Genomic DNA, 72,089 nt, shown 5'->3' with positions numbered 1-72,089 from the left:
TCCAAACACGTAAAGTGGTGTTTCTACCAAACAGTTCCATTTTGGTTTCATCAGACCATAGGACATTCTCCCAATACTCTTCTGGATCATCCAAATGCTCTCTAGCAAACTTCAGAGGGGCCCGGACATGTACTGGCTTAAGCAGTGGGACACGTCTGGCACTGCAGGATCTGAGTCCCTGGCGGCGTAGTGTGTTACTGATGGTAGGCTTTGTTACATTGGTCCCAGCTCTCTGCAGTTCATTCACTAGGTCCCCCCGCGTTGTTCTGGGATTTTTGCTCACCGTTCTTGTGATCATTTTGACCCCACGGGGTGAGATTTTGCGTGGAGCCCCAGAGCGAGGGAGATTATCAGTGGTCTTGTATGTCTTCCATTTTCTAATTATTGCTCCCACAGTTGATTTCTTCAATCCAAGCTGGTTGCCTATTGCAGATTCAGTCTTCCCAGGCTGGTGCAGGGCTACAATTTTGTTTCTGGTGTCCTTTGACAGCTCTTTGGTCTTCACCATAGTGGAGTTTGGAGTCTGACTGTTTGAGGGTGTGCACAGGTGTCTTTTTTTATAGTGATAACAAGTTTAAACAGGTGCCATTACTACAGGTAATGAGTGGAGGAAAGAGGAGACTCTTAAAGAAGAAGTTACAGGTCTGTGAGAGCCAGAAATCTTGATTGCTTGTAGGTGACCAAATACTTATTTTCCACCATAATTTGCAAATAAATTCTTACAAAATCAGACAATGTGATTTTCTGGATTTGTTTTCTAATTTTGTCTCTCATAGTTGAGGTCTACCTATGATGTAAATTACAGACGCCTCTCATCTTTTTAAGTGGTGGAACTTGCACTATTGGTGACTGGCTAAATACTTTTTTGCCCCACTGTATATTTCCAAGAATAGTTGTTCCGGGTGCAGTGAACCCTAGTCCTTTTACTGCTTGGAAGTTTGGACTTTTTGTAGGTTTTTTGTCCTATCCCTTTGCATAGTGTCAGTGTTGCTGTGTTTTACGTTTAGTTTCTGCTCTATACTTTGTGTTTCCTCATATTTACTGTTAGTTCAGTCGGACACTTGTGGGGATCTTTTTCTGTATCTTGCCTTTCCTTCATAAATGTGAAACAAGTCAGGTTTTCTGTTTCTCTTGTAGGTGCGATACTTCTCTGCCTGTGTTCATGCCCACTCAGGATAGTCAGTCGAGCACACAGCTACTTCTAGTGTCAGTAGAACAAGGAAGGGGGGAGGAGGACCAGAGCGGATAAAATTATGAGAAAGCGGCAGAGAATTCGGAAGAGTCTTGAAACACGACCCAGGGCCGTCAGGTATTGTCAAGCCTGGAGGGATCCGGAGAGTCCTCCGCAACCAGGGCCTCCATCCTCCTAATAAGAAGCTCCTGCAGAAATTCCAGCATAGAAGTTAGAACAGTATATGGATGCCAATGCCTATGGATGACAGTCCTGGCGGCCGTAAGAAAGTGTCGCAAGAGGTCCTTTTTAATCTTAGAAAACTTACCGGGAAGGACCAAAAGGAGAGCCACCTGGGGAGACGGAGCAATAGGGCGATCACACACTTTAGAATACAGGGAGAAGACTGCATTCCAGAAGGGTCTAATGGCATCACACTCCCACCATATATGGAGCATAGTGCCTCTCTCGGTACCACAGCGCCAACACCGATCAGAAACAGATGGATAGATCCTGTGAAGAAGGACACCTATACCAATGGGTTAGAATTTTAAAATTTCTCTCCTGCGCACTACAGGGCAAGGCCATTTTATGGATCAGTACGAAGGATTTGTTCCAGTCGGGAGGTGACAGACTAGAAGTGAGTTCAGAGTTCCAGGACAACAAAACTCATGACACAGGCCTGGACAGAAATGATGGTACCCTGAAAATAATGTGACCAAAGGGACATGTTAAATCTCGGTGTGTCCACTAATTAGCATCACAGGTGTCTACAATCTTGTAATCAGTCAGTGGGCCTGTATATAGGGCTACAGATATTCACTGTGCTGTTTGGTGACATGGTGTGTACCACACTCAACATGGACCAGATGAACAAAGGAAAGAGTTGTCTCAGAGCTTAAAAAGAAAATTATAGACAAACATGTTGAAGGTAAAGGATATAAGATCATCTCCAAGCAGCATGATGTTCCTTCATCTACAGTTGTACATAATTTTCAGAATTTTTTTTAAACTCGTTTTATTGAGAAAGTATATAACAAATTACAGTACAAGAAAAAACAAGACATTTGTTTGAGCCAAAGTGAACTTCATGGGAGGTGACCAAGGAGGACACCATTGTTGAAAACAAATCATAAAAAAGCCAGACTGGAATTTGCCAAACTACATGTTGAAAAGCCACAAAGCTTCTGGGAAAATGTCCTAAGGACAGATGAGACAAAAATGTAACTTTTTGGCAAGGCACATCAGCTCTGTATTCACAGGTGAAAAAATGAAGCATATCTTGAAAAGAACACTGTCCCTACTGTGAAACATGGAGGAGGCTCTGTTATGTTCTGGGGCTGCTTTGCTGCATCTGGCACAGGATGTCTTGAATCTGTGTAGGGTACAATGAAATCTCAAGACTATTAAGGGATTCTAGAGAGAAATGTGCTGCCCAGTGTCAGAAAGCTTGGTCTCAGTTGCAGGTCATGGGTCTTGCAACAGGATAATGATTCAAAACACACGGTTAAAAACACCCAAGAATGGCTAAGAGGAAAACTATTCTGAAGTGGCCTTTTATGAGCCCTGACCTAAATCCTATTGAGGATTAGTGTGTCCTTTTGGCTTCTGTCGATGCCAGGATACATCAACATATCTTTTTTTTTTTTTTCTAATTCAATTTTTTTCTGTATAGAAAAGCATAGTGGGACTATTGCTTTTTACTTGTAAATTAATTTTTCACATACTGTGTGGGTGGCACGAAGGGGGCACTATAATGTATGGGGATCCTAAGGGGGGGATTATATTATGTGGGATCTTCAATGGTGCCATATACTATATGAGAGCACTAAGGTAGCATTATATGGGGGCACTAAGGGGGGTTATATTATGTTAGAGCATTATACTGTACTGTAGGGCATTATACTGTATGGTGACACTAACAAAGCTTTATGCGGTATGGGGAAAACTATGTGAGGGCACTAATAGGGCATTATACTGTGTGGGGACACCAAGGGACCATTATACTGTAGGGCAGTGATTTTCAACCTTTTTTGAGCCGCGGCACACTTTTTACACTTAAAAAATCCCGGGGCACATCACCAACCAAAATGGCACAAAATGACACTAAAACAGTACATATTATACATATAGTTAATAATATAGATTCTAAATGGTTGATTCTTTGGTTGAAATAAACTGCAGCAAAATCTGCAACAAAAACGCTGCGTTTATGCAATGTGGGGCCTCAGCCTTACGCCTCCTGCATACAAGTGGCACGCTTGTGGTTTTCACTGATGTAAACATTAAAAATTAATTGACAGGGCCACAAATGCAGACAGATATAGGGTATATATAGGACAGATATAGGGTACGTATAGGACAGATATAGGACCTGCTCTATAATTTTCAGCTCTTCAATTTGGCCCAGATACACAGCCACAAAAAGAATGGCTGTATATATGGGTCCTTAGAAATGTATAGGTCTGTACTTTTATCCACAGTTGTGTATAAAAAGTCTGGTCATGTATATTACAGGTTACAACTCCATGTGCCTCATATTAATAGCAGTGAACCCCATCATGTCCCTCACATTAACCCCCTGTGTGCTTTACATAAGGGATACTGATATGTGAGACATATAGAGGTAATAAGTAAATATCTTCATTATATAGTACCCCCATATGTCACACGTTATTAACTCTTATGTGAGCCACACAGGGGTTAATATGAGGGACATGATGGGGTTAATTGCTATTAATGTGAGGCACATGGAGTTACTAAAACTAAAGTAATAACCCCAAATGCCTGACATTCATAAGAATAGTTAGTAACCTGGTGTTTTTTTTTACTTTCACTTTGTTCAGCTTCCTCTCCTCCTCCCCTATTCAGGGCTGCAGACGGCAGGAGCTCCTCACGTGTAGCAGCAGGTCCAAGGAGCCCTTATCCTGTGCAGTGAGAGGCTCATCTCTGATTGGTGGGCAGGGAGAGAAGGGGGCGTGTCCTACACCTCAGCTCTAGCAGAGCAGTGAAGGGACGCTCCGTCTACATTTACAAGTACACGAACGTCAGGGACTGGCTGCTGTGCCAGCAAAATAGGTCTCCCGTGCCAATCTTGGCACGCGTTTGGGGAACTTTCCCCGCGGCACACCCGACCATGTGTCGCGGCACACTAGTGTGCCACGGCACACTGGTTGAAAATCACTGCTGTAGGGTAACTAAGAAGACATCATAACTATATGTTACCCACAAATGGATATTATTACTGTGTGGTATCACAAAAGGACTGGGCAGGATCGAAGGAGACATTGGTGGGTTCAAGTGGGGAAAGGGTCATGGCATAATGCAAATAATTTGTCTTTGTATTCTCTGAAAGTTGGGAGATATGAGTGTAGAATTACGTATGTGCTATGTTTTTCATTAAGTAAGAAAAGAAATGTCAAGAATATTTCTTCATAATATAGTTTCCTAACATTAGTGGGGTGTGTAGCACTTTGCATTTCTTTACAATCAGGATTTTGTGGAAATAATCTATAAATAAAAAGTCAAATCTAAAATTGAGTGTGAAGTGGTCATACATAACAGACTGGGCTATTGTAGGAACCTGATGACATTTTCAAAATCTTTGGGAAAGAAGTTATTTCAAAGTTTTAATTTGGCCTTAGGGGTATTAATAATCTTTTCCATATGGAAGATCCACCAAACTTTATTTGCTTGTATCTGGCAATTTGTAGGGGGATTTTTTTCAAGCACTGAATGCATCTAGCTGTAGAATAGTTGTATAATTTTAAAGAGGTGCTTAAAAGAAATATTCAAAAGTCATACAGTACAGGATAGTAGTTGTTCTTTTACTTATTTTAATTATATCTGACTCAATTTATGTAACTTATTTTGACTTCTTTTACACTTGTGTTAGCCTCAGAGATGGAACAAGGGTATCTGAAGTATGAAGCAGTTCATTTATTTGCCCTCAACAAACCCAGGGCCCTCCATCATAAACTAGGGCACATATACACATACTAACATACCAAAAAAAAAAGAAAAAAAAAGAAATAGTTTATTGTGGGCTGTTTTTCCCAAGATGGCCCACATCAGCTAGTTATTCAACCACTTCAAGGCGTATCTAGCAAATATTAAAAAGTACTTTAAACCAGAATTACACTTAACTGTTTTTCTGGAAGCCCAAGACAATCACCTGTGTGAGTAGATTCACCCATCCCTAACAGAAAACTGGAAGATATAAAATGTTCAAATCCTCGCCACACCTCAGTAATTGGCAAGATGGAAACCTGAAGTAGTGAAAAATTAGGAAATAAATGTTGTGGGGAAGTTAGCTCAGTAGAAGCAGTGGTGTGGACCCAAACAGTTAAGACAGGGACACAAAATGTGCAGCAAACTGGTTTATTTAGAAAAAACAGGGAAAATAAATAAACCTTGACTTCAGGCACAAAAATAAACAAAACAAAAAACAGCCTTAACTTCGGCAAAAACAAAATAAACACCTGCTCGTCTGAGCCACTAGCTAAACAGAACAGATAACCTAACTATATTTGGGATTTACTTCCAGTCACACGAGCAAAACAGGAGCAATATAGTTTCACTGGACTCAGGGTTACAGGACAGAACCATCCACCTCCTTTCCCCTCATGGAACGGCCATGACATGCAGGCTTTTAAGCCTTTTTAGGGTCACTAATGAGCCCAGGATCTACACCTGGGCTGAGGCCTACTCCAGATCCACCCTGAATCACACATACGTCAGAAACCTTGGGCTGATATACCTGGATTCCAGCACTTTGCCAGTTACCTTCTTATAAAGGTTATAATCAAAAATAGACTACAAAGGAAACAATCTGGAAAGTTATGTCCCTATCCTTACTTGTCCTCTATCAACACCCTTCAGGGCGAGAAACAATAAAGAGAGTTGAGAAAAAAATTGAAGTGTTAATGCAATGCTGGTTTTATCATTGCTCATGACAGCACCCCTGTAACACTAAACTAGAAGACCCTAGGGAGAGACTAAGGGCTGAAACACTTTTCTGCCAAGTTTGAGTGGAAATTCAAATTGAGTTGATAATGTCTAAAAAAGTGTGAGAAGAGCCCCAAGTTTCTGCCTGACAGATCTGGGCCAGAGAGGCATCTGCCCTCTCTGTCCAAGAAGTAGCTACAGCCCTGGTAGAATGGGCACGGAAACCTTCCAAAGGAAACAAAGACTGTGAAATATAAGCTAAAGAAATACACTGCCTGATCCACCTAGCTATGGAGGAAGTGGAGGCTTTTAGACCCTTCCTATTACCCTGAAATTGTAATAAGAGATTCTCCTCTTTTCTCCAATCCTCAGGGGCCTGCAGGTACTAACATCTAGACAATGCAGACACTTTTCTCCTGAATTCTTAGGGTTTGCATAAAAGGAAGTGAAGAAGACCTCTTGTGAAAGTCGAAGATGTCTTTTGGTAGGAATGTGGGTAAAGGTCGAATGGTGAGCTTGTCATCAGTTATGACCGTGCAACGAGAAAGCCATCTCTGAAATTCTTTTAGCTGATGTTATACCTAGGAGAAAGAACATTTTAGGGTAAGCAACTTGATAGGCTTTCTAAAGGCTCAAAAAGAGTCTGAATGAGAGCTGAGTGCACAGATTAAGATCCCAAAGAGGGACCAAGCACCGAGAAGTTGGGTTAAAGCACTTTGCTGCCACCAGAAACCTCTTGATTCAGTATTGTTCTGCTAATTTAAAATAGGAAAAAACATTTAGAGTCGCCACCTGGACCTTTAGAGTTCTTGGTCTTTGCTTTTTTCTAATCCTTCTTGGAGGAAATCTAGGATGAGAGGAATATTAGCGGGCAGCAATGGTTCTTATTCTGAACCTGCAGAAGGCTTGCCAAATCTTTACATGGATTTTGGATGTAATAGGTTCTTTATTGGCCAACAAGATATCTACTACCCTTTGAGTTAAACCCCTCCTAGACAAAATTAGCCTCTCAAATTCAATGCCATTAGTTGAATGCTGAGGCCCCTATTGGATAAGGTCCTTCTTCCCTGGTAGAGGCCATGGGGGAGACACCGAAAGGATTATTAGCCAAGAGTACTAGGCTTCCCTGCGACAGTTCGGAGCAATAAGAATGACCTCTGCTCTGTCCTCCCGAATTTTCTTTAGGGTTCTCGGAATCAAGCAGAGACGTGGGGAAAGGATACCCTAGACCCTAACTCCATTTCTGACTGAACACATCTACTACTTGTCAGGGTCTGGGGTTGCTAGGTGGGGTGGCATAGACACACAAGTCGAGTTTCTTTAGTCCAAAACAATAGTAGAGTTTTATTTTCACACAAAAAAAGGTAGTGCAGCAAGAAAAGGAAACAATACAAAAATAAATACCTGCCCGGCTAGGCTCTAACTGAACATAGAATAGGTTACCTCACCTATAATAATAGAAATCCAAAACCAGTTGAACAATTCAGGACACAGCTCCAAAAATGACCTCTTTATTTGGCTCTCCAGCCAAGGTCTGCCAAATTGTTGCTGCTGGAGCTGGCTTCTTAAGCCTCCTTGACAAGGAGACTCTCTGCAGCTGAGTTGCTGATGGAACATCCCCAAAGTGTGGACTGGAGAGGGGGTGGAATGACAGGTCCCACTACCAATCCTACCTGTCATTCCTAAAAATCCAGCCCAGTATTGAGCATTTACCAAAATGCTCAGCAGACGAAAGTTGTCTGCTGAGAACAAACATTCCTGGAGTTTTCTCATCTCACCCACCTGAGTAGTCTGGGTGAGATGTACACCCCCTCCATTACCTGACCAGCCATTGGCTTACATACTGTAGACTTGTTTGAGGGATTTAATGAAAAACTTCTCCACCTGTCTGTTGGCAAAGAGGGCTACTATTTGGAGACCCCATAAGTCCACTATCTGAAGAAAAATCTCTCTGTATAGACTCCATTCTTCCTGGTGAATCTGAGTTCTGCTGAGAAAGTCCACCTTTTTTTTTTCTTTTTTAAATGTAGATTGTGAACCTCATATTTTTTTTTCCTATCAGTATGTCTTTGTAGTATGGGAGGAAATCCATGCAAACACAGGGAAAACATACAAACTCCTTGCAGATGTTGTTCTTGGCAGGACTTGAACCCAAGACTCCAGTGGTGCAAGGCTTTAGTGCTAACCACTGAGCCACTGTCTTGCCCACCCTGAGAAAGTCCACCTTTACATTCTCTTTCCCTCTTAGGTGTACTGCAGATAGGCTTAGAAGACAGTTTTCTGCCCAGCTGAAGATTGAATTGAATAGGGAAAAAAGGGACGCTGACTGAGTTCCTCCTTGGTGGTTTACATAAGAGGCTGCTCTAGATTTGTCTGAAAGGATCCTCACGCCCTTTCCCTGTAAACTGTTCTGAGCTGACAATAGACCCTTCTGAATAGCCCGGAGTTCCTTGTAGTTTAAAGTGGAACTCCTTACCCTTTTTGGCCACCTTCTCTGCCAAAATTTGTTTGTCAAATGTGTACCCCAACCTCAAGGGCTGACTTCCATGTATAGGACCGTGGGAGACTAGATGAACCAGGGAACTCCCCACCTTAGGTGTTCAGGTTTCGTCCACCACAGCAGCACAATTCTGATCCTGGAGGAGAGAACATTCTTTAACTCCAAGGTTGAGCAAGACTGTCACAAAGACTCAAAATCTTCAAGGGCCACGCGGTGGCTCAGTGGTTAGCACTGCAGCCTTGCAGCACTGGAGTCCTGGTGTTCAAATCCTGTCAAGGGCAAAAAACCATCTGCAAGGAGTTTGTATGTTCTCCCCATGTTTGCATGGATTTCCATCCCATATTCCAAAGACATACTGATAGGGAAAAAAATGTACATTGTGAGCTCTATGTGGGGCTCACAATCTACATAAAAGAAAAAAAGACTCAAAATCATCTGCTGAAGGGGGCAACCATGGAATCTGGCCCATTTTACCGCCAGTATTGTCGAGATCAAGACCCCTAAAACTGATAGCTTGTCTTATTATTCATCTGTGAGCCATTACCCTGTTCCTGTCTGACATAACCTTCTATGATGGAAGGAAGACCATTTGACTCATGGAATTCAACGGAGTGGCCAAGAACATTCTTATCTTTGAAGGAGGAAGACAATATTTTTCTTGATTTATGTTCCACCTCAAACCTTCCAAGGTTGTGCAGAGAAGACAGCAGTGAGCTACTGATTTGTGATGGGAAGATGATACCAATAAACAATTGTCTGGGAATGTAATAATTAGAACATCCCACTTCCTGAGGTAAGCTGTCATTTCTTCTATAATTTTGATAAAGATCCTGGGTGCTTGGGAGACCCCAAATGGGAGGACCTGATTCTGATGATGGACCCAGAAGCCATTCATCCAGACTGAGTGAGTAAATCCACATTCTAAGCTTCTGACCAGTCTCTCCAACTTACAAATTTTCAGTGGAACATTTGGTGCATATTATTAAATACACTACATTAGGTGTGTTACAGGTGAACGTACCTAGGATTTTATATTCCCTGTTAGAATTTGGTATCTCTATGTTGTCGGTGGTCAGTATGTGAGGGCAGGTTTTGCACCTTTTCTGTCCGCATGGAAATGTTCCTGTTTTCATGCGGATTAACTCACATCGCCATACAATTAGAGAACAAAGAATGGACCTTCCCGCGTCAAAACATTTCAGCAATGAAGATCATATCACCAATGACATGAAAATTTTGGTTTTAAGAGGGAATTTTAAATCCAGGAAAGAGAGACAGATTTATGAGTACAAGTTTATGACCCTGCTTTAAACATTGCAGAAAGGGATGAATCTGTCACATGGGTTCATGGCATCCAACAGAAATCACTGAACTGAAATAGCCATAAAAGACACTCTGTGAACTAATAAGAACATTGCAAACTGATGAATTGTTTATTTGTATGTAACCAATAACCTTCTTCCACCCTCCCTCCTAGAATTCTATTCCTATGTGTCCCTCTGTACATAAATATGCATCCTTCAGAAATGGTTTTTAGATATACCTGAAGAAGAAGCCGAGAGCTTCGAAAGGTTGTAATCTATCATCATTATTAGTTGACCATAAATTATGGAGAATAGAAACCCATCCCCAACTCCTCTTTTGGCATTGGGACAACCACCCCCTTCTGAATAAGGGAACTCACTTTTTTCTCACTGTCCTGTCTCCTGATGGGATCTTTTAGGCAACGAGTAGCAAAAAACCTGTCCTCTGGTAGGCAGGAAAATTCTAACCTGAAACTCTAGGCTATTCTCTTTAGAACCCAGGGGCAAGCCGGAATGTCCCTCCAGGTCTGAAGGAACTGGGACAATCTCACTCCCACTGGGGACCTGGTGTCATTGTTGTCATTCTTTATTACACTTGTTGGGTCAAAATTAATCCCCTATTGCTTTTATTCTGGGGATTCTTCTTTTTCTGAAATTTACCCTTATAGCGTCAAAAGGGTCTCCGTTTTTTCTTAAAGAAGGAATCTGGAAAAGTTGAGAAACCCTTCTTTTTGTCAAGGCTATATCACGTAGGTCATCTAGACAAGAGCCAAAGAGTTTTTTGCCCTCACATGGAAACCTTCACAACCTATTTTTGATCCCTGATCCCCCTTTTTCCAGGTTTTTAGTAAAAGGGCCCTTCAGAGTTAGAAAAAGCCAAAGATCTGGCAGAAAGTTTTACAGAGTCTTCTGAGGCATCAGCCATGAAGTATAATGACTTCTTGAGCAAAGGAATAGAAGCCAAAAGCTGCTCCCTAGGGGTGTTGTCTTTAAAGGGATTCTATCATTAAAATGCTATTTTTTCTCACTAACACGTAGGAATAGCCGAAAGGCTATTCTTCTCCTACCTTTAGATGTCTTCTCCGCGCCGCCGTTCAGGAGAAATTACGGTTTTCTTCGGTATGCAAATGAGTTCTCTTGCAGCACTGGGGGCGGTCCCCAGCGTTCAAACAGTACTGGGGGCGTCCCCAATGCTGTGAGAGAAATCTCCAGCGACGCCTCTATCTTCTTCTGGAACGGCCTCTCCCTATGTCTTCTTCCGGTGCTGGCTTTAAATTTCTAGGCAAGAGCAGTTGGCTCTGCCGTCGGGCCTCAGGCAGAGCCAAATGCGCATGCTCACGACCATTTTCTTCTTACTGTGTAAGCAGGCACAAAAAAATGGCCGCGGGCATGTGCAGTCGGCTCTGCCTGAGGCCCAATGGCCGAGCCGACTGCGCATGCGTAGAAATTTTAACCCAGCGCTCAAAGAAGAGGCAGAGAGAGGCCGTTCCAGACGAAGATGGAGCCCCAGTGCTGTTTGAGCACTGGGGACCGCCCCCAATGCTGCAAAAGAACTCATTTGCATACCAAAGAAAACTGGGATTTCTACCGAATGGCGGCATGGAGACGACATCTAAAGGTAGGAGAAGAATAGCCTTTCTTAAGGCTATTCCTATGTCTTAGTGAGAAAAAAAAAATAGCATTTTAATGATAGAATCACTTTAATGTGAGAATTCAATTAAGCTTTTCCAGACTGTCATTGATCTAGTCACACATGTAGCTGCCTCCCAGGAGCACCTAAGAAAGCCATCAGCTTTCCGATCTTGGGGGTCCTCCAGTGAACCAATGTCCTCAAAATGCAGTGCACCCTTTTTAGAAACCTTGGGTACTGGGGCGTTCATACTAGGAGCCTTGTCCCAGTCCTTTCCATTAAAGGGGTATTTCCATTTTAGAGAAAACCCTTCTATCGGGATTTTTCCATTCCTTTCTTAATAGAGATTTTACAATATCATGATCCGTGAAAAGTCTTTTCTTCCTTGGGACCAAACCCTCAAAAATTAAAGGGATTCTACCACTAAAACACTGTTTTTTCTGCTTTAGACGTTGGAATAGCCTTTAGAAAGGCTATTTGTCTCTTACCTTTAGACGTGGTCTCCGCCGCGCTGTTCCTTAGAAATACCGTTTTTTAACAGTATGCTAATGAGTTCTCCACAGCAATGAGGGTGGGCCTCAGTGCTCAAACGGCGATGGGGGCGTCCCCACTGCTGCCCAAGACCCTTCTCCAGCGACACCTTCTTCTTCACCTGCATCCTCCCCTTCTCTGTCGTCTTCCTTGTTCGTCAGCTCTGGCGCCTGCGCAGTCTTGCCATGCGGCCTCGAAAATATGGCCGCCAGCTGGCATGCGCAGTCGGCTCTACCAGTGTCTCGTTGGCAGAGCCGACTGCGCAGGCGTCAGAGCTGACGAAGAAGGAAGCCGACAGAGAAGGGGAAGATGCAGGTGAAGAAGAAGGCGTTGCTGGAGACAGGGTCTTGGGCAGCAGTGGTGACGCCCACATCGCCGTTTCTGGGAGAAAGGAAGGTTTTCCCAAAGTTCCTTCTGAAGAGGAATTGGAGGCAGGGTCCAGTTCTCATTCAACAGAGACTTTTGAACCGAACCTACTTTTGAAACTACAACTCCCAACATGCTCTACTACTGGAGTGCCGAAGGTTGCCTACCCCTGGCCTAGGGTATGAGGCAGAAAGGGATCTTTTACAAATACCACATGACCTCGTTCTGGAGCTAGAACCTGAACTCTGATTTTTGGGCAGTGCAGTCTAAAAGGACAAACAAAACTGCTAATTTACATTCTCATAGAAGATCTCCTATCTGAGTAAGAAGCAGGAAAATAGCTGGAACCTGCAAGATACTGGAGTGGATAATCTGGGGTTTTCTCTAGTATTGACGCTCTTCTGTTGCTTCAATCATAGTGACAGCAGCAGCTATGCCCCTCACTTTCAACTTGTTTCCAGCAAGTTGCTGGAGCCAAACAATGTTGCAGGCTCACTGCCTGGTCTGTGGCTATTTTTAAATTGTCTGCTACCTGTAGCTCCTCCCGTCCCCCTCTGACCAGTGTTTGCGCTGGAAATATCAGATGCATCACATACCACAGATCCCATAGCAATAGTTGTCCACTGAGTGCTCACCTCCAGCCTGTGTTTCAACCAGAAGTGACATCAGCCACGGCCGGAACTGACATCAGAAACCAGACATGGCGTCACCCGCCACAAGTGATGACATCAGAAACCGGAAGTGACATCACTTGCTGTCTTGCAGCCTCAGCAGAGGTCTAAAAATTATGTGAAACTATTGGCCATTACTTGGAGTCCCTCTAGCAGCCCCAATAAGAAAGACCCAGGCCTTGTGAAGTGTCTGCTACCCGATCCAGTCCTGGCAGTGGAAGAGGGGTAGAGGACCACAGAACAGAGCAGGACAAACTAGGTATCTGGCAATGTCATAAGATGAGTTATGCCCCACCAGGATCAGGAATATCAGGTATCTGCTCTCTGTCCTCAGCCCTGGGTGTGAGTAGTATCTCTAGGATCAACCGTCCAGGATGACAAAACCTGAACTGAGGTGTGGTGAGGGGGTGAACTTTTTATATCTTCAGGTTTCCTGTCAGGGATGGGCGGTCCCACTCGCAGGGTTACTATCATGGGAAATGATAAAATAAATAGCGCAAATAGCGCAAATCCAGGAACTTTGGGAAGAATTCCTTAAGATCCTTACATCAGTTTTATTGTCATAAAAAGTCACACATTTTAGTGCAATACTGTTCATGTCCAAAAATGACATTTTTCTCCTTTTTACTTTTACAAATAGCGGGGGACATGGGTCGGACATGGTGTTAGTGGGTGGAGCAATGCTATGTATCTGGATTAGGATTAGAAAACATGGCATTTTTCACCAAAATCTATTGGAGTGCTGCAACTATTTTTCATTTATCTGTACACAGAAGAGGAACAACTTGCAGAGTTTCATGAAATGACTTGTTGAATGTCTCTGGAGAGTGCTTACTAACTCATAACTTACAGAATAAAACTAGGCAAGGAACAACCTTCGTGTGCAAGGAATGTTAAATGGCATAATGGAAACCTCCTTTGTGTAAATTGCCAAAGTGTTATTCCATAAAAAACTGTGATTATCACACCAATGAAGGGAACTGAGTTAAGGCCAGGGTTTGCATAAATTCAGCAGTAACTAAGCTATGTATTTCTTAGTATACTGCTCAGGCTTACAAACTAATAAATGGGGCACAATAATCTCCATACAAATTGTTATTGTGAGTTTTTTGATCAGGAATTTGGTCAGCATCTTAGGGTCTATTCTCATGGAGATTTTTGGCGAAGAAAAAATCCACTTCAGGAATTAGGAAATGTTTTTTTTCCTCCAGCACAGTGCATGGACCTTGAAAAAAACGCTAGTGGTTTTTCCACATGGTTTTTGCCAATACCACATGGATTTTCTGCCTCCCATTGACTGCATTGGTTTCTGCAGGCAGAATCCGCCTGAAGGAAGATTTTTTTTCTGCTAACAGAAAAAATCCGCTTGCGGAAAAAAAAAGCTAGTAGAACCCATAGGATTCTATGGGGAGACTTTTTTTTTCCAAGAGGATTCAGCACCAAAATCCTCGTCAAAAATCTGTGTTAATAGACCCTAATGTTCCAATGTGGCATCTATTAATGTAATCTGCATACATGCCAACCACATTTTCTTGACTGTCATAATATAATCTAAAACTCTGGTTCCCGAACCAAAAGATACAAACCAAGCAGGGAATCATACTGTCCTCATGCCAAGTTTTAAATAGGCACAGCAAAGTCTATGATTATAGCCTATGAGATACCTAGGCACAGGTTTTGGCTGAGGGCAACCCCCCAAGTGGTGTGCAGTATGTTCTATGAAACTGTCAATTGCATAACCTTAAACTGAGCTGCTCCTCCATATCGCTGCAAATGTATGTTGATATTGTTAATCACTGCAGATCCAACCGGTGAAGGATCTCGTCTTACCAAACCGCTTGGCCCACACACGATTACCCTTCTTACCTTCACTCACACCCTGTGAGTGTCTGAGTTCATAGGATAATATGAAATGAGCTTTATAAACTTTACATATTTATTAACACAAGTGGGTTGGTACTAGCCATTAACATACACAGAGTATATATCAGAGGATCGTCAAGCAAATACAGGCAAAAATACAATACAATACAGAAAATAAAATGGAAATAATAGAGTAGAAAAGGATAATACAAAACAAAGTTGTGGTCTGGTTTGCTGAAGCCTCACTCTTAGGGTCAGTTCACACGTGAACTGCCCGCGCGGGTTTTGACACCGAGAGAGCCGCGGCGAGCCGCGTCTCTCTCTTGTCAAAACCCGCCTGCCGCAACCATCGCGGTCGCGGCTTTCCCCTCCGCTGTCGGCTCAAATGAATGAGCCAACATAGGAGGGAGCTGCCGGGGGCGGAAGCCCGCGCGGCTTCCGCCTGAAGATAGGGCAGGTCGTTTCTTTTCTCCGCTAGCGGCAGCCCGCCGCTAGCAGAAAAAAAAAGCCCGGTGGTCTACATAGACTACCATTGTAAAGGGGCGGATTTTGAAGCGAAATCCGCTGTCAAAATCCGCACTTTTGCGCACGTGTGAACTAGCCCTTAGACCTCAGGGCAGTTTCTTCAGTCGGTAACTGAGCATGTGCTCACATGCTTCCCAGAATCAGAACTCTCCTTACTGTCTCTTTGCTGAGTGACAAAGAATCTAAGTCTTCCTTTCAGCATATGGCTAGTGCCCCACCCACACCTCCCTCTCGGGTGGCCCCCTCCAAGCCCAACATTCTACTGCTTCCCGAAAATTCATAAGGGGGTGACCCCCCCTTAAGGGAAGGCCCATCATTTGACGATTAGGAGCATTTCAACTCTCATCAGTATTTATATTGATCAAATGCTGAGGAATCATTAACAAACACTGGTACATTTTGAAACTCGACCTTGACATCAGTAACATCCTAACATCACACCCATCAATTACCTATCAGAGGGGAAGGAACCTACAGGACGGACTAGTCCATAGCCATCTTCATCCAGTGACCAACAAAACCTGTTTGGCTAAACATATTCCTGATTGCAATTTTTGCTGTGGTCACTGTAAAGCTTATAACCATATAAAACCTGGATCTAATTTTACAAGTGTGACCACAGGAACCTAAAGACACTAAAGACACTTCTGAAGAAACGGGCACACACAGGAAAATCATATAACATCCGTGGCTTTATTAATTGCCAAAGATCCGGACTGGTATATTTGGCCACTTGTGGATGCCCCAAGAATTATGTTGGGAAGACTAGTAGAAAATTCTGTAGACGTATCCTTGATCACGTTGGCAATATTAGACAAAGTGATGATCGTCCCTTAAAGGGGCTCAGCAAAATTTTGCTATATGAGCCCCACATATGTGTGAATAGCCTTTAAAAAGGCTATTCAGGCAAAGGTAATCTTATTTTAAACCCCACTCCCGTTTTAAAATAAAACTATAAAAACATATATGTAAATCATAAGATAAACAACTCAATGTCCAGCTCACCCACTTGTTATTCCAAAAATATATAAATCCGGGATGCACGGAAGCCGACGGACTCACATCGGCAATGGAAACCAAAATACAACAAATTCCAGCATACTCCGGTTTTAAAATAAAAATAATGTCACCTTTATTTTCTTCATCTTTAAAAACATTCAATGCACATGAAGTGTATGTCGTGGTAGACTTGGCGTATCACAGGTGGAACTATGGCCATGTAAATCATACATTTGCATGCACAGGGGGCGGTCGTGCCTTCCTCTTCTTTCTTCTTCCAGCGACGTCCTCCTGTCCTGGCTCTTCTCCGCCTTCATCTTCTGTTCTTCCGGCGGGTTGCATTCAAATCCGCCGTCCATGTGCCGGTGCCATTTTTGTTGCAGTTCTAAGTATCCCTTAGAACTACGTGAGCATGCGCAGTACGCTCGCGAACGTCTTCACTCCGAAAGAACAGAAGATGAAGGCGGAGAAGAGCCAGGACAGGAGGACGTCGATGGAAGAAGAAAGAGGAGGAAGGACTGAAGATGACGTCGGATCGTGCACGACCACCCCCTGTGCATGCAAAGGTATGATTTACATATATGTTTTTATAGTTTTATTTTAAAATGGGGGGGGAGGTTTAAAATAAGATTAGAGGTGCCTGAATAGCCTTTTTAAAGGCTATTCACACATATGTGGGGCTCATACAGCAAAATTTTGCTGATAGAGCTCCTTTAAGCCGCCATACGTGGGAATTCCACGATGGTAATTTGCAATCTTTATCCTTTCAAGGGATTGAGGTGGTGAGACCGTATTCCAGAGGGGGAGATTTGGATAAAAGAATACTACAAAAAGAGGCGGAATGGACCTTCAGTCTCAAGAATGACACCACTGGGACATCAACTATAGCTGTTTTATTTAAGATATAGTTCTAACGTATGTTTCCGCAAATACTGTGGAATATCACAGCTATCATTTGAGATATAGTCCCATACAACATCATATATGCCTATACTATTAAAGTAGAATGGCTCTTGTTCTTAGAAATACAACTATGATTATCCATTTTTTTCCATCCTCCCCCTTGATATAATCCCATGGCAATACCAGATTGAGGTTGGGATATCCAGTCAAAATATTGCCCACCTAGTAAGTTGATACTGATGGACATCGTACTATGGGGACACATGCAATAGAAATGACAACCTTTTGTGTCACCTTATGAGTTATTATAGCACCCCCTTATAAATAATAGTCCCTGCTTATGAATAATAGTTTCACCTTACTAATAAGAGTTTGTTCTTATAAATAAGAAAAGACCCCCGAGTATAATAATAGTAGTAATGGATCGCGGCCTAGGCCCAGGCCTGTTCACAGCCGCCCCCCGGCAGCCTATAGTAGAAGGGGAAGCGGGGGCGGCAGTGAGCAGGACCGGGGAGGTTGGTAAATAGGCCGCTACCTGCTGAGGATACTCCAGCAGGTAGCGGCCTATTATAAAACAAAAAAAAAGTTATTTTACTTACCGACCTCACTGCTGCTCCCGCCTCCTCTTCACCTGGAAGTAAGACACCTGGGTCTCAGCGTAGGCGATGTGATGACGCCGCCTGCGCTGAGACGCAGAGGTCAGCGCAGGAGAGGGGTCACTCTGGTTGTTTTAAGAGTGGATTTTCTCCTGTGCTAGTAGGGGAAAAAAGTAAAAAAAAAAAAAGGCAGCGGATGCCACCCACTCCGTAGCTTAGTAAGGGAAGACCGATTAAAAGGAAGTTGCAGTAGTCAAGGTAAGAGTGAAACAGAGCAACAATAAGTGTTTTTAATGTATCTCTGGTAAGGAAAGGGCAGATTCTGGAGATGTTTTTGTTGGTAGAGATGATACAGTCCTATGAAAAAGTTTGGGCACCCCTATTAATCTTAATCATTTTTAGTTCTAAATATTTTGGTGTTTGCAACAGCCATTTCAGTTTCATATATCTAATAACTGATGGACACAGTAATATTTCAGGATTGAAATGAGGTTTATTGTACTAACAGAAAATGTGCAATATGCATTAAACCAAAATTTGACTGGTGCAAAAGTATGGGAACCTCAACAGAAAAGTGACCTTAATATTTAGTAGATCTTCCTTTTGCAAAGATAACAGCCTCTAGTCGCTTCCTGTAGCTTTAAATCAGTTCCTGGATCCTGGATGAAGGTATTTTGGATCATTCCTCTTTACAAAACAATCCAAGTTCAGTTAAGTTTGATGGTCGCCGAGCATGGACAGCCCGCTTCAAATCATCCCACAGATGTTCAATGATATTCAGGTCTGGGGACTGAGATGGCCATTCCAGAACATTGTAATTGTTCCTCTGCATGAATGCCTGAGTCGATTTGGAGCGGTGTTTTGGATCATTGCCTTGCTGAAATATCCATCCCCGGCGTAACTTCAGCTTCGTCACTGATTCTTGAACATTATTCTCAAGAATCTGCTGATACTGAGTGGAATCCATGCAACCCTCAACTTTAACAAGATTCCCGGTGCCGGCATTGGCCACACAGCCCCAAAGCATGATGGAACCTCCACCAAATTTTACAGTGGGTAGCAAGGGTTTTTCTTGGAATGCTTTTTTTTGGACACCATGCATAATACATTTTTGTATGACCAAACAACTCAATCTTTGTTTCATCAGTCCACAGGACCTTCTTCAAAAATGAAGCTGGCTTATCCAAATGTGCTTTTGCATACCTCAGGCGACTCTGTTTGTGGCATGCTTGCAGAAACGGCTTCTTTCTCATCACTCTCCCATACAGCTTCTCCTTGTGCAAAGTGCGCTGTATTGTTGACCGATGCACAGTGACACCATCTGCAGCAAGATGATGCTGCAGCTCTTTGGAGGTGGTCTGTGGATTGTCCTTGACTGTTCTCACCATTCTTCTTCTCTGCCTTTCTGATATTTTTCTTGGCCTGCCACTTCTGGGCTTAACAAGAACTGTCCCTGTGGTCTTCCATTTCCTTACTATGTTCCTCACAGTGGAAACTGACAGGTTAAATCTCTGAGACAACTTTTTGTATCCTTCCCCTGAACAACTATGTTGAACAATCTTTGTTTTCAGATCATTTGAGAGCGGGTTGTCCATGCTCGGTGACCATCAAACTTAACTGAACTTGAATTGTTTTGTAAAGAGGAATGGTCCAAAATACCTTCATCCAGGATCCAGGAACTGATTAAAAGCTACAGGAAGCGACTAGAGGCTGTTATCTTTGCAAAAGGAGGATCTACTAAATATTAATGTCACTTTTCTGTTGAGGTGCCCATACTTTTGCACTGGTCAAATTTTGGTTTAATGCATATTGCACATTTTCTGTTAGTACAATAAACCTCATTTCAATCCTGAAATATTACTGTGTCCATCAGTTATTAGTTATATCAAACTGAAATGGCTGCTGCAAATACCAAAATATTTAGAACTAAAAATGATTAAGATTAATAGGGGTGCCCAAACTTTTTCATAGGACTGTATGAGCATGTGAGTGATTGAATATAGGGAGGGGGGGGGGGTGAAGGAAAGGTCTGAGTCAAACATAACCCCTAGGCAACGGCATACTACCTAGGAGTTATGGTAAGGCCGGAGACTGCAATGGAGATATCACAGTTAAGTCTATTAGATGGTGGAAACTTAATCTACAAAAGCAACATTTAAAACAAAAGCATGTTGTTTATCAATGTAATGTGCTCTGTAACATGGTTGTAGCAGTGGAATATGCTTGGGGAAGGTGATAGACTCCCTTTAAATCAGTCAACTTTTTTACTTTGACATCTTTTATTAAAGAGGACCTTTCACTGATTTGGGCACAGGCAGTTCTATGTACTGCTGGAAAGCTGACAGTGTGCTGAATTCAGCGCACTGTCGGCTTTCCCGATCTGTGCCATGGGTAAAGAACTTTCGGTCCCGGTACCGTAGCTCTTTACAGTCAGAAGGGCGTTCCTGACAGTCTGTCAGGAACGTTCTTCTCCACAGCAGCGCCTATCGCGCTGTAATGTGTGAGTGGGGAGGAACACCCCCTCCCTCTGCTCACAGTGCTCGTCCATAGACGAGTATTATCATGAGGGGAGGGGGCGTTCCTCCGCGCTCATACAGCACAGCGCGATAGGCGCTGCTGTGAAGAAGGGCGTCCCTGACTGACTGTCAGAAACGCCCTTCTGATGGTAAAGAGCTACAGTACCGGGACCGATAGCTCTTTACCTGGGGCACAGATCAGGAAAGCCGACTGTCAGCTTTCCAGAAGTACATAGAACTGCCTGTGCCCAAATCGGTGAAACGTCCTCTTTAAACAAGTTGTCTTATGCTTGGTTTGTCATCTGCGTTTGGTAATCTGTTTGGGGAGTCCGCATGGGGACCTCCCGAATGGACTACCAAACGCATTTACAAGCGGTGTGCAGTGAAAGCACACGGACCCCATAGACTATAATGGGGTCCGTGTGCTTGCCGCATGCTGCCCGCACGAATCATGCGGACAGGAAAGTAGATTGTGAACTACTTTCCTGTCCGCATGTTCCCTATGGAAATCTGGCGGCAAGCACACGGACCCCATTATAGTCTATGGGGATCCGTGTGCTTTCACTGCACACCGCTTGCAAATGCGTTCGGTTTTCTGTTCGGGGGGATCCACAACGCAGATGTGAATGAGGCCTTAGAAAAAGAAAATGGGACAATATCCATAAACCAATGTTAATGAAGGGTTACACAATAGTATTATGTGAAAGACCAATTATTTGCATTTGTCTCTCAAACAAGCTAACCCAATGACTCATTCAAGAGACCCTTGTACAACCTTGGAAATACGCTCCATATATTATCTGTAAAATGGTATAAAAAGCTAGACTCAGTTTCAATAAAATTAGACATTTACACATACCCTGAGACTACGTATGTCTGTGTTTCCCAGGCTCGTGATCTATGTTTGTTTTATTAATTAGGTTTTCATAGAAATTATTCAGCAGAATAATGGTCTGCACAACAAATTGATACAATACCATATATGGCGCAAAAATAATACATTTAAGACAACAAGAGATTGTCTTTTCATCTGTTTAGAAAATGCAATTTTCTGCTCAGAGCTTCAGTGGATTCTAGGAGTTGTGGTTTAACTAAAAGCTTATTATTGCAAGGATATTGTGGCTATGGATTCAATTCTATCCAGGATGGAGGGAGCTCAGAAATTGTTTTTCACTGGTTCTGTTGAGTGTCTGTTTTGATTTCCAAGCAGCTATAGGGTTAGTTCACATGTAAATAACGTGTGGCTTATTTTGGCACCGGACCTTGCCAGGCTTTTGTTGGAGCTTTTTTTTGTAAAAACAGCTTAAAAAAAAGCCAGGCTGTTTTCTCCTCCTGTAACGTGAATGGGCTGAAAGAACTGTGTCGCGTTTTTTTCCGCGTGGTTTGCAAAAAAACGCGTGGAAAACACTGTGAGGTTTTTGCCTCCCATTCACTTCTATTGCTTTCTTCAGGCAGAAAACGCCTGAAGAAAGGTCATGTCCTTCTTTTTCTCTGCTACCAGAAAAATCTAAAAGTAGCAATTGTAGACAGAGTAGAGATAAGGACATATAATAAATGTCCTTATCTCATATAATAAATGTCCTTATCTCAGATAATAAATGTCCTTATCTCTACTCTGTTTACAATTTTCTACTTTTAATCCCCTTATCTGTCCTCTAGGATGACAGCGTTTGCTATCAGCATAAAAAGGTGTCAGTATACAATCAGTATGTGCATCAGTCCGTTTTTAGTCTCAAACTGAATTCAAACGGACAGATGGCATACTGATGTGTGAACCAAGCATTAGAAACAGTCTCAGGACCATGCAGAACATTTAAAGGAATATACTGATTGGAGTAAAGTACTTTAGGTGTGATAGACAGCTCCTATGTAGGTCCAGCATCAGATTAAGCTTCTGTTCCTACTTCTGTTCTCTCTATCTTTCTTCATGTACTCATGTGTAGTCGGAACCCTTAGGGCTAGTTCACATGTGAATAGGGGGGGGGGTGGAATTTGGTCCTGAAGAAAACCGCTTCAGGAATTAGGAAGCGGTTTTTGGACAGGAGGCGGTTTTTGGAGCCGTTTTTGGCACTTTTTTTTTTTTTTTAATTGTTTATTTATGAAAATTTGTAACAATAAAGAAACACAACATGTCTACCAAGCCAGAGGAGATTTTGGCACGGTTTTTAGTAAAAACTGCCTCAAAAAACTGCCAGGCAGTTTTTCCCTCCAGCACAGTTAATGGACCTTGCTAAAACGCCTGGCGGTTTTTTTATTTATTTATTTTTTTTTTTATTTTTTTTTAATGTAGATTGTGAGCCCCACTTAGAGCTCACAATGTACATTTTTCCCTATCAGTATGTCTTTGGAATATGGGATGGAAATCCATGCAAACACGGGGAGAACATACAAACTCCTTGCAGATGGTTTTTTGCCCTTGGCAGGATTTGAACACCAGGACTCCAGCGCTGCAAGGCTGCAGTGCTAACCACTGAGCCACCGTGTGGCCCCTCTGGCGTTTTTTTGAGACGGTTTTTGCCAAAAACAGTGTCTGGAAGCCAACCATGCAGTATTATTTTTTAGGAACTTTTTCCTTTCCATAGCAAACTATGGCCAAAACCTGCCCACATTCATTACCAAGGAACTCAAATACAACTGCTTCAGGTGACCCTAATGCTGCCATCTTTGAACTTTTGTTGCCTTAAATACTTTAAGATCTCTGTAGCTGGTTACCTGTTCACTTGTCTGATATTTCATGTTTATATTATGGATACACTTTAATTTTTTTTACTGTGTAAGGGTCCATTCACACGGAGTAACGCCAGGCGTTTTTTGTGTGTATTTTGTGTGTATTTTTACAGCTGTAAAAAGCAGTCTCCATTGAGTTCTATAGTAAAATACGCCTGTATTTTTACGTCCGTAATTTTATGGATGTAAAATTACGGATGTAAAATTACGGACGTAAAAAAACGCCAGCATTTTACTATAGAACTCAATGAAGACTGCTTTTTACAGCTGTAAAAATACACACAAATTACACACAAAAAACGCCTGCCGTTACTCCGTGTGAATGGACCCTAAGGCTAAATTGCGCCTTCTTGTTAGTGGACCACATAGCAGACATCCATTATGTTTTTGTGTTGACTGCTATGTCTCTTTTTTTGCTCTCCCCTGCTGGAGGTGCTGGTGGACCAAATAGTTATGACTATAGTGGTTTAGATGCTCCTGGAGTAATCCACTTCCATAACATATGATTTCTTATTAGTATAATAATACTCCGCAATTTCAGCTTTTAACAAATTAAGGTTGTTTTGTGGTTCAAATGTTTGTTTTGCAGCGCCACATGTCCTTGTGGAGGAGTAGCTTGACACTATTCTAGCCATATATACTACACCACATACAACAATGCATTACAGTGTGTCACTACTCCTTTTGTTCCCATACCCATAACATTCACACTCAAATTGATTATCTATTTGGTAATGTCCCAGTTCTGAAACCCCTGAGATCAGCAGCCATCGGGTCCATTTCATGATTTGCCCATGAACCAGTTGTTTCAGAAATTGAGCTGATTTTACTGCTCTGTAACCTATCCATTGAAATCTTTGCTCGTTATTATGTCCCATCTGCTTCATCTCACAATATTTTGTGGAAGGCACATTTGGCAGTATTCAGAGGGGAATATAGATCTATGGCCCTGCCCTTTGTCCATACAAATTCCTTCTTAAGAAAGTAATAGACCTGAGGTCCCTGTTAAAGACTACAGCATTCATGTGGAAAGGTTGATTTGACAAACTATACAGAGATATTATGAATATGGAAAAATGTCCCATACACTCTTGGCTCATCAGATGAGGGACTGGACAGCTACGATGAATACCTTACACATTAAAGGATTCAACAGGAAATATTCATTACAGTCCAGGGAAGATAGCCTAAATATTAGGGTATTACTCTCCTGCATACCCTCTTACCCCAACTATACCAACTAATGACTTGTCTTGCGCTCTTCTGGATTTTTAGTTTTCCACTTGGTGCCTGCCCACCCTTTCCAGAGAGAATCAGGCACACTTAAATCTGTCAGCTGTAAATTTGTTGTAAACCTAATCACAGTACCGTGTAGCTGTATTTCTACACTTTCCAAATATGCCTCTGTTATTCAGCTTTGGAGCCCTATTCTCATGTAAACTGCAGTAAATGAATTCTTTACTGGGAACCTAGAGCTAAGAGCAAAGCACAGACAAGCTAAGGCGTGCTCCCATAGCACTTCCCCCATCGTTTGTCTCTGAATAAAATGATGATTTACTTGAAAATGATGCTCAAAACCTGATTAACAAAGGCATATTTGAAAATTATAGAATCACCTCTACAAGGTATTCTGATTAAGTTTATAACCAATTTACTGCTGTCAGTAAATTGCACGATTAAGTAAATACAAGCTGTAGTTTGTTGCATACTTAGTTTCATTGGAACTCAAACACTAGCTTTTTAATGAATTTGAGGATCTATCACATTTGTGGTTTGTCTGTGGAAAAGTAGAGGAGTCTAAGCTGTTGGTTTGGCCTACCAACTCCAAAGCCCTGGCAGGGTCAGTGTTACCCAAGAAATTGCATGGGGCCACCACTAACCAAATACCGACCACATATATATATTTTTTAAGCCAGCTATTAAATATTGGGTTATTTCAATATGTAATGGGCGATATTATATCTTCCAGACATAAGTTTGTTTAAGGTCCCAGAATTGCCATATCAGTCCCCAATAATGAGCACATCATACTGTTAGGATCACATCTTCCATCTTGTATTCTGTCAGCCATTTTGTAAGCATTTTCTGTTCTAAGCTTCATAAGGATGTCTGTTTAGAGTCTAAGAGACCCCTTTAGGGGATAAGGCGTGTGGAATGTTAATGGTTGGGTTATAACTCCTTATCTATTTGTAGTTATCTTTGAGGGTGGGTGTAGAAACCGGTTCAAATAACCTGTTTGGTCGTTAGCCCCAAGGCCGGAGCGGACCAGTACGTGATCATTATCTCTCTTTCTGTGATATACATCTAGAACTAGTGTATGATGTTGGCTTACACATAAATATCTTAGATTCTTTTTCATGTCATGAGAAAGGTCATCCCAGGTTGGAGTGTAATAATGATATGCAGACCTCAGCCAATAGTCATGTGCCAGGCTTGTCTTATATCTCTATAACCAATCGTGTTGTACCTGATTAGAATAGCCAAGCCAGCTCTTTGTCTGTAATGTATTTAAACTACCTTTTTCTTATAATAAATCAGAACTCACTTGATACACTATGTGTGTGCGTGTGGCTTCTCCAGGCCCAATGGGTGGTAGCCCATCTAGGCCTGTTAATTAATTATTTAATTTGGAACCCTGCAACATATTGAGGACCATTTGACGTCCCCAACAAATTGGCTTCCAACGTGCGGCTTGAGAAATAAGGAGACGGTTTACTGATCCCCCGGACGACCAGTGATTACAGAAGTTCCTGGAACCACAGATCCAAAGTCAGCGCTGCAGGTAAGAACTTTTATCTTACCAATCTGATCTGTGTTTCTAAGGACTTTTTGTCTTCCTGTCCGAGTGTGAGGTAAACACATATGTTCCTTATATAGATATCTCAAGCTTTTTGCAAAGAACCTAAGAGCAGTATGTTGTATGGGTGTTGCTAGATAGAAACTTGGGCTGAAATTGTTCTGCTGACTTGTTGTGGTTGTGCATTCATTGTAGTCATTTGTGTTCTGTGGAAAGTAAGTAGTCACGTGACAAAGGGACATAGTGATCCCTAAAAACCCTCCATCTGACCTTAATTAGTCACTTTTGATTTAGATACAGTAGTATCTTGGAAAAAAAGGGCAGGAAAAAGGCAGAGGGACCTTAAAAGTCACTTTTGATTTAGATACAGTATATATAGTGTGCTATATCTTGGAAAAAAAGGACAGAAGGGAAGGAGGAAATCCTCTAAACTGATCTTGAAAGTCTCCATTGAATAGGAATTTGGGGCAGGAAAAGACAGTGTGTAGTAGGAAAGCACGCAGAACAGAATGGGAGGAGTGCAAAGTCAGCCAGTATGGAAATCGGCCCAAGAGATAGTTAGAGAAAGAGCAGGGAAGAGAGCAGTTGGAAGAGGATGCAATAAACTGTTGAAGAAAGCAAAATGTAGTGCAAATGGAGTGTTAAACAGCAGCCATTGGGAAAGATTTGCCTCTCAATACAGAGGCTGGGTTCAGGATCACAAGCTAGGTGAGATATTGGATAATTGGACGCAGGTAAGCAGGGAAATAGAAAGGGAGGGGTATAGAAATAAGGAACATGAGGGAGTCATGTATTATGCCCCCCCTGAGAAAAACCCATCTCCCTATGAGCAAAACTCTGCACCATCTGCTCCAGGTAATCCTGATGGATGGACATGTGGTCAGGAAAGAGCCTGTAAATCAAAATGGCGGCATAGTGAAGCCCCTGCCTTATTACAAGCTGCCAAGGGCCTTGAGTTAGATCACAGGTCTGAGAAGGAGAAAAAGGTATTGCTTGCCTTCAATAATAAAAATTCTGGCCAGAGAACTCACAACAGACAAGGAGGCAAACAAAAACACAATTACAAGTGTCATCACTGTGGGAAGCCAGGCCATTTTAGAAAAGACTGTAGATTTTTAAAAGCTAGAAACCCCCCAGCTCAGGGCACTGACCAATGTGCCAACACCCCTCAATGAGGAGTTGGCAACCCTGTACCAGTCCTCCCTGCAAAAACATCAGAAGAAGGTGTGGCAATAATACATAAAACAAAGGGGAGGTATTGGGGGAAGAAATCCCCTTCTTAGTGGATACAGGGGCTGCCATTTCTGTTGTTAAAGGATACCACATATCTTATGAGCTGAGGACTGATAAATCTCAATCTTGTGTTGGATTAGGAGGAAAAAGAATCATTTTAAAAGAAACAGTGCCACTCAATGTGAAACTTAGAGGGCAAAATGTCACCAAATTGCTTGTTAGTGACGATGTGCCAACATCTCTTATTGGTACTGAGGTGTTAACGGTGCTTGGTGCAAATATAAAATTTGATCCTAGTGGGGAGGTACAAGTGGAAACATCAGCTATTACCATTGATGAATTTTGTATGCTGGCTGCCTCATTGTCTGAGTCATTTCCTGTTTCTGTACTAACTAAGGAGGAATCCACCCAGCTTTCCCAGGTACCAGATAAATTCACAATGAGTGTCAGGCCCCACCCCCACCTCCTATTGTCCTCTGTATATCCACAGCAGAGGTATCATGTTATACAGGTTTGGTAGGAGTCAGCAAGAAGGGGGAAGGGGAGACAGCAGGTGGCTAAGTTGTCAGCTATAAGTGAGATTGTAACATTGTAACACCATTGGTATAATGTATGGAGAATTATGAATATATGGTTTAATAATTTGTAACTGTATAGGGTAAGGTGGTCATATAGATGATATGTCGAAAGAAAAGAAAAAGATATTAATATGTAATGTTGGTATCAGTATTGGCTGTTTAAATCATATTAAATGTCTTTAGATTTGGCATAAATTTTAGATAATCATTATTATGTTTATTTTCCAGTGACGAGAAGACGAAGCCATCTAATGACATGTTTTGTTTATTTTTCCTCAATATTCAGCTGTGCAGGAATTATAACTAACTCTGTGATTATTTGTAGGAAAAGAAGACAATAAGATGATATCACTGTACAAAATATATGAAAATTTGACAAGTTCTTTATGATTTAATGGATGTGTGTGTGTCTGGAGCTCCAGTGTGAAGTATGTATGGAAGTAAATGGGCTCATATGTGTTACATGTACATGCTCTGTTTGTTCATGTTTATATTGTTACATTTTTAGTCTCCACAGGGAGCAGATGAAGAAATTGAATGCTGATAGTCCCACAGAGGGTGGTGACAAGTAGATATGAGTTCCTTTCCATCGTTGAAAATATATATATATATATATATATATATATATATATATATATATATATATACAGTATATATGTCTTCTGGTGAATATGAGATGTACTTGATATACCATGTACATGTACTAGGTAATCAGTGTTTATTGGTTATGAGTTTATACTATAAACCCATGAATGTTAACGGGAATTATTTTGTGAAAAAGTTTTATCTAATACTTGTAAAATGTTATTGGTCATTTCTATTCAGATTGATCCTTCTGATATGGGATTAGGCATCATAAAGGGGTAGGCAATGCATGAGAGCTATCTTAATATGTACACGCAGGTAAAGATAAATCGTAGTTTTGCAAAACAAAGTGGTATTTCTGCGGCATTGTTTGCTACAAGGTGATAGACATCTGATTAAGTAGATCAGAAGGCACTCGGATATCTGCTCTGTAATGTGTTTTTGTGTATAAATTCTTGTTATGACGAGGGAGGGGGGAGATAGATTGATCCCTTAAAGTTTTGCCTTCTCTGCTGATATATTTTGAGCATTTAATGAATTAGTTATAATTCTGGAATAATTAGAAGTTGTAGAGAATTGAATTTACTTAGGATTGTATAAATAAGTCTGAATACAGGTTTGGCAAGTTTTAGCCAGCCAGCGACTTACAATGGCTGTACCCTTAGACTACAGTGTCTTAATTAGTGTCTTAATTAGGTCTCAAAAGTTCTATTGTATATCTGCTGAGGGCAAATAGAGTATTGTATTGTCCTGTATAGCTTAAAAAGTGAGACACTGGAAATCTAATTAGACAAAAGAAGTGATAGCAAAAACCACCAGTGTATGAAAAAGATTAGACAAATGTTTTATGGGAGATTAAGTGAATATTATTGTGATATGTTGATAATTTTAATTTTTATTCTTTGTGCCACAGATAGACAGACATGAACCTGCTGTGTTTCCTCTACCAGAACGGTTGTAAGGCCAGTAAAGACAAGCTGCAATTTTGTAAGCAAAAAGGAGGTGTTTTTTAGGTCATTGTCTGAGCAAAAGTACCAAACTTCTTTCAAATGAACAGACCATAGTGGTGAGAGAGCTGCAGGTGCCAACCCCCCCCCCCCCCATGCTCAGTTACATACCTTTTTGGCCATGGATCAGATAAACTGTGAATGGGCTTGTAAAAACCTGTTTGACAAGGGCTTGCCTGACAGATCAGAAACCCTTTTCAAATCTATGTCACTGAGGTGGAGGGACAGGCTACTGCAGTCCTGAGGCATATTATAGTACACATTTGTATACTGTTGCAAGGGGAATGCCCTCTTGTGCAAGGGTTGTACTCTCCGTACAGGCCCTGCTTGAGACAAGCTCAGACATTGTCCTAGACCACCCCCTGGTGGTATACAAACCACATGACATCTATGCAATCCTCACACAGATAGACAGATGTCATATTTCTTTGGCAAGATAGAGCAACATGGAATTTGCTCTACATCCTCCTCAAACATCTCATTTCAGCGTTATTTGACTTTTGAATCCTGCAACTCTTTTACCAGTAGGAGTTCATGATTCAAAAGGGGGGAGTAGATAATGAGATATTTAGTAGATGAGATATTTTTAAACTCCCTCTCAGAAGAGTCGGCTTCAGTCATGTCACTGATGCCCCATTGGAGAATCCTGGCTATGAGATGTTTGTGGACGGTTCCAGGTACCTAACAGAAAAAGGCAAATTTGAATACAGGGTATTCTGTAGTCATTATACATGACACCATAGTATAAGAAGCCCTTCCACCACATATGTCAGTATAAGAGGCTAGCCTTATAGAAGCCTGATAGCACAGAAAACATTTACACTGACTCCAGGTATGCGTTTGGCATTGCACATGGTTATGGTCCAATATGGAGGTCCAGGAACTTCCTGATGGCACAGGGCAAACCAATTAAGAAAGGAAACTTAGTAAGTCAGTTGATGGAGGCCACATTGTTCCGTAAGCAGTTGGCAATTGTGAAAGTCAGAGCTCACACAAAGGGAAGAGACCCTGAGAGTATTGGAAATTAGAAGGCTGATTGAGCAGCGGTACTACTGCCATGGAAGGGTCTCAACCAGGTGAGAAAAATAGCAGACCCCAAGGGGCTGTACTCTAAGGTGACTGGTGAGGAAATTGAGAAATGGACAAAGGCTGGTGTGAGAGAATGTGAACAGAATGTGAAAATGGGGGATAGATACCCCCAAATGGCTGGTTTGGCCCACGGTAAGGTGCATGCCTCTTGAAATGCCATGGAGTCATTAGTGGGTAAACTATAGTTTGCCTCAGGGTTTGGAAGGGCTGCAGGGAATCACGTAAAAGCATGTCACATAGGTGCTCTACACAAACCAGGACAGGTAGTTAAGACACACCGCATGCACACCAAAACCCCTGTATCCATTACATACAATTGCCTGAATCTGAACATACAAATGTGTTGGTCTGTGTATTTGTTCTCAGGTTGGATCAGCCGAGTAACGACGCAGGTAACTGCCAAGAAATTGATATCTGAGCTTGTGTGTAGATTGGGGGATACCTGAGATGATAGAGTCTGATAGAGGGACACATTTCACAGGTGAAATAATGAATAAAAATAATGTATGTATTTCAGATTGAGCAGAGTTCATGCAAAGTGAAAAGTTTCTTTGAGTAGAAGTAGCCATGTGTGACCTGGTGAGCGGAGGATGGGCGGCTGCAGGATTTAGTATCACTACTGACAGATATATATGTGAGCCTGCATGGCATGTCGTAAATGAAAAGTGTCTTTGAGCCAGGCCCAGAGCCCTTGTACCTGCTCCAGGGATTGCAGGATAACTATATGCTATAACTATAACTTTAGTAACTACTAAAGGTGAGACGGTATAAGTACGTGCTTGTGTGTATAGTGATATCTCTTCAGGATGGCCTGGGGCATATCTGGTGAAAAAAGCCATCACAAGTGGGCTGCAGGTAGACGGCTATTGAAAGATGTAGAGTGTCACTTGTATTTGTATCTTCTGTAAGGTATCTTCCTGATAGAAGAATTGGTTTTAGCCCATAGCAAACTTTCTTTGGGTCAGCCCCTAGGTTAGAGTTGTATTATGGTGTACTGACTGACTATGTGATGTCTTGGCAAAAACATCTGACTAATGTATAGTTTTGAGTTTTCTCCTCCCTCTCAGATTTTAAGTTAAGTGGATGGGACCTATTCATTTGAGCCAAGAGATTGATGACACGTGACAAATCCTCTTGAACCAAGATTTGATGATTCCCTCCAAGTGCTGCTAACTACTAATACTTCTATGAAACTTGAAGGACAGAGTAACTGTATCCATGCTTCACATTGCAAAGAAGTCTCTACACAAACAGCGATGAAGATCAATGGTCAAATGGGGACCATTTGACGTCCCCAACAATACCTTTAGATAGTCCAACACATGCACCATTTCCTTAGAAAACCTGTTTTTAGAAAGATGAAATTGAGATTCAAGTGTTATACCTTGGGTTTTCAACCTGAATACAGAGCCCTTGGTGGCTGTGACACGTCTTCCGTGTGTTTGAGCCAAGTTTGTAAAACTAAGGGCGGATTCACACCTGCGCTCGGTCTCCGCTTTCAGATTTCCGTCTGGACAGGAGATGGAAACTGGCAGTCACTTTTCAAAGTGTCCGGCCGTGAGCGCCTGTGAGCGATTTGTGGTCTCCGTAACAAAACCGTTTTTTTTTAACCTGCATGTCCGACTTTGTCCGGTTAAAAAATAAAAACTGTTTCACCGCAGACACCACAAAACACTCACAGGTGCTCACGGCTGGACACTTTACAAATCTATTCAAATGAATGGGTTTGAAAAGTGACTGCCGGTTTCTGTCTTCTGTCCAGTTTCTCAGGCAGAAGATGGAAACCTGAAAGCGGAGACCTGGGCACAGATGTGAACCCGCCCTAAAACAGCTTTTTTAGGGATCTAAAGATATGACAGTGCTCAGTATAATGTCCCCTACAATGCGCTAAGGATTTATGCACACAAACAAGTGTACAGTCTATGGGTGTTCTGATGCTCCACTCCATTATTTTATAGGTCCTGCTCTAAAAAGATCGAAAAGCAACGAAACATTGGAACACTGTTGACTGCACAATCGGTCACATGCATAAAGCCTTAGGCTGAGCTCACACTGAATTTTTTGGTCAGGATTTTGAAATCAATGGGAGCCGGTCAGGTCTTTTTTTTCCGGGAGCTGTTTGTTTCGGCTCCCGGAAAAAAGAACGGACATATTCATACTTCAGGCCATTCATTGGGCCTAATCCGGAGCGGAGTGTGCGACTGGATTCCGGTACACGTTTTTTGGTCCAGAAACTGAGGCGGCCTCTGCCTCAGTTTCTGGACCAAAAAACCCTGTGTGCACTCAGCCTTAGGCCCGGTTCACTTCTGTGTTCAGGCCATTCTGTTACTCTTTTCGCTTGAAAAATGTGGAGAGAAAAGTCCTATAAGCAGCACTTTTTTCTCAGCATTTTTTTGTGTGGAAACCACACGGAACCCATTATAGTCTATGGAGTCCGCTGGTTTCCTAAGGTAACCGCTTTTTTATGAGGCTTCGGTTTCCATTCGGGAGTCCCCAAGCAGACTCTCTGAAAAGAAACCCATACGCAGATATGAACTGGGCCTCAGGCTGGTTTGATATGGATGTTCCTAGTGGCAATAACCATTTCAGAAGCATAATAATATTGAAGAATATTCCCATTTCACATTTTTTAATAAATTATATTACAAAGACTTAATATGATTTTTTTTACCATTATGAATAAATAATAAGACATTTTTGACACGCTACAATGCCAATTTGTATTCTAATTTTGCGGTGTGATTATCTAGCACACGCGCACCAAGCGTTGCTTACATTTTTGACAACTGCCTCTTCCCGTACACAGCTACCCGTTTCTATGGAACGTCACGTTGCTGGGCAGAGTGACGCGCATATTCTGTACTATAGAACGTTTCGAACACAATCTAACCTGTGTAGATTATGCCACGCCCTTAGGGGGCGGATTTAAACGCAAAGTGATTTTTGATTGGTGTAAATTGCGCGTCGTTATGAAATAACTTGCTTCCTATTGGTTTGCAGCTAGGTTTGGTTGCATACGCAAGGTGTTACGGATAACGAGAGGAGGTGCTGTGGTTGCTTCGATAAATCCGCTTATCTGAAGCCCGAGTCTGCATGATAATGAATAGCGGCCTCCAAACCGGGAGCGCAGCATCCAAAAGGCCGAGTCTGTCCCAGTCAATATAAAGCTGCTACTGTGGGTGTGCATAGTCTCCACAGAGCTCTGGTGTCAGCCACTTCAGTCAAGAATCTGCCACAGACAAACTTTCATATACAGAACTGGTCCAGGCTGATAACCGGAATCCAGCACTAGGCACCGGCCCACAAAGGTACACTGCCCTGCGGCTGCTGGCTTTAGTATTGGCCTGCCTGTTTACTCAGGCTTGTCTGCATCATCTATCGGTGGTCAGTGCCAGTCTGCAGTCATACAGCCTGTCCAAGCTGCTTGCTGGTATGTACCTGCTATAAGTGACAGCTGGTTACTATCTGTCACCTTGTACCATCCTTCCTCTTCCATTCTGCGCTGCCCACTGGTGCTGTCCCACCTGGACTTGTTGCACTTCAGCAGCATCTATTCTGCCATAAAGGAAAGCTTCACCATCGAAGTAGAAGAATCTTCATAAATTCTTCTGGTCCAGAATAGACTCAAGGAAGACGCTGAACATGTCTAACAACGAGAGGGCTAAGAAGATCATGGAGGGCTTCAAACTGTATCCAAACATGTATATGGTGGTATATGTCTGTGCAGTGCCTGTCATATTGGAGGTAGGGTTTGGGCACGTTCCATGTCCCACAAGTCAGAAACAGATTCTTTCTTGTGAAGGCGATGGTCATTGGTTTTATTTAATGTTTTTGTGTTAGCTAGAGACCCTTGTCTACTAATACTAAACTTATTTACTCCTGTTAAGACAGCCCTGCTTGACATGAGCTGTTCAGGCCTAGTCTACCTTTATGAGAAGATAAGTTCACACCTGTATCAGCTGATTGGTATCATTTTTTCCCCATATTTTAGGAGCCCTTTACACTTTTGCATTGTTTAGTCCATTGTTCTGATCTGTCATGGACAATGAACAATAGGCTAAAAAAAATACAATGAAAATTGCCACAGATCAGTGGCTCCTGATAATGTACAAACTGTAATGGCGGCTATTGGTAGTGGAGCACATTCCTATAGACTTTAATGGGGCAGTGCTGCTGTACCTAAAAGCTACAGTTTGCACCGTAAGTGCACAACATGGTTCTCAGCAAGTAAACATTACTGGGAGCTGCACTGTGCTGGAGAAGCTGATCTACTGGGGTTCTTGGTGTCAGACCACTGAAAATCTAATACTGATGGCCTGTTTTTAGAATAAGCCATCAGTATGAAATCTTGGATAACAACTTGGCCCAACAGATTTACCATAAATTTTTAGGTCTGGTGCACCAGACCTCCCATTGTGCACCAGAAGAATTGAGGGGTCAGAGCCTCTTAATTCTAGTGCATGTGCTGGCAGTACTCACAATATTAAGACTGCAGAATGACGTACTTGTCTTAGTAAATACCCCCTACTTTGTTATTCTAGTGCTAGGCTTCATTTACACATACGTCAAAACTGAGAGAGGGTCAAAAATGCATAAAAGGTGCAAATATTTCCATAAGCCCAGTGACTTTGGTGTGGATCCTGTCATGCACCCAAAGATCAGCAGGTTACCCTGCACCTCTTCCACTAATGTTCTTCGCATTCCTAGTGGCCAAAGTTGCTGTGAAACCATAGCCTTACACGGTATGTCTGTGTGGAGGTGATGTTTGCACCTGGTTTTGACTTAGAAATACTGACTTAGGGCTCGTTCCCATGATGTAACGCAGCACTCGCATATATACACGTGTCAGAGTCAGTGCTTCAAAATAGAATGCCATTGACTTCAATCAGTCAATGGGTTCCGTTTAACACGCGTAACACATTGAAATCAATGGGTTAAAAAGCCTCCTATTGATTTCAATATGTAGCACGCGTAAGATGGAATCCATTGAAGTCAATGGGATTCTGTTTTGAAGCGCTGACTCTGATATGTGTCAGAATGAGCACTGCGTTACATTGTGGGAACGAGCCCTTAGGGGGCATTCACACGGAGTAACGCGGCGCTGATTCTGGCACGATAACTCGTGTAAGAATCAGCACTGCAAAACAGAATCCCATTGACTTCAATGGGTTCCGTTTAATGCATGTAACACATTGAAATCAATGGGTTAAAAAGCCTCCCATTGATTTCAATGTGTTGCACGCGTTAAACCGAACCCATTGAAGTAAATGGGATTCTGTTTTGCAGCGCTGATTCTCACGCGATTTGTAATGCTATAATCAGCGCCGCGTTACTCCGTGTGAATGCCCCCTTAGGGTCTATTCACACAGAGGAAAATGGTGAGGAATTTTCCACGCTGAAATAAAAGCCTCCCATTGACCAATGGATGCCTCTAGCTTTTTTTTTCCACTAGAGGAATTTTCCACTACAGGAAAATTCTGCTAGTGGGGAAAAAAAAATTGCAGAACCTATTGAAATCAATGGGAGGCTTTTTTTTTTCAGCGTGGAAAATTCCTCTCCATTTTCCTCCGTGTGATGAGGCTCCACATTGTGGAAACACAGCTTATTTTGTTGCAGATTTTGCTGCGTTTTTTTAGCCAAATCTAGTAAAGGCTACAAAAGGAGTAGGAAATATATAAGACTCTATTAAACTTCTCCCTTCTGCTCAATCCACTCCTGGCTTTGACTCAAAAAAACACAGCAAAATCTGCAACAAAAAAAACTGTGTTTCCGCATTGTAGGGCCTCAAACAGTAACGTCTGAATTATACCTTAGGCTGGAGTCATATGGCAGTAAAATATCTGTATTATATGGACTGTATTACAGCTGTAAATCTTGGACGGGGGACTCCGGATCCAGACTAGCAGCATCATAGGATGCTATGATGATGTAAGTGTGCAGACAGAATTTGTGCCTGTAATACAGTATGGATAATACGGACATTTTTTGGTTGCATGAATCCAATGTGAAAGTGAATCTACCACCACCAAAATCTAAACACCTGGTGTGGCCTTGCACTTGCTGGACCCACCACATGATATATACCATAGACTATAATAGTTTGTCATTTTGCTGACAAAATAGCAAAGTATGATGCGCTCTTGTGTCAGTTTTGTTGGAATTGATGAGAATTAGTAGCAAGTCCTATTGAAAGCTTAAAGAGGACCTTTCATCAGATCGGGCACATGCAGTTTTATATACTGCTGGAAAGCTGACAGTGCGCTGAATTCAGCGCACTATCGGCTTTCCCGATCTGTGCCCGGTGTAAAGCGCTATCGGTCCCGGGACCGTAGCGCTTTAGTGTCAGAAGGGTGTTTCTGACACTTAGCCAGGGACGCCCTTCTGCCCAGCAGCGCCTATCGCGCTGTACTGTGGAGCGGGGAGTAGAGGGAGGGGGCGTTCCTCCCCGCTCACACTCTACAGCGCGATAGGCGCTGCTGGGCAGAAGGGCGTCCCTGGCTAAGTGTCAGAAACGCCCTTCTGACTGTAAAGCGCTACGGTACCGGGTCCGATAGCGCTTTACACTGGGCACAGATCGGGAAAGCCGATAGTGCGCTGAATTCAGCGCACTGTCAGCTTTCCAGCAGTATATAAAACTGCATGTGCCCAATCTGATGAAAGGTCCTCTTTAAAAACCGATATTAATCTTGCCTTGTTCAACATATAATACAATAACAGTCTTCAAACTGTAGGTGAATGTGTGCATTGTGATATACATCTACGCTTTGCATGTGATACTGGACAGTGGCGTAACTAAGAATGGCGGGGCCCCGTGGCGAACTTTTGACATGAGGCCCCCCCCTCGCATTCCTGCACACAGTATTATGCCCTATAGTGGCCCCTGTACACAGTATTATACCTTACAGTGGCCCCTGCACACACTATTATGCCCCATAATGGCATCTGCACTCAGCATTATGCCCCATAGTGGCCCCTGCACACGGTACTATGTACTGTAATACATAATACTGTAATAAGTTTTCTGCCTGGGGAAGAAGGGGTTACAAGTGCCACATTCAGTGTCAGTGAAGAGTGTTCTCACGGTTCTCATTAAAACACTCTTCACAGACACTGAATGTGGCACTTGTTACCCCTTCTTCCCCAGGTAGCAAACTTATAATTGTTAGAAAGGAGAAATTGCAGCAGGCAGCTGCCAGCACTGTACTATGCATGTGTTAACCTCAGCACTCACTTTTCAGAAGACCTCAGAACTGCTTTTCTTCTCACTTATAGATAAGATGAATCCTGTTCTTCCTGTGGGATGTCTCCGCCCCTCCCCCATTATCAGGACGCACGCTGAGGCTCTCCCCCGCCTGGAACCCGACAGCTTAGGTGTTCTCAGGCCTCAAAAAATAATATTTTTTTTTAGCATATTAACTGGTGAGGGAGCCTGGGCCACTTAAGGTGTCGGGCCCTGTGGCAGCTGCTACCACTGCTATAGTGGTAGTTACTAGAGATAAGCGAGTACTATTCGAAATGGCAGTTTCAAATAGCACGCACCCATAGCAATGAATGGAGCCAGCTGGCACGGAGACGGGGCCGGCATCCTGCCACTTAACCCCCTGCGTGCCGGCTGCGTCCATTTATTCCTATCGGTGCGTACTATTCGAAACTGTCATCTCTTGTAGTTAAGCCACTGATACTGGACATAGGGATGGGCCACATTCCATACTCTATAAATAAAACACCGTTCATCCTTCAAGAAGACGATAGTATGTATTGCATTCAACAGGACTGTGGTTTCTGAATATTCTTGACTTTTCAGCAGTTGTCCTAATAAGACAACTCCTTGTCACTTGTCCTACCAGAGCTGGGTTTACCTCGTTGGATGCAGTGTGATTTTTCCCAATACTATCAGGTGATTGAAACCTCTGAACGCACTCATTCCCATGTCTTAAGTCAATGCCTTCAACCCTCCTTTTCATTTAAGTGTATGTAATTCTCTGTGTTTGCTGCTCACAGAGGGGAGGGGAGAGTCGGCTTGCAAAGGAAACATGACAGCATCATGTGACCTCAGAAGTGGGAGTGACTTATTACCTGTAATTGCATTGGAGGGGGAAGTAATAGCTGGGTTTCTGACAAGGGCTAGCTACATAGTTCTTTCATGCAGGTATGTAAATGATTACAGGTGGGATCTGCTTAGACATTAGGTCTTGCCACAAGAATTAAAGCCATTAAACCATATTAATAACACTGCAGTCATGAGAATTGCCACACCTGTTTAGACATGAGCCATACAAAAAAGTGTTGTGTTTTGTCCAGTATGGTAATTGGCTTAAAATAACCACAAGCAACGCCATGCTTTATGGTGTGAGATGCCCATTCCTCTCCACTACCTCATGGAATAATGTGTTGCAACTGATCAATAAGAAAATATTTGCTTATTTACATTGCTTATTACATTCTTGAGGGATGGAACAATGAGTAGGTATAGAAATGGCTATGCCTACTCTTTGTAGGTGCTATGCAAGTATAAGACTCACTTATATATAGGGCTGCGGAGTCTGTAGGCCAAACCACCAACTCCCTTTTTCTTTTTTTTTTTTTTCACAGACCAACCCCCCAACTCCTTCACAAATGGCCAGCAGCCATGGTCAGTCAGAAGCAGAAGAGATTATCTGATTTATTAAAAAGAAATAGTGATTAAATTCCTGTGAAAGTAAATATATAAAATACTATGCCTCTAATTATACAATATTAATTATTGTCTTGCCCTTTTTCCAACTCCAGTCAGTGTATTAAGGGACATTTTACAAAAGACAAATTGCCTAATTGCATCCACTGCCTTGGCATTGCTGATTTACATAATTTTATGATTAAGACTAAGGCCCCATGTAGCGTCCCGCAGCAAAAAAAAAAAAAAAAAAATGCGGGGGAGGGGGGACGCAGTGGCAATGAATCATAGTTTTTTTCCACAGCGCTTTTCACAGAATGTCCCCAGAGGAAACCTCTGGGGACATTCTGCTTCTATTATACCTGTATGGAAACCGCCAGCATTTCTGTAGGTATAATTGGCATGCTGTGATTTCCAAAACCGTGTACGCTGCCTGTATTGTTCCGCAGAGTGGGGATGGGGTTCGCTAGAATCCCATCCGCTTTGCTGTGACTGTAAAACGCCACATTTTTTTTCCATGGTATTCACTCCATGTGGAGTCCCGGCCTTAAAGGGTTTTCTAGGATTGAGGTTATCAATATCAATCAGTGGGGAGTGGCACCACCGCTTATCAGCTGTTCGCAGCTGGTTTTTTACTAACATTAGGCAAGCTCTGTTTTCTGTATAGTGGCAGTGTTAGGTTAGCCACTACATAGTATAAGGAGCTGTATACTTCTAGATATACTGTGGAGGTGGCAGGTGGACCTGAACAGTCCCACACTGATTTTCTGAAATAAGGACCGTACTTCCAAGTCCTGGAAAGCCCTTTTAATTCTAACGCACCTTTTGAGACATTTTAGCTCAATTTCAGAATGCATTGAGCCTGGATAGAACTGCCTGATGAGTTTCATTCAGAGGTAGCCTGTAGCATCTGCTGCTCCATAACACTCCATAACATTATGATTAATATGTCCCTGTGTACAGACCAGACACCATTTGTAATAAGTTGTTTACTGCCAAGTGGTCCTTTGAGTCCCTGTCCCTTGTCATACACTTCTGATTTAGTGTTCTGTCAGTTGTTTGCAGTGATGATGCAACGGTTTTTTGTATCTTCAGCATATGTATACTAATGGCTGTCATGTAACACCCCATTTTTATTGTGTGATTTCTTGGCATATCTGCAAATGAGAAGCTTTGCTACAAGTGACCACTGTTTATAGATCTGATTCCATAAAAACAGACCTTAATGCCAAGATCCTGGGGAAGAACAAAGACCATCTTGCATTGTGTTGATTCCGTAGAGATCACATTTTTGTCTGAGTTTTTCCTCCTTGATTGGCTACTAACTTTTTCCCATAAATGACACCCACACATACATCTGTTAGCAGCTGGGGTGAGCATCACATTGCAGATTATAACTCAGTTCCACTTTGAGCGTCTGCATAAGATCACAGATGTTTGTGTAGCTAAGGAAGGGAAGGGAGTGAATCCACACTCTCTGAGGAATTCTATGGTTGTTGTCTTTGTGCCAAGTCAAATTAAATTTAGTCTTGAGTTGGTTTTATCAAAGTTTACCCTCACAACATTTTCTGCAGCCCAATACCAATAGAAAACCGTGCATCATTCTATTGTGTGGTGTCTGCTCAGTTTTCCTGCTGAATGTTTTAGATGGCTTTCTTTTTACTCATTTACCTGTGTCTGTGAATGCATTGTCTTTTTATATGAAATACACAGCAGCTGTGGCCAGCCATTCTGTGTAGCAGAGAGGACCACCCATGGACGTAAAGTACAGTATTAAGGATTTGCCTGTTTATTGCAATATCCAGGAGGACAGGTGTTAAAGGTAAGCAGGATCATATGAAAGAAAAACAGAAAAAACACCCAAAAGACCTGTATGATATATTCAAGAAAAATGGTGCAGTGGACAAAAAAAAAATACTTAACTGGTCACTAAGGGGGCGTTCACACTACCGTCGGTGTCCGACATGTAGTGTCCGCTCCTAGTGTCCGCTCAAAATCTGTCACGGACACTAGGAGCGGACACTAGATGTGTCCGTGACACCTGTCATTCACTTGAATGGGCATCGGGTGCGTTCTTTTGCACTCCGTGCCCGTCCTTCCCTGTCCGCAAGAGAAGATGTCCGACTTCTCAAGTGGACAGAGGAACCCTGCATGCAGGGTTTTTCTGTCCGCTTGAGAAGTCGGACATCTTCTCTTGCGGACAGAGAAGGACGGGCACGGAGTGCAAAAGAACGCACCCGATGCCCATTCAAGTGAATGACAGGTGTCACGGACACAGCTAGTGTCCGCTCCTAGTGTCCGTGACAGATTTTGAGCGGACACTACATGTCGGACACCGACGGTAGTGTGAACGCTCCCTAACTTTTCAAACATCTTAAAACAGACAAACTAAGATAATATAACCAAAATTAATAATATCCTAGTGTATTAATTAATTTAATTAATATTAATTAAATATAATAAACAGAAAAACACAAGAAAAAATATATATGATCAAAATATAAATTTTAAAACGATATACACTCACCGGCCACTTTATTAGGTACACCATGCTAGTAACGGGTTGGACCCCCTTTTGCCTTCAGAACTGCCTCAATTCTTCGTGGCATAGATTCAACAAGGTGCTGGAAGCATTCCTCAGAGATTTTGGTCAATATTGACATGATGGCATCACACAGTTGCCGCAGATTTGTCGGCTGCACATCCATGATGCGAATCTCCCGTTCCACCACATCCCAAAGATGCTCTATTGGATTGAGATCTGGTGACTGTGGAGGCCATTGGAGTACAGTGAACTCATTGTCATGTTCAAGAAACCAGTCTGAGATTATTCCAGCTTTATGACATGGCGCATTATCCTGCTGAAAGTAGCCATCAGATGTTGGGTACATTGTGGTCATAAAGGGATGGACATGGTCAGCAACAATACTCAGGTAGGCTTTGACGTTGCAGCGATGCTCAATTGGTACCAAGGGGCCCAAAGAGTGCCAAGAAAATATTCCCCACACCATGAAACCACCACCACCAGCCTGAACCGTTGATACAAGGCAGGATGGATCCATGCTTTCATGTTGTTGACGCCAAATTCTGACCCTACCATCCGAATGTCGCAGCAGAAATCGAGACTCATCTGACCAGGCAACATTTTTCCAATCTTCAATTGTCCAATTTCGATGAGCTTGTGCAAATTGTAGCCTCAGTTTCCTGTTCTTAGCTGAAAGGAGTGGCATCCGGTGTGGTCTTCTGCTGCTGTAGCCCATCTGCCTCAAAGTTCGACGTACTGTGCGTTCAGAGATGCTCTTCTGGCTACCTTGGTTGTAACGGGTGGCTATTTGAGTCACTGTTGCCTTTCTATCAGCTCGAACCAGTCTGGCCATTCTCCTCTGACCTCTGGCATCAACAACGCATTTCCGCCCACAGAACTGCCGCTCACTGGATGTTTTTTCTTTTTCGGACCATTCTCTGTAAACCCTAGAGATGGTTGTGCGTGAAAATCCCAGTAGATCAGCAGTTTCTGAAATACTCAGACCAGCCCTTCTGGCACCAACAACCATGCCACGTTCAAAGGCACTCAAATCACCATTCTTCCCCATACTGATGCTCGGTTTGAACTGCAGGAGATTGTCTTGACCATGTCTACATGCCTAAATGCACTGAGTTGCCGCCATGTGATTGGCTGATTAGAAATTAAGTGTTAACGAGCAGTTGGACAGGTGTACCTAATAAAGTGGCCGGTGAGTGTATATGTGTATATATATATATATATATATATATATATATATATATATAGCAGAACAGACTAAACCCAAAAAGGTGTGGTGAGGAGGAGGTATTGATGTATAACTACATATTATATGTTAATAGAATCACCTGTGCTGTATAATAAAAATATACCATCAACATGCAGTGGTTATATCAAGATACCAAGCATATAAGTAATGCAGAAAGCATACAGGCTCCAATGGAGTGCCCCCACATAAAGAACATGTGAATCATGCACAGAGATCCATAGTAACATTATTCCGCCCTCCAAGACCATACCGTAACCCACGGTCTTTATGTGGGGGGACTCCATTGGAGCTTGTATGCTTTCTGCATTACTTATATGCTTGATATCTTGCATTTCCATAGGTATAACTGAAACATCAAAATCCGGCTCAAAAAAAGCCTTCCATTGAAATCAATGGGTTCCTTTTTCCGTGAGCGGTTTGTTCCTGCTCACAGCAAAAAGAAGCGACATGCCCTTTCTTCAGGTGGATTCGTACGCCTCGTGCCACTCTCCCCTGACTAGGCCCATTCATTTGGGCCTAATCCGCAGTGGAATGCCGCGACTGGATGCCCTTGGACTGTATGCACTGCACCAGCATCCAGTTGTGGCTAGCTGTTTTTGGGACCAGATTCTGAGGCGGCCTCTGCCTCGAAATCCTGTCCAAAAAACTCCACCTGAACCCAGCCTTAGAGGAGGTAGGAGAATCCTCTGTGTCCAAAGCCTTCATCCTCCTAATAAGGAGGAACTCCTGGAGCCTCTCCATCAATGAGGGGGTTACAGAGCTTCGCCAGTGGTGTGGGATAACCTTTTTGGATTTTTGTTAAGGAATCAAAATGCATATAGCACTATATACATTTAGTATCCCCAGAATCGTAGCGAAACATAGAATACAGGTGACATTTCATTTTGTAATTACAAAGCCAATAAGAAAGTTGCAAAAATGCACATTCTGTCTGACACTGCCCTACTGAGAGTACAGAGCCTAAATTGAAAAATTTCAACTCTGCCTAAATCAGTAGAGGAGGGCTATTTAATTGATATAAAGAGATGCAATTGGTGGAGGTACAAATTGTACTATGTAGTGTTACCATTTAGTATTCTATACAATGTATTGGGAAGCTGGAAAAAATCAGAATAGGGTAGAATTAGAGAAAAATTGCATTTGTGCCACTTTCTTATTGGTTTTGTTTTTACAGTATTCACTGTGCAGCCATGACTTGTTACCTATATTCTGCAGGTCAGCACAATTGCAGTGATTCCAAATATATATATACCGTATTTTTCGGACTATAAGACGCACTTTTTTTCCTCCCAATATGGGAGGAAAATGTGTGTGCGTCTTATAGTCCGAATGCAGCGTGCGCAGCGTCTGTGTCCCGTCTGTGCGAATGAAAAGAAGAGCAGCACGGTGCCCGTCTGCTCTGCCCCTCCTTCCCTGTCTGTGTCGCGTGTTTGCAGGAGCGAGATCTGAGAGGCAGGGAAGTAAGGGCGGGCCAGACAGGTGAAGGAAGCGTGGTTTCAAGCTTGCCGAGAAAACCACGCCTCTTTCACCCGTCTGGCTCGTCCCTCCTTCACTGCCTCTCAGATCTGGCTCCGGCAATGAAACCACACAGACAGGGAAGGAGGGGCGGGCCAAACGGGAGGAGGAGGCGTGGTTTTCTCGGCAAGCTTGAAACCACGCCTCCTTCACCCGTCTGGCCCGCCCCTACTTCCCTGCCTGTGTGGCTTCATTGCAGAAGCGACATCTGAGAGGCAGTGAAGGAGGGACGAGCCAGACAGGTGAAAGAGGTGTGTTTTCAAGTTTGCTTAGAAAACCACACCTCCTTCACCCGTCTGGCCCGCCCCTTTTTCTCTTCTTACATAGCTTCACTGCAGGGTGTCTCTTTCCATCCATGGATGAGATTAGATAGAATAGATAGACAGACAGACAGATGGACGGACAGGCGATAGATAGGATAGATTAGATAGATAGATATGTTCAAATCACCCCCATATCCCTACAATACATATAAAACAAAAACATTACTGTGAAACACATACACATTTGGTATCCCTGTGTCCGAAAGCCCCCGGTTCTATTTACATTGGTGAAATATTATATTATTAGGTTATTAAATATTTCACCAATTTTTTTTCCTTAAATTTTTTTTTTCCCTATTTTCCTCCTCTAAAACCTTAGTGCGTCTTATGGTCCGGTGCGTCTTATAGTCCGAAAAATACGGTAGTTCTGGTTATGTCCAAAATTTTGAATTTTTTTTTTTTCTTATAGTCTCCATATTCTGACACAACCAGAACGTGTGTGTATGTATGTATGTGTATATATATATATATATATATATATATATATATATATATATATATATATATATATATATATTCCAGATACATGGGGTTTTTTTGTCTGTGTTTTTTTTTTTTTTTTCTTTATGCAAGGCCAGATGCACTTCCCTTCCCACTTGTTCAATTCAGCTTTTTTGTTTAGTTTAAAAATTTTAGTTTGAGCCCTGGTTCACCGGATTCTAAGGCTGAGTTCACGGGGTATTTTTGAGCCGTATCCGCCTCAAAATCCTGACCAAAAAGACTGCTCCCATTGAAATCAATGGGAGCTGGTCAGGTCTGGTCAGGAGCGGACACATGCTCATTCTTCAGGCTGATTCGCAGACACTCCCGACTAGGCCCATTCATTGGACCTAATTCGGAGCAGAGTGCGCGACTGGATGCCGGTGCAGTGCATCGGCATTCAGTCGCGGCTACCCGCTTTTTGGTCCAGAACCTGAGGTGGCCTCCGCCTTAGTTTCCGACTAAATACCCCGTGTGCACTCAGCCTAAGAATTGCTATGGACACAATATCCTAAATAATGAACAGCAGGTCGATGTAACAACTTTCTTATATATCTGGATTCCATGATTAAGGGGTAACCAGTCCCTGAAACGCGTAGGCTCCACAACCATATTTGCTGCACATGAACTTTTTAATGTGACCATCATTCACTTATATTAAAAGTTACGTTTTAACTCCTATGGAATCCGGATGATCTGTTGATGCTGGAAAACTTGGTTTATCCATTCCTGCTGTATATTGTCCCTGCCGAGGGAGACTTTCTGAGCATCGGTCACCACGAATCTGACCGAAACCACTAACATTTCTTACTATAAAGATTTATTCACCTTGATACTTATACATTGCGGATCAGGGCTGTTTGCATCTCTTTGTTTTTTGAACTTTCTTATATATCTGTCGGTGACCTACCCTACTACAGTCTTCTCATTACCACTGTATTGTTCCAGGTGTTTTTTTCTTCTTTTTTTTTAAGTTTGTTCTTACACTTTACAATTTTCCTGAAAAATAAGCTAAAATTTTTTGCCAGTCCAGCATGAAGGACTGGAGCCATCTTTCCTTGAAAATGTTGCTATGGCCAATGTGAGCACTTGCTATGTACCTCTGGGACCAGAAGGGATGGTAATTTTCCTGTAGAGAGATCATGAATAGATCATGTGTGGCCCAGTCCTGCTTTGCTTTCAAGTCTTTGTATCTGCTTTCCTTTTGAGTTATTGGCATAGTGTAAGACCTAAACCTGCGTCATGCAGAGACCAGGGGAAAAGAGATTACTGTGCTAAGTAACAGTTGTACATTTCAGCCTTCCGTTTTACTGCTCCCACTGCACCAAAACTGGAAGAACTAGACAAGACAAGGGCACTGTAGTGCCAAGATGGTATAATAGTAGATGTATACTGCCCCTGGTGTGACTGTAATTTCGTTAAATCCTTAAATTCTACTTCACCTCTGTGCTGGGTTCTCCTTGGATCACAAGTGATATGGGCATGTAGAATTTTAGCTTTGTTTTAGTAAGTGGCTGCTTTTCATATAGAAGACTAGCAATATACATTAAGATTTTTATGGAAAAATGTAGCATTAATTACATGTATGGTATATTATAAAGATATTATCGAGTGCTTGGAAGACTAATCTGTTTCCAGGGGGGTGCAAACCTTTATGCAGTCGTTCATATTGAAGGGCAAGTCTCTTTTTTTGCAGAAAGTGTGTGAGTGGTCAGTGACAATGATGAAGAATAAGCCACATCACCCGCAAAAAAATCAATTGACAAGTCTGGTTGCCAAGTGCTTTTTGGGAGCAGCTTTTTGTGTCTTGTATTTGCCAAATGGAGGTGTTTGTGCGACACTGCATCCTTCTGTTTCTAGTAAATTTTGTGGTAGATGTGGCTTTTTTCATGTTATTTTTCGATTAATCCATTTTGCCAGAGGCTGTATATATTTTTCAGGGTTTTTTTTTTTTTTTCAACTCTAATTTTTATTAAATTTTCATATATATATATATATATATATATATATATATATATATATATATATATATATATATTTTTTAAAATCAGTTCTAATACTGGAACTCTAGCCATAAATGGGTTAATTGCACAACACTACTTCAAACACCAATTTGGTAAACTGATGTGATTTTGTGCACGTTGTAGGTAGGTGGGTTCTACCTGCAGTTTCATTCAGACAGAACATGTCCAAACTGTTAGGGGCCATTCGCACGGAGTAAACGCGAGCTGATTATGGCAAAATACACGTGTAAAAAAATACACTTTTAAAAATCAGACTCCCATTGACTTCAATGCCATTTTTACACGTGTATTTTGCCATAATCGGCTCGCGTTTACTCCGTGTGAACAGCCCCTTACTGCTGTTATACTCAGGGGTCTCTTCAGAGGCCCAGGGGAGGGGATCAAACATAAAAAAAAAAAAAAAAAAAAAAAAAAAAAAAAAAAAAGGTGTTGCTACCTTCCTAGAGCTCTGGCACAGGTCCCTGTTTTCTGTGGGCCTGCTCCATCCTCTTAAATGACTTCAGGGACCGCTGAAGCCTGCAATTGGGCCTCAGCAGTCATGTGGCAATGTGACATATATGGAGCCAAGTGCACAACGCGGTGTGACCCACATGACTACTGAGGCCTAGTCACATGCCTCAGAAGTCCCTCACTTGTTTCAAGACCCAATGAAGATTGCGCCATAACCCAGGTGAGTTGGCTAACACAGACTTTTTTTTTTTTTTGTTATACTCTGGGGTCTGAAGACTACAATAGCACTACTGGTTTGGACATTTTTGAGCGAAATCTCACAATATTTGCTTGACACATGCTCATCTCATGTAGACTTCCCTGTCCCATAACTGTTCATTACAAGGTCTGATAATGATGGGAGCAAATAGACCATTTTGGCCTTTGTCTACAATCTTTTTCCCCATTATAATCTGCCCTGGGGGTTAATTAATTATCAGTCTTAATTAAGATAAAATGCCTAATTTAATTGCGGTAATTTAGGTTCTAATCTCCCAGCCCTACTTTATAGCAAAACAGCAACAAATATCCTGTGTAAAAATATAAAGCCGAAATAACTGCTCCAAATTGTAGTTCACGATGGCTGGCTCTATCTAAGGAGGCCTACATATACAAGATGTAAGTATAAACATATGTTTTTATTTTATATTTGCACCATGTATAAAACTTCAATCTTTTCTGTACTCTTTCTAGTGATGATTCTAAGGTCACGACTGTGTGTAATCCTACCTGCTATGTCCTTGGCTTAAATCACATTTGGAAAAACTTCAGATACACTAAATCTGCAAGATTTACCACTACATGGAGTCTCCTCACTGTAACAAAAGTGGGTAGCTGTACGAGGTAATGCTTTCAGCTTGTGGATAGAATGTGTTCACAGCCCTGGCTCCATAAATGAAGAGCTTTGTGACCACAAGGAAAGCTAGCTTTAGTACTGCTCATGGCAGGTAGCAAGAAGACTTTGGCTCTGGATGTGTGGGTTTATTGAGTGGCCTGCACGTATGGCAAGACTGAGGTGGAATTTATGGTGCATCTAGGAAATTAGCGCCACTGCGGTGTGTTCATGACAGGCACACATTCTTGTGAATGTTTTTAATGCAGGTGTACACATCTTGTTGTCATTTATAGCAGAGACTAGTGAGTAGGGCCAGGTCTATTTTCTGCAGAGCTTGCCTCTGCCATAAGGATGATGGGCTTTTAATGCTCTCAGGAAGATTGCTAATACATGGTGTCATTATGGGATAGATGGAGGGAGCCGGATAATATTCCAATAACTCGGGCAGAACCCTGACTTGAGCCTGCCGTCAACTACTTGGTATTAAATATTTAAAATGTGTAATCCGTTAAACATGTTGGAAAAAAAATCGGCTACATCTGTTTTTATTTTTATTTTTTCCTTTATGTGAGGTTTCTAGGACTGCATCCAAAGCAGATTATGTTTAAAAGGGAAAATGTATTCCAGCAGTAACTGTTGTAGGAGCTGCAGTTTTACTGTACAGTAGAGAGAAGAGCACAGCAGCTGGCTCACTATTACAACCTTCATCATCCTAAGCTCCGTTTGGATTTTCTTTAGCTAATGGAAGTTGTAGTTGTCAGAGAGTATTAGAAGTCCTTAAAGGCGACCTGTCAACCTAAACATGGTCATTGTGAAATACAACCATAAAAAGCTGCAGGTTTCAGATAAGTTTTAGAAAGTGCTCCGGCCAAGGAAAGTTCCATCCCCCCCCCCCCCATACCCTTTTTCAGCCAGAGAGAAGAAGAAATGCTACCACCAGGTGGACCCTTCTCCCCATACTTGACTCTTTAAAACTAGGTGATTGGTTACCAATGGATATGACTATGAATGCAGGAAATTTATATGGGCCACTATTGTGGCTGAGTTATCTTCTCTTACATGTAGTGTCCCTGCCTAATAACCTGTACACAATAAGGAAATCATGGCTGGGTTTGTGACAAGTGCCAGACCATTGAAAGTTCTTGTAGTCATGGTCATATTCATTGGCAACCAATCAAAACAAAAGATTGTCACTACTAGAATGGTTGGATGAACCTTTGCAAAATTTGCAATAATTTGTATTTGCAGAAATATTTTGACTTGCCTAGCAATTTAAAGGGATCCTATCATTCTGATGGAACTTTTTGTGATTAACACGTAGGAATAGCCTTAAGAAAGGCTATTCTTCACCTACCTTTAGATGTCTTCTCCGCGCCGCCATTCCATAGAAATCCCGTTTTTCGCCGGTATGCAAATGAGTTCTCTCGCAGCACTGGGGGCGGGCCCCAGTACTCAAACAGTACAGGGGGCATCCCCAATGCCGCGAGAGAACTCTCCAGCGACGCCTCCATCTTCTTAAGGAACGACCTCTTCCTGTGTCTTCTTCCGACGCAGGCGGTGAAACTTGTAGGCCTCGGGCAGAGCCAACTACGCATGCCCATAGGCCACAAGAAAATGGCCGCTTACTTACTGTGTAAACGGCCATTTTTTTTTGTGGCCGCAGGCATGCGCAGTAGGCTCTGCCCGAGAACTACAAGTTTGAAGCCAACCCCTGGAAGAAGACGCATAGGAGACACATTCCTGAGGAAGATGGAGGCGGCGCCGGAGAGTTCTTTAGCCCCCAGTGCTGTGAGAGAACTCATTTGCATACTGGCGAAAACCGGGATTTCTACGGAACGGCGGCACGGAGAAGACATCTAAAGGTAGGAGAATAGCCTTTCTTAAGGCTATTCCTACATGGTAGGGACCAAAAAAATTGATTTCAATGATAGGATCCCTTTAAACACCTCTGAGTTCAGTCCAGTAAATGCAGCCCACACGAAACATTTTCTACAAACGGGCTCTATTGTGTGCAAGGGCCCTTACTGGCCCATCTTTCTTACCATCAAGTATCTGAGTCATTGGGTAAGAATCTGATGACTGGGAAAGATCCATGGTTGCAGTTTCTGCCATTGTGGTTGATGCAGAGCTCTACAGAGTGTTGAGCCTCTCGCACAGCCTTGGTAGAAAGTTACAAGAGAAGGCCATTATAAGCCATTTATGGCATAGATTTACATCTGAGATGTACTTTATTTTTCACCCATGGTCAGTAGCATGCTTGGAGCTACTACTATTAAAGTAAACCCCATCCTCCATCTCTATAGCGTTAAGGTCTTAGCTGTCTGTCAGATTAAAGTACTAATTCCTAGAGGTTGCAAAGCAGTGTTATCTTAGACTGAACTTGCAGTAATCCTAGTGTTAACCACTTTTCCGTGTCAGCTGCCTAAGATGTCCCTAGAGTAACACCTGCTGTGTATGGAGAACTCTGGGGAAGGGGCTGATCATGAAGGTATAACAACCTGTTGTCTCACAATCATGTTTGCCTGAAGCCTTTCAGCACATGTGTGCCATATAAACCCACGCACATTTCCCTTTCACTGGAAAGTTCTTCCTCTGATTTGCCTTACCAAGTTTTCCATCTGGAAATGCTATTTCTACTGTGCAAATGGTTAAACTGATGACTTTAACATTCTTGGTTGCCAAAATGTATCATTAGTGAGATATTCATTCTGTCTGTAGGCATTGATAGTGTGCAGGTCACTAATCTCCCAGACTATTTATTGCTGCATGCCACTGTTGTAGCTATAGATAAACTGTGCAGGCTTGTCATTTTAGAGCATTACATAATGTCTTACAGTAGTGGATCGTTTCACGTTTATACTGGGATTAGCCCATAAAGTTTGCTTTCACATAAAAGATAAAAAGGGTATTCATTTATCTTTTCATTTGTTTTCTAGAACACTGAAGCAGTATGCCCACTATCTTGGTTTTGTGTTTAGACCAATCCTTCAGCCTATATAGTCAGTCACCTTCACCTCAAAATCATCTCCAGAGTCTTCCTTTTTTCTTCTCACAGTGGAAACCTCAGGAAACCCCATTGTTTCCTTGACTCGCTCTCTTCTTGACTGTTGCAATGCTCTTCTAACTTCTCTCTAAACTCTCCCCTCTACAATCTGTCCTGAATGCAGCCACCAGTGTCCTCATTCTGTCAAAGCTGTACACAGATGCATCTACCTTGTGCCAGACACAGCACTGATTGCCCATCTACCACCGAATATAATAGAAAATTATCGCACTCTCCCATAAATCCTTTCATAGAGCTGCACCTCCCTACATCACCTTAATCGTCCTCTCCATTCTGCCAATGACCTTTTAGACTTATATTGTCTGTTTTCCAAACATCTCACTCCCATCTCCAAGACTTCTTAAGCTGCACCAGTGTTCTGGAATGCGCTATCCTGGACAATCCGATTAAAACTATGGCAACTTCAAACATGTCCTATAAACCTATATCTTTTTAGGCACAACCTGTTCAGACTGTTCTACAATTCCTTATACTAAGATAAGGTTTCTTATCCTAAGCTATCCTTTCTACTCTACTCCTTTTCCTTCCATCCAGAAGCTATTCTTCACTCTACGCACTTAGTATCTGTATATTCACAGATGTCAACTGGTGACGGGCTCATACAGGTTCAGTTATAGGGTATAACCTTATATATTAAAAATGGCTGGACCATTGTACCAAACAAGCCCTCTTACCTCCTTGTGTCACCCCTTTTTCTTCATAGTTTGTTAGCTCTGGTGAGTAGGGCCCTTGCTCCTATTCTTTGATATGTACTGTACTTGTGTATACATGTCTATTCATGTATCCTCTGATTTGTAAAGTGCTGCGGAATATGTTGCCATCATATAAATTAAATTATATTATGCAATCAGAAAACATAAATGTATATTAATGTAAAATGCTGCCCACATATCTTTGATATCAGTACATATAACCCCCTGTGCACCCAGTAGAATTATATAGCATATGGATCTGTCCTGTGTAATGGGTAAATGAGCTAAATGAATGTAACCAAACATGTCAAAAGATTGGCGCGACACTCTGGTAACAAGATGGAAACGTGCCTTGATGTCAACTCTATCTGAACTTCAATACAGTGGTGGTGCAGGAAACCTTCAACTTCCTTTTCAATCAAGCGCTGTCTGAGGCTCGGAGATAAGATATGCGGAAGAAGAGCTGTAGAAAGCTCCTTGGTAAAAGGGCTTGGTTAAGTATTACTTTTTTTTTTTTTTTTTCTTCCCATTTTTCATACTACAGCTTCTTTAAGAGAGCCACACTGGAGCATTGTACTGTGTGTGTGGCACAAAGGTACTATACTAATGTTAGAGGGACACTAAAGGGGCATTCTACTGCTTGGGGGGTGGGAATTAAGGGGATAGCACTGATAGGGCCACAAATGGGGAGCATAATGTATTGTACAGGTGACTGCCAGTAGCTGCTGTTTATGGCACCTTTTAGTAATTGTTTGCAACAACTGCAAATCCCTGCACTAGAAAAAAATTACAGTAAATTGCATACAGTAATATGAGGGATCATTCATGTAGATGTTGTGGACATACCCCCCCCCAAAAAAAAAAACAAAAAAAACAAAAACAAAACAGACAAACCCCCTCAACTCACATGGGAACCTCACAACTTTATTCAACCTTTGTCACATATTGTCTGCGTCTGTGCGTTTCCTGATATATGAATATGCAAATAAGTTTTCTTTGATCGAAAAAGAGAGAACTCACTCTAGCACCACCTTTTGGAAGCAAACAGTAGATTCTCTATAGATCATTGCCTGGTTTTCAAGAAACCTAATTGACATTATCACCCTAAGGTGGGACTATTAAAGGATTATTTTATTTTATAACCCCGAAACAGCTGTTTGCAGATGGGTTTCTTTCTTTTGAAGAGATGTTGTAGTTTAGCTTTAATCCTAAATCAAGGTCTGGTGAAAACAGGGTATTGATCTATAAGGAGTAGGCTTCGGTTAGTTGGTACTAAAGTGAGAAGAACTTCTGTGTGTGTGTGTGTGTGTGTGTGTGTGTGTATATATATATATATATATATATTTTTTTTTTTTTACCCAGAATTCTTACAATATTTATGGTCTGTAAGAGTCTGCACACTGTAAGGTGGCCTACAAAGCCAGTCTCTTTAAGGAAACACTGTACTCCTTTTCTGTCGACATGACACAGCGAGTGTGGGCTGCTGTGGATGGTATATATGATCTACATTGGGGAGTTTACAAATCCTAGTATGGTTTGATGCCTATTTACTTCTTAATATTGTGGACAATGTCTATTTATTGTTTATGGAAGTCTTCCTAGATTGCCTGATAGCAGATGTGGGGTGGGGATGGAGATCCTTGTGTTCTGCTGGTGCATCAGCTACTGCTTTCTTTGACTGTGTGTGGATAGCTTTCATTGTTTGTTGTTTTTGTGATAATTTTACATATGATCTAACCATGCTCTGCTGTTCTAGAGGTTCTGTCTCCTTGAATTCATAGTGTGAAGGTGCTAATAATAGTGACTCTCTGCCCCTGGTCAGGATGAAGAAAACTTAAGCTGTTCAAATCACATTAAGAGATAATTCCTCAGCCATGCTGTTAGGGCCTATACATCACCCCCAAAGTGTACACTTTCTTCTTACATGTATAGGAAAGTAGTATTATACAAATAATTACATTTACTTTTAGCTTTTCAGATTTACAAATTGATTCATTACAAAAAATACATGGGTGTGTAGAGTTTTGACAGTGTATAGTAATGTGTGTCCATGCTGTTTTATGGTGACTTGTCATAAGAACCCAGCAGATAAGTCACTTAAGTCAAATGTTTTTTTCCCTTTGTGAATTTGCATATTGACAGGCAATATCTTGGTAATGGAGACACAAATGAGCTCTTTGGAGCAATGAGTGCATTGCCACTTTCCTCTTTGGAGCAGAGCAAACTCCCAGTTATGCCTTTTATGGTCCTTGTTTTGTGTACTGGGCCACAGTCATTCTACAACAGAGAAGCCCCTAGGATAGTGAATCAGTATAATAAACAAGCACCATATACCATATTAATAACACAAGTGTTAAAGGGGTATTCCCATGTACATAGATTTTTTTTTTTTAATTTGTAGATAATTAAAAGTTAAACATTTTTGCAAAGTTTTAAAGATTTTCTCTAAATATCTTGTGGTCACAGTCTGTTGTCTTGATCGGCTGCCAGTGGATACGACCATGATTGCAGGAACTTTCTAAGGTCAGAAAATCAGCCATGATTTCCTTATTATGGCCAGGATATCTTTTGATACATGTAGTGTCCCTGCCTGATAACACAGCTACAATAAGAAAATCATGGCGGGGTCCCTGACAAGTCCCAGACCATAGAAAGTTTCTGCATTAGTGGTCGTATCCATGGCAACCGATCAAGACAACAGACTGCCACCACTAAGAAAGTTAGAGAAAATTTGTAAAACTCTGCAGAATTTTTAATTGCTTATATTTGCAAAAATGTTTAACTTTTAATTATCTACAAATATAGATATGATTATGTACATGGAAATACCTCTTTAAGACTATGTACTGTACATCGGACAGGATCTGGATAGGGTTATTTATTTATTTTTCGTATTTACACTTAATAAAACAAGAAGCAGGGTGCGCAAAAGAATTTTGTACTCCCGTTGAGACATACTTAATACTTGGGGCTTGTACACTTACGGAGGGGTGGGATTGTTTCCTGGTTACTGCATAATTCCGCGTATGTACATTCCGTCGCGGCTGCCGCGATGGGATGCCGGTGCAGTGCACGGCATCCCATCACGGCTTTCTGCTCTGGATTAGGCCCAAAGCAATGCTAGCGGGAACAAACTGCTAGCGGTAAAAAGAACGTTAGCAGTCTACATAGACCTCTATTGTGAAGAGGCGGATTTTGAGGTGAATTCCATGCCAAAATCTTCCCTCTCTTGCCCCATGTGAATGAGCCCTAAGATTGCCATGACCAGGTTTAGTTATGCCTGAATTGCAGTGAAAGTGTAACTTCAGTAGTTCCTTAGGGGAGATATGTATCCTGGCAACTGTTAGAAAATTTGTATCCTTGTCAGAAATCTAGTAACACTTTTAAGGCCTGATTCAGATGGCCATGTCTGGCTGCATTTTCTGGAAGCCCCCTTGCTGAGCTGAGCTTACTGCATCAGTAGTGATCTATGATGCAATGACTTCCAGATTGACCATAGATTTATTATCCTGTATTCACAGTATTACTTACGCATGGGACCGTAATGTGGCTGAAACTTACACCATCAGCATTTGCTCAACCAAGCTGCAGGTAGAATGGGAAATGTGACAGCCACATGGACTTGTGTTATCTGGACGACATCTAGCATAAGAGATACAGCTGAATATGTTTCAGTGAGAATGTATGCATGGCTGAATGTCTTTGTGTTGTAGACCACAGCAGATGTATTCCTTAACCTCATTAGAAATTCAATGATTCTTCGAGATGGAGAGACGGGGAAGACAATGTGGCAAGGAGCAGAAGATCTGTCATTTCCAGGAGTCGAACATGAAGGCAAGTTGCTTAATCTCCTTTAAAGTGTTCTTTCTTAAATGTCATTGTGTTTTATGTCATTAAGTGCTGGTTTTATATGCCGGGATGTGAGTATTTTAGTCCATTATGGGTAAGGCTTGACCTGCAACATTTGTAGTGTGTTATATTTGTATTGCAATGATCACCTTGGCAGCCATTTTGATCACCATCTGTTGCCCTGTGTATTTGTGTTGGTCACATGACAAGTGTCTAAGCCATAATAGACTAAAGGGCTACAAGGTCTGTTGCTGTGGAGCCCCAGTGTAATCACAGTTCACCACTGTTTTCCATTTTATTTTATTTATGAAGATGTGAAATTGTTACTATAAATCAGTACTGTTCCTAATGTATAGCCTGTATTATGGTTCAGAACCATTTTCAGATTTCTGCTGGCTACTTCTATAGCACCATTTTTTTTCTACATCAGATTACTGTACATTTCCTGATGTAAAGACTATACTTTCCAGAATGCAAATCATAAGCTCAAGCTCTGTGCAAAACACAGCCAAAAGAGATTACTGGGGGATTTCAGCACAGAATCCTGCAAAGTTACTAAAACCTAAGAAAAAAAATTAAGCCATCTTATCATTACAGTATGTGTAATGCAAAGAACCAAACATTTTGGATCCACTACAAAAATCAATTTTCTATAAAAATTCTGCTCAACAGCATTCAGACAATTTCAAGGTGTGTGTGTTTAATTAAAGGAGTATTAACTTTACTGGACAGTGAGGTCTCAAAATAATATATGTTATACTTACCTGTTTACTTGGCTGGGGATCCAGTGCAGAGTGTCTGTTTGGCTGGGGATCTGGCCTTTTTTGACATTTGGTGTCAAGTGTTTTAGCCATTCGGTGGCTGAGCGCTGATACCCCAATTCAGGAGGTCAGCCACTGATTGGCTTATGCGCTCCTGTTCACACCAAAGGTTAGGAACATTGGGGGCTGTTTGAGCCCCACATATGCCTGAATCATGCACTGGTGGACGTCCTCTTCGGTCCCGCCTTCCTCTGGTGTCTTCTTCTAGCGTCATCCTCCTGGGCTCGCTCTTCCACGCCTTCTTATTCTTTTCTTCCAGCAGGTTGTGTTTAAATCCCGCACGTGCGCAGTAGTGCTCCCTCTGGACCGCTACTGTGCACACTCCGGCGTCATTTTTGTTGTAGCTCTAAGGGGAACTGAGCATACTGAGCATGTTGCAAACTTCCATTACAAGATTTGCTCTGGAGCGTGCGCAGTAGCGCTCATGAGGGAGAAATACTGCGCACACATGGGATTTAAACACAACCGGCCGGAAGAAAAGAAGATGAAGGCGTGGAAGAAGAGCCCAGGAGGACGTCGCTGGAAGAAGACACCAGAGGAAGGCGGGACCAAAGATGACGTTCACCAGTGCACGAACTGCCCACCGTGCACGGTAAGTATAATTTGCATATATGTTTTTATGGTCTTAGTTTAAAACTGGGGGCTCTTAAAATAACATTAGCGGTGCCTGAATAGCCTTTTTAAAGGCTATTCAGGCATATCTGGGGCTCATACGGCATAATTTTGCTGATAGAGCCCCTTTAAGCCTTGCTATTTAGCAAAATTTAGAATTGGAACACCCCTTAAAGAGTTGACATGTAGGAATAGCCTTAAAAAAGGCTATTCTTCTCCTACTTTTAGATGTCTTCTCGGCCGTTCCGTAGAAATCCCTGTTTTCGTCGGTATGCAAATGAGTTCTCTCGCAGCACTGTGGGCAGACTCCGGTGCTCAAACAGCACTGGGGGCGTCCACAATTCTGCGAGAGAACTCTCCAGTGCGCCTCCGTCTTCTTCCGGCGTAGGCGGTGAAACTTGTAGGCCTTGGGCCTTGGGCAGAGCCGACTGCACATGCCCACAGGCCACAAGAAAATGGCCACTTACTGTATAAGCAGCCATTTTTCTTGTGGCCGTGGGCATGCGCAATTGGCTCTGCCCGAGGCCTAAAAATTTGACAGCCTGCTCTGTAAGAAGACGCATGAAGAGGACGTTCCTAAAGAAGATGGAGGCGGCGCTGGAGAGTTCTCTCGCAGCATTGGAGACACCCCCAGTGCTGTGAGAGAACTCATTTGCATACCGACGAAAACTGGATTATATACCAAACGGCGGCGCAGAGAAGACATCTAAAGGTAGGAGAAGAATAGCCTTTCTTAAGGCTATTCCTACATGTCAACCAGAAAAAATTGTGTTTTAATGATAGTATCCCTTTAAGGCTCTGTGCAGCGCATAACATCCATACTCCGTGTATGCTTCTTGTCTGTCATATAATATAATGTAGACAAGTGGTCATTTGAAACAGTCTTTCCAATCTCTGAAGGTAGGAGAAACCATGGTGGAAGGTGCGCCACCAGGAGACCAAGGACAATCCCTAATGTCAACCCTAACGGTTTACCCTGAACCCCAAGTGACTCCTGCCCTGACAAGGGCCGTACCAAGCTGTCCCTGAAGAAGACCCTGGTTGTCCATACTCCCTATGCGGTTCCTGATACAGTTACAGACCTCTCATCAGGGGACTTCACTATACTAGCATATCGCTAAGACAAAATAACAAATAGCTGAATAAATTTCTGCCTACAGAAATTGCAGATGTTGCTCCTGGCGGGATTCGAGCCCAGGACTCCAGCGCTGCAAGGCTGCAGTGCTAACCACTGAGCCACCGCATTGCCCCTTCTTAAGACTATTCTGACGTAGCTACGACTAAGAGGTCCATTTCTCTACCTCGAAACGCGTCAGCTCTTTTCCTTATTGCCATGGATCTACTGTGACATGAATTGTGATTTGCATCCTCCATGGATTTTTTAAGTTGATGCAATAAAAGTTATATTTTATGGAATTGGAGTAGGAGCCGGATTCCTTTCTATGTATTCTGACGTAGGCTTAGTTAAAAAAGGGATTCTGATGATAGAATCACTTTTAAAGAGATTCTGTCAGGTGTTTTAGCACCCTAAACTGGTACCAGTATTTACAGCATCAAGTAATGTCCTTCTCTGTGTTGCCCTCACTAACCTTTCTGTTGCTAAAAAGTTAAGCTTATGTTTAAAGCCTACATGACTAGATAAATCTGCTCTTTGCCTCCCCCCATGACTTGTTAAGGTCAATTTGCATAAGGCTTATAATGTGACTTTTCAGCAACAGAAAGCTTGGTAAGGGACAGCATTGGAAAGGTCATTATTTGATGTTCCACATATTGGGACCAGTTTAGGGTGGTGTAATCACCCAACAGGTTCCCTTGAGAATAGTTTGGAAATGGTGCTATAACCCTTACCAGATAGGCAGTCTGCAATTTCTTATCTAAGATTATTGATGTCTTTACTCTTTGGCATTGTATTAATACATGCTTGAATGCTCCAGACCAGCAAACTGCCAAATCTTCTGTTTTTTTTGTTTTGTTTTTTTTTGTGGGTTACACTTGCTGATGATCAACTTGTCAACGGCATTTGACTAGCAGTACCTGGTGGCTAGTTAACCCTATTAAATCCTATGTAAGCAGTAATTATGTACTTAATTTTTCACACCATTCTTCAATTTGGCCTTGTGTTTGTTAGATAATGGTATGGTGTAATTTCTCTTGTGGTTGTATTTACCTAATTTTAAGATCTTTTAAGGGCCAGATTTTTTCTTTAATGCTTAAATATATAAAACCTTAGAGTACAACCTCTTGAATTTGAATGACTGTTTTATGATTCTTTATGGATTTTCACTTTGTGTTACGTTTTTCCTATAGCTCGAGTACCCAAGAAAATCTTAAAATGCAAATCTGTGTCCAGAGAGATAAACTTTGCATCTGAAGAAGAGATGGAGAATTTTAGATTAGAACAGAAAGTCTACTTTAAAGGACAATGTTTAGAAGGTATGGTGACTTAAATGGAAGTAACACTGAGAAACTTAGAAGTCCATCAAAGTTGGTACACAAGACCAGCAAAACATTTGCCCATAGTAGGCAGTCAATTTTCAATTTTGCAAAGGGTGTAATAAAAGAGCTGGATTCTGGACAGTTGCTATGATCAACACCTACACATTTCCTTTCCACTAATTTTGATCAGTATAATGCATTGATTTGTTAAAGAAAGGTCTCCGCACAATGTGGTTTGGTTTTTTTTTGTTGTTTTTTTTTTCTGTGCCCTCTGATGGTTTTTATATATTTTTGTTACTGTAAATCCATTGACTAGATGTGTAGCAGCTAGAAGATAAATTCTTGTAAGTAATTAAAGAGGAACTTTCATTGATTTGGGTACAGGCAGTTCCATATACTACTAGAGAGCCGTCAGTGCGCTAAATTCAGCGCACTGTCGGCTTTCCCAATCTGTGCCCCGGGTAAAGAGCTAGCGGTGCCGGTACTGTAGCTCTTCACAGTCAGAAGGGCGTTCCTGACAGTCTGTCAGGAACGTCCTTCTCCACAGCAGCGCCTATCGAGCTGTACAGTGTGAGTGGGGAGGAATGCTTCCTCCCTCTGCTCACAAGTGCTCATCCATAGACGAGTATTATCAGGAGGGGAGAGGGGGTGTTCCTCTGCGCTCATACAGCACAGCACAATAGGCGCTGCTGTGAAGAAGGACGTTCCTGACAGACTGTCAGGAATGCGCCTTCTGACTGTAAAGAGCTACAGTACCAGCACTGCTAGCTCTTTACCCGGGGCACAGATTGGGAAAGCTGACAGTGCGCTGAATTCATCGTGCTGTTGGCTTTCCAGCAGTATATGGAACTGCCTGTGCCCAAATCAATGAAAGGTCCTCTTTAAAAGCAAAGTTACAATAATGTTTACTGTGACCTATACAAGTTTACAGGTTCTGATTTAGTTGTCTTGTACAACTACTCTAAAATCTCTCTGGCTATGTTGATACAATATTGAATGAATTTTAATGTGTCACTGTTATAAAGTACAATCCTATACTATTGTTTTTGTTTTTTTATTTTTTTTTTGTCATTCAGAATGGTCATTTGAGTTTGGATTTGTAATGCCTAATTCTGTGAACACCTGGCAGTCTATGATAGAAGCAGCACCAGAGTCTCAAATGATGCCAGCTAATGTTTTAACGTAAGTACATGGCGAGTATGTTGTTGTGATGGAAACTGAATAGGGACGCGATCTTTCATTTTCAGATTAACAAGCTGGAAATTAGGCCAAATTTAACTTTTTTAGGGCTCATTCACACTGACCTTCAACTCCCATAGACTTTAACCCCTTAGCGACCCAGGACATAATACTGAGTCACATGGGGATGTATAGAGAGAGCTCAGGAGCGGATGCCGGCCCTATTATACAGCCAGCACCCGCCACTAACAGCTGTGGTCCGTGTGGGCACCGATCGCGGCTGTTAACACTTTAGATGCCGCATTCAAACAGGACTATGGCGTCTAAATTGCGCAGGTGGCACGGGTGCCGCCATATTTCACAGATCACTGCCCTCCTGAACGTCACCGGAGGGCAGTGATTGGTTGCTATGACAGCCAGGAGCCTATTGAAAGGTCCTAGACTTGTCATACCACTAGCTCTATTGAATGCTGCGTCTAATAGAGCTGCTGTCATTTTGCTATTCACTGCAATATTGTTGCAATGCTCCATGCAAACGATCCGAGAAATTGATTACCCTCTAGTGTATACTCTGTCTTGAAAAAAGTAGTGTTTAAAGGGGTTATCCAGTTTTTAAAAAATATATGGGCCATATAGCAGAATGCATCAATACAAAACTATATATATATATATATATATATATATATATATATATATATATATATATATATATATATATATATATCGTGTTTCCCCGAAAATAAGACAGTGTCTTATATTAAATTGTCACTCTAAGTATAGGACCTGTCTTATTTTCGGGGGGTGCCTTATTACAACTGGCAGTCATGCCGGCACTTCCTTAGTGGAGCGTCAGCATGACTGCCGGTTGTAGGTAGTGTAGTGTAGTGTAGTGTAGTGTAGGGGGGAAGTTGTCATACTTACCTTTCCCTTCTTCCTAGCAGCGCTGGTGCTGCTGTTCGTCCTGGAAGCGGTGAACGGGGCTTAGCTAGGCTTCGGGGGGCGGGGCTTAGCTAGGCTTCGGGGGCGGGGCTTAGCGGAGCTTTGCAAGCTCCACTTCACTGACACAGCAGCCGTGCTCTGTGCTCCGTGTGCACAGGAAAGCCAGCTGCTGTCTCTGCCTCTGGGATGAGCTGGGAGAGCTCATCCTACAACAGCAGAGACAGCAGCCGGCTTTGCTGTGCACACAGAGCACGGCTGCTGTGTCAGTGAAGTGGAGCTTGCAGAGCTCCGCTAAGCCCCGCCCCCCAAAACCCCGCACAACACTGCCGGGCATGCCTTTTTTTCGGGGGATGCCTTATATATATATATTACATATAGTTAATATTATATCCTGTTTAAATGCTGCACTATTTATCTTTATGTTCAGGTCGTTGACCTCAGCGATGTTTTGTTAGCAATCAATATTTGTTGTATCCACCCTTTGACTTCAAAACAGGATCAATTCTTCTAGATACATTTGCAAAGACTCAAGGATTTAGTAAGATTATAGTCAGATGTATGATTTATTTATCCAATAATTCTGGCATGTGACATCGATCATTTTCATATTTAATTTGAACACCCATTGCTGTTAAATGGAGCAGAAAGGCTGTGTAGGAGTGAAGTTCTGGAAAACCTTTTCATGTCACAGATCATACACCAAGGCAAGACTGAGCACAGCAACAAAGCATAAGCTCGTTATACTGCATTAACAATGTTTCAATATGGTGCTTTTTCAAAGAGAGTGAACAGCACAAGAAAACTGGAAATTTTGAGGACTGAAGACTCAATGGTTGACCAATAAATCTTGATGCAACAGGAAAAAAAAACTCGAATTGCAACCAAAAAGATGTACCTTTGATGTGGAAACAAGGCGGCACAACTAAGGATGAAGACAAAGGTATTAGGGTGCAGCAAAATGGTAACATGATCTGGACTGAGGAGTCGACATTTGAAATATTTGGCTGGAACGCAAAGCACTTTACTAAATGGCTGGAGAGCGGTGATATAATGACTTTCTGCAGGCAAATGTGAAGCATGGTAGAGGTCCCTTGAAAGTTTGGAGCTGCCTTTCAGCAAATGGAGTTGGGTATTTTGGAGAGAATTATGTCCTCTCTAATGAGCAATACAAGGCAGAACTAAAGATATAAGGTGCTACACCAGTCATCCACAATTCACGCATACTCTGTCTCCTCACCCCAGTCCCCTAGAACAGAACCAATCACGTTGCAGTCTTCGTTATCCCCAGCCAGTGAGCCCAAATATCTTCACATTTATTGGGACCCTTCCTACTAAGATATAGTAACTGGAATGTGGGGACATAATTGTTAATAATCCAGTGATTATGGTTGGGTAGATAAGGGGACTTCCAAGCAATAATTATTATTTTTTTTATGCACAAAAAATGAAGCAAAAAAACTATTTGTACCCAAGAGGCATAATTGAGGTGTGAGTACAGACCAGAAAGGGAAAACCTGATCTCGGGTACCCATCTTAGATGAACATCTAAAACTGTTAGAATGGGTTCCTACACCTCTACTGTGTACCCAAGGGGAGAGAGGGAATGGGTCAGACTTTGTCCTGCTGACAGAATAAATTTGGAGTCGAATGTGAAGTGGTCAAAGACTCCAAATATACAGCCAATGTCATTAAAGGGGTATTTCCATAACTCTTGTTCTGCAGCCTGAAGGCTCTGTACTCTCTTCACTTCCTGGATTTCTTGCACATTAGTGGGCGGGGTTTCTCTTGCTCTATCTGCTATGATCAACAGCATGACGCTGATGTGGAAACTGATGTAGCAGAGCTGGATTTGAGTCAGTTTGCATTACATACAGAGGTAACGGACTCCTTATCTCAGCCCTTATCAGCCAAATTCAATTAAACCGGCTGATAAGTGGAAAAACTTAAGATAAACAGCACAGTAATCCCGGAGCTCTCACCTCCCCCTCCCCTATATGAGGAGCTCCGTTGCTTGTCAGCCCCTCCCTCCCCCTCTGAGAGCAGGCAGCTACTTCACTTGACAAATGAGCAGATAATCCCAAGGGCCAGTGTCAACAATGAAGTGAATAAATTAAGATAGCGGCCAAATTAAGCAGTTTTGATAAACCAATGTATGTAGGAAAAGTCTTATATCCACATAAACTAGCAGTATAGATAGGATCCTTGTTATGGGACAACCCCTTTAAAAACTTCTTTCAGCATAAAGAAGAACAAGAATCCTGGAAGTGATATGTTCCTCACAGAGTCCTGATCTCAGTGTCGTTGATACTATCTAGGATTCCATGAAGAGATGGAAGGATTCGAGGAAATCTACTTCCACTGAAGCTCTGTGGTTAATTCTCCCAAGGTATTTGGAACAACCTCCCTGCTTAGTTCCTTCAAAAACTATGCAGGCATACCTAGAAGAATTGAAGATGTTTTGAAGGCAAAGGGTGGTCACACCAAATATTGACCTAATTTAGATTTCTCTTGTTTATTTATCTTGCTTATCTTGCTTATCTTCCACAGCACTTTACAGATATTGTCAACACTGTCCTATATAGGGCTAAATTCTCTCAGTATTTGGTTTATTACTAGTTTTGGAGGTCCTGAAAAATAGACATACCCTGTTCTCCTCACCTCTGGGGCTCTGCTCCATAGTCTGGCATTTCTTCTCCAGCCTCCTGGGTGACATCCATGGCCCCAGGAGTTCCTCTGAGGGCCAGTCACAGGCACGTTGGTGTAGGGCTGGGCAATTAATTGCAAAAAATTGAAAGTCTACTCAATTAATCAATATGAATTTCTCACATTTACAATTATTTTGCTTACTATCCTGTCTCCCTGCCATTGGCTGAGGGATGTGTCACGACTGTATGCTATGCAATCAGGATTGCTGATACATAAATATTTAAAACCAAGATGTAGTGGCATGTAAAAACGGGAGTACCCTAAAATGATAGTTCATTAATCATCATCAAGGTAAAATGTTCAGTTTATTGGGATTTTGATTTAGGTCATAATCGCCCAGTCCTACGTTGACTTCATGGTGTTTGTCAAAGTATCATGACTTTGACTGGCCTAATGTTATTCCCAGACAGGTGAGGAAAGGTTAAGTTATTTTGGCGTAGCTCATACTAGTCGCAGCGAACTTGCTCACGTTGATTATTTTAATTATTTTGCGTCCATGCCATCCCGTTTCACACTGCCATTAGCTAAAGGCTATGTCACTAGATGTACACTATCCAATCAGGATTGCTGATATGTGAATAACCAATCCAAACTTCAGTTCCATGGCATAGAAATGGGGGGTGGCATGTAACAAGGGGAGTGTCCTAAAATAATCAGTTATTAATCATAATTGAGGTAAAATGTTCAGTTAATTGTGATTCTGATTTAGGTCATAGTTGCCTAGCCCTAATATATGTATACTGTTCATTATTTCTGTACCTCCCTGGAGTCTCTGATGATTATTCTCTGGGTGATGGAGATAAATACAATAAATATAGTGAATATGACACTCAGTAGGCCAGAGTTGCTCAGAGAGGGTCTCAATCTGTGTTACAATATATAAAGAAAACTCTGGCACTCTTATTGGAGCGCTTTCCCACAAACTATGTTTTTTATATCCAGAAACTAAAAAGTTTTGGTCTTGTATCAGACCTTCATCAGTATGTCGGATGCAGTAAGGAATAACAAGCAGAATAATTCATGGCAATGAACTAGACCAGCAAGGTCTAGAACTATGCAAACATACTCCTAGAGCATAATCCTAAACTCCACAAATTTCACACTACTTCCACTACTTTCACATTACTATTTACACTTCTATTGAATGTGAAAAGGAGAAATGACACCATGCATAAAAGAAGAAATGGCTTACACTAGAAATGCAGAAATGGAACCTGTAAGGTGTTTCCCCCCCCCTCATAAACTGGTCTCATCATGTGTAGGATCAAGTAGGACAGGGACAGTGTGACTAGGCTGAAGCTGCTCCCCTCCCACTGTGACTACTTAGGGTAAATTACATATGACTTTTTATTCTTTCAGGCATTGATAACTTTTCTGCAACAGAAAGATCACCAACGGAAAGGGAGTTTATCTATCCTACACATAATAGGGCTTGTTTATAGTAGACAGGCTTCCTTTGATACGTAGTAATAAAGATCTTTTGCAAAACCCTGTCATGTTAGTGTGTTATGTATACTGCAGTAGCAGTTTAATAGTTTTTCTTTGTTTTTCTTTACAGTGGTAACGTCATCATAGAAACCAAGTTCTACGATGCTGAACTTCTTGTCAGTACATCGAGGGTCAGACTCTTCTATGTTTGAAAAATAGTCACTTGATTTTTATTTTATTTTTTTTTGTAACCCACCCTTCATTCTCTTTCTAATTTACATCTGTTCTCTTCTGGGAAAGAAAAAAAAAAACAAAAAACGTTTGCTGGGTGCTATGGACTTGAATGCATTGTGAGACTATGCCCATGGTTCTAAACACAGAGGTGTGGGCACACCATGCCGCACATTGCACATGACCTTTTTCTCACTTGGAGCATTTTATTCAGCTCTTGTCCTTGACTTCCACCTCCTTCACTACTATTACAAATTGTTCATAAGAGATTGATAAACTGCATGTTTCTTTTTTCTCTGCATTTTTTTTTTTTTTGAGTAATATTATATAGTATGATCATTTCTCTCTGGTGAGTGAATGGTTAGGCCACTGTAAGCTCAGGTACCTCTGAACTCTATTAAGGAAACATCAGACAGCCCAACATTACTTCTACCTTTCCGTTGTCCTGAAATAAGTTAGTGTATCCACTGTACCTTTTTTATACTGCATGATCTGAAACCTTTTGAGGCTATAAAATGACAGCTCCGTCATCTTGAAATGATTCCAGAGCATGTGCTCTTCTGAGGCCTTATTCAGATGTCTGTTTTTCAGGGACACATGCCATTTGTGTTTCCCAGGGATCCTATTGATTTTAGACTAATTTATGCAGACACCCATTATTTTTCACTGACTTTGTCTATGGGAAAAAGAGGGAGACATGCTTTATTTTAATCCATTTTACAGACCAATCTCTCCCATTAAAAGTCTAGGAGCATGGAAATGGCAGCCAGCTCCCTAATGCTATCTGTGTGCTGTCTATAACGTCTAGGATCGGTGATAAATGAACAAAGTATGGCAATTGTATTAAAAAATGGTCTTCCGGTTTTTTTTTTGTTTTTTTTTTTTGTTTTTTTTTTTTTTTCAGGCATGAAAAGCTTTTCAATCATGGACAAAGCACATCCAAAAAAAAAAAATTAATAGAATTGTTTGCTGAACTGGTATATGAAAAACAGATGTCTGAATTGGGACTTATATTCATTGTTGAAAAGGAACATTGCTATCCTAGCTTGTGTGAGAGACCTTCCCTTAAATTATCATGGTCAACAGATAGCCCTAAAAGGTGTCGTCTGAACTCCTTTTAAAAATTTTATATGTGCTGCAAATAGGGGAATAAAATGAAAAGTTACTCTCCTTTCCCAGGTTCTGTTTCTATCGAATGTCGCTCCATCTGTTCTATTTCTAAGTCCCAGCAGCAGTGCTCAGCAGTGAAGTACATTTAGTCAGGTTACTGGTACAGGACCTATCACTGAGGCTTGTGATTGGCTGCATTGGCACCTGAGCCAAACAGAAGGAGCTGCAGGCGCTGGAAATTGAGAATGGCAAAGAAAACGCTTATTTTATGTCCCTTATTTATACCGTGTTTCCCCGAAAATAAGACGGTGTCTTATATTAAATTGTCGCCCTAAATATAGGACCTGTCTTATTTTCAGGGGACGTCTTATTACAACTGGCAGTCATGCCGGCACTTCCTTAGTGGAGCGTCAGCATGACTGCCAGTTGTAGGTAGGGGAGGTATCATACTTACCTTTCCCTTCTTCCTAGCAGCACTGGTGCTGCTGTTCGTCCCGGCAGTGGTGGGCAGGGCTTAGCGGAGCTTTTGTGGGCAGGGCTTGGTGATCTCCACTCACTGACACAGCAGCCCTGCTCTGTGCTTCGTGTGCACAGGAAAGCCGGCTGCTGTCTCTTCTGTATGGCGGCTGCTGCCTCTAGGATGAGCTGGGAGAGCTCATCCTACAGCAGCACGGACAGCAAAGGCAGCAGCCGGCTTTGCTGTGCAAACAGAGCACAGAGCAGGGCTGCTGTGTCAGTGAGTGGAGATCGCCAAGCCCCGCCCCTGGATCCCCGCTAAGCCCTGCCCACCACTGCCAGGCATGCCTTATTTTTGAGGGGTGCCTTATATTAGGCAATTCAACAGAAACCCCTAGCATGCCTTACTTTCGGGAGTGTCTTATTTTCGGGGAAACACGGTAGCACAAAGAGAACTTTTAGGCTAAGGCCCCACATAGAGATCTGCAGCCTAAAAGCGTATGTTTCCACAATATGGGGCCACCGCCTTTAAAAGGTGTTGTACAACCCCTTTCATGGTGTGTGTGTGTGTGTGTGTGTATATATATGTTTGACCATTAACTGTAGCTCATCTTTTTTTAGGCAGGGGCAACGTGTCTGATATATACATTGTTCACAACCCCTTCAGTATTAAGATTTGGGTCTAAAAGCAAGTAAATCCTTTTCCCCATACAAATATGTAACTTGTTCATATAGAATATCTCTGGTAAATGACCTAAAGTTTTACAGTGGCATTCTATTATTACTAGGGTAAACTAATATATTTTAAGCTGAGCCCCCTACCCCTGTACCATGTTGTATTGTGCTCCCCACTGATTTTTATTTTTTTTGTGTGTGTGTTTTAGATAACTCAATGAATGAGAGATAATAGAGCCAAATGTAAATTGTAGATTAAATGGACATATTTTAAGTTATTCTACTCTATTTATTATACATAAATTCACCTCTTACCAAAAAAGAGAACTCTATTCTTCTTGTGTATTAGAGGATATTAGAACACACGTTCTCACTAAGTCTGAATAAGAACACGGTTTGTAAATGGGCTCTCTGGTTTCTCTTAGAAAAGGCCATTTAATATCCAGTCTATGGTGGTGCTGTACTCTACACCATACTCTGGCCACTCAGCGAGAGACTGCTGTGCTCAGGTGGACGCCATGGCCTCTTTATATTGCACCATATACCCACACGCTGTACGCTTGTTAACTACTGTTCTGTGGATTGGAGGGGTTTTTTTGTATTAAATTAAATGGAGCAAAGCTGAAATTCACAGAACAGCCGCCATTAACTGTGCTGCATTCTGTCGTAAGGTTTTACTGGTAAATTTCATAATAGAATTCAGTTCCTAGGCTCACTTCCAGTATCACTTACTATGACCTTTACCATTATTTCTTCCACATGGATCCCTCAAATACGAGTTTTCAAGAAAAAAATAAAAAATTGCAGGGTTGTATGTTTACAAAATAAATAAATAAAAAAACTATGGCCCCTTCTCTGAAATGATATGTAGCTGTGCCCATCACCTGAAAGTACGGATTACTATTAATACTGAGAGCTCTGCTGCTTTCTGGTCCAATGCAGGGGGAAGAAGTTACAATAAACTGAAGAACAGAAACTCTGTGACATTTAGACTCCTCCAATAGATTCCTTTTGGTATAAGAGAGCTATAGTTTAACTACATAAAACAATGGCCTGGCTTCTTACCTGACCTCGTCCATCATTTTAATCCTATAAATGTACCAGATGTTGTACTTTAATTTAGAATTTACATGTAAAATGCTGTATACATGATGTTGTGCACTTATTCAGACATCCAGGATTTTTTTTCTTCTTTTATGCTTTTGCAACAAACCTGTATAGTGAAGAGTAAATGGGCAGAAAGTCTGCCCACCCAGGCATGGAAAAGTTAGTTAGTGATGTGGAGCATTTTTCCATTTTCTGGAGGCGTTCGGCATGATACTTTCTGGAGAGCATTAGTCAGTCACAATACCTTGGAGTACTAATTTATGGTCTGTGGAAATAAAACGACACAAAGTCTTTCTACACAGGTGTATTTTTTTTCTCTTCTTTTTAGGAAGCTTCATATTGCTCAGGAGCCATACATCTGTAAAGGTCGGTCTGCGTGGGAAGGGATTTTTGTATTTATTTATTCCCCCCTCAAACATATGCGGTTGATGTATCATTTTCTGGCTGCATTGTATTAGCAGCACCTCTTTCCATGGATTGCTGGACTAAACATAGACTTTATAAGGCATAATGGTGCCTAAACGTTGTGAAGCTAAGGGTACATTTTATACCGTGTGAAGAGATGCATATAAGAAATTACAAATTTTTACATATACATGAGTGACTTTTATTAAAATGGATTCATTCAGTGGTTTTCTTTTAGAGAGTGAAACTGAACCAGAAATTAATAAAAACATAATGTGGTAGGATAAGAGTCTTTGCAAAAAATCCCTATTCCATTGTTTGTTATAATTTCCATATTATGAAGTGTTTGAGGTATAGAGGTCGTTGTAGTGAGTTGCTGATATAGCCACTGAAACACTAAAATTATATACATTCTCTGATGGACAGATGTATCAGTAATATTGCAAGACCAAGTTCTGGCTCTATGTAAAAACTATGTTATAAGCAATATCTGTGACACATTTATTAAAATGTCTCTCAGCTCATATAAATGTCTCTGTTACTCATGACTACAACAGGCAAAGACTGTGCATTTCTGTCTTGTCACACTTGTGCCCCATGTTTTGAAGTTAAAATTCTGCTTGCTGCTCTTGAACCTAGCACATGATGCAGGTGTGGCTGTCATGAGGGGGAGGGTGTCAACTCACTCAATCTTGCACTCAGACTGCAAATTTGGGTGTAAATTGTACCGCAACACAGTCCACGCATCACAAATACATGCTGCTAACTGCACTGATTCCTTAGCTCAGTGGAAAACACGCTAACTTATACAGATGGCTCTCCAACACTCAGACACAAACACACTTCAGAAAGGTAATGGGTTCATAGAGCAACACAAAGTAACCTTAAATTTAACAATTTAAAGAGGACCTTTCATGGGTTTGGCCACATGCGGTGTTATATACTGAAGGAAAGCTGACAGTGCGCTGAATTTAGCGCACTGTCGGCTTTCCCCATCTGTGCTCCGGGTGAAGAGCTATCAGGGCCGGTACCGTAGCTCTTCACAGACAGAAGGGCGTTCCTGACAGTCTGTCAGGAATGTCCCTCTGCACAGCAGCGCCTATCGCGCTGTACAGTGTGAGCGGGGAGGAACGCCCCCTCCCCTCCTGATAATACTAGTCTATGGACGAGTACTGTGAGCAGAGGGAGGAGGCGTTTCTCCCCGGTCCCACTGTACAGTGTGATAGGCGCTGCTGTGCAGAGGGACATTCCTGACAGACTGTCAGGAACGTCCTTCCGTCTGTGAAGAGCTACGGTACCGGCACTGATAGCTCTTCACCCGGGCACAGATCGGGAAAGCCTACAGTGCGCTAAATTCAGTGCACTTTCGGCTTTCTAGCAGCATATACAGTGCCTACAAGTAGTATTCAACCCCCTGCAGGTTTAGCAGGTTTGATAAGATGCAAATAAGTTAGAGCCTTCAAACAGGAGCAGGATTTATTAACAGATGCATAAATCTTACAAACCAAAAAGTTATGTTGCTCAGTTAAATTTTAATAAATCTTAAACATAAAAGTGTGAGTCAATTATTATTCAACCCCTAGGTTTAATATTTTGAGGAATAAGCCTTGTTTGCAAAAACAGCTAATAATCGTCTTTTATAAGACCTGATCAACCCGGCACAGGTCTCTGGAGTTATCTTGGCCCACTCCTCCATGCAGATCTTCTCCAAGTTATCTAGGTTCTTTGGGT

General features: G+C 42.0%; 1 protein-coding gene and 1 long non-coding RNA gene across 2 annotated transcripts; both read left to right on the top strand.

Moving 5' to 3' along the window:
- Nucleotides 1–33,569: 33,569 nt before the first annotated feature.
- On the top strand, nt 33,570–67,495 carry PDE6D (phosphodiesterase 6D). Its single transcript, XM_075268495.1, has 5 exons — nt 33,570–34,227; nt 56,150–56,238; nt 59,994–60,119; nt 61,199–61,304; nt 66,505–67,495. The coding sequence occupies exons 1-5, from the start codon at nt 34,181–34,183 to the stop codon at nt 66,584–66,586; spliced, it is 450 nt and encodes a 149-aa protein (XP_075124596.1). The 5' UTR covers nt 33,570–34,180; the 3' UTR covers nt 66,587–67,495.
- A 915-nt stretch (nt 67,496–68,410) lies between these two features.
- LOC142196710 (uncharacterized) lies at nt 68,411–70,254 on the top strand. The gene is made up of 2 exons (XR_012715278.1): nt 68,411–69,517; nt 69,557–70,254. It is a non-coding gene; the product is annotated as an uncharacterized LOC142196710 (long non-coding RNA).
- Nucleotides 70,255–72,089: the final 1,835 nt, after the last annotated feature.

Source organism: Leptodactylus fuscus, chromosome 3, assembly GCF_031893055.1.
Source record: "Leptodactylus fuscus isolate aLepFus1 chromosome 3, aLepFus1.hap2, whole genome shotgun sequence".
Taxonomy (NCBI): Eukaryota; Metazoa; Chordata; class Amphibia; order Anura; family Leptodactylidae; genus Leptodactylus; species Leptodactylus fuscus.
This window is presented reverse-complemented; position numbering and strand designations above follow the sequence as displayed.

Bases quoted from the DNA above. Each gene is read 5' to 3' on its own strand.
- PDE6D (XM_075268495.1), top strand. From the start codon at position 34,181: ATGTCTAACAACGAGAGGGCTAAGAAGATCATGGAGGGCTTCAAACT. The intron at 34,228-56,149 runs GTATCCAAACAT...TAACCTCATTAG, and splicing joins ATCATGGAGGGCTTCAAACT to AAATTCAATGATTCTTCGAG. The intron at 61,305-66,504 runs GTAAGTACATGG...TTTTCTTTACAG, and splicing joins ATGCCAGCTAATGTTTTAAC to TGGTAACGTCATCATAGAAA.